The sequence below is a fragment of the Delphinus delphis genome, chromosome 8 (assembly GCF_949987515.2).
Source record: "Delphinus delphis chromosome 8, mDelDel1.2, whole genome shotgun sequence".
Lineage (NCBI taxonomy): Eukaryota > Metazoa > Chordata > Mammalia > Artiodactyla > Delphinidae > Delphinus > Delphinus delphis.
Window position 1 is genome coordinate 16,300,549 of NC_082690.1, and position 70,543 is coordinate 16,371,091.

A 70,543-nucleotide genomic window follows, 5' to 3' on the forward strand; every position below is an offset into this window, starting at 1 on the left:
TGTCCTTTCTCCACTGTACATTCCTGCCTCCTTTATCAAACATAAGGTGACCATATGTGTGTGGGTTTATCTCATCTCTGGGCTTTCTATCCTGTTCCATTGATCTATCCTTCTGTTTTTGTGCCAGTACCATACTGTCTTGATTACTGTAGCTTTGTAGCATAGTCTGAAGTCCAGAAGCCTATTCCTCCAGCTCCGTTATTTGTTCTGAAGATTGCTTTGCCTATTCGGGGTCTTTTGTGTTTCCATACAAATTGCAAAATTTTTTGTTCTAGTTCTGTGAAAAATGCCAGTGGTAGTTTGATAGGGATTGCAGTGAATCTGTAGATTGCTTTGGGTAGTAGAGTCATTTTCTCAATGTTGACTCTTCCAATCCAAGAACATGGTATATCTCTCCATCTATTTGTATCACCTTTAATTTCTTTCATCAGTGTCTTATAATTTTCTGCATACAGGTCTTTTGTCTCCTTAGGTAGGTTTATTCCTAGGTATTTTATTCTTTTTGTTGCAATGGTAAATGGGAGTGTTTTCTTGATTTCACTTTCAGATTTTTCATCATTAGTGTATAGGAATGCAAGAGATTTCTGTGCATTAATTTTGTATCCTGCTACTTTACCAAATTCATTGATTAGCTCTAGTAGTTTTCTGGTAGCATCTTTAGGATTCTCTATGTATAGTATCATGTCATCTGCAAACAGTAACAGCTTTACTTCTTCTTTTCCGATTTGGATTCCTTTTATTTCCTTTTCTTCTCTGATTGCTGTGGCTAAAACTTCCAAAACTATGTTGAATAAGAGTGGTGAGAGTGGGCAACCTTGTCTTGTTCCTGCTCTTAGTGGAAATGCTTTCAGTTTTTCACCATTGAGGACGATGTTGGCTGTGGGTTTGTCATATATGGCCTTTATTATGTTGAGGAAAGTTCCCTCTAAGCCTACTTTCTGCAGGGTTATCATAAATGGGTGTTGAGTTTTGTCGAAAGCTTTCTCTGCATCTATTGAGATGATCATATGGTTTTTCTCCTTCAATTTGTTAATATGGTGTATCACATTGATTGATTTGCGTATATTGAAGAATCCTTGTATTCCTAGAATAAACCCCACTTGATCATGGTGTATGATCCGTTTAATATGCTGTTGGATTCTGTTTGCTAGTATTTTGTTGAGGATTTTTGCCTCTATGTTCATAAGTGATATTGGCCTGTAGTTTTCTTTCTTTTTGACATCCTTGTCTGGTTTTGATATCAGGGTGATGGTGGCCTCGTAGAATGAGTTTGGGAGTGTTCCTCCCTCTGCTATATTTTGGAAGAGGTTGAGAAGGATAGGTGTTAGCTCTTCTCTAAATGTTTGATAGAATTCGCCTGTGAAGCCATCTGGTCCTGGGCTTTTTTTTATGGAAGATTTTTAATCACCATTTCAATTTCAGTGCTTGTGATTGGTCTGTTCATATTTTCTGTTTCTTCCTGATTCAGTCTTGGCACGTTGTGCATTTCTAAGAATTTGTCCATTTCTTCCAGGTTGTCCATTTTATTGGCATAGAGTTGCTTGTAGTAATCTCCCATGATCTTTTGTATTTCTGCAGTGTCAGTTGTTACTTATTCTTTTTCATTTCTAATTCTATTGATTTGAGCCTTCTCCCTTTTTTTCTTGATGAGTCTGGCTAATGGTTTATCAATTTTGTTTATCTTCTCAAAGAACCAGCTTTTAGTTTTATTGATCTTTGCTATCATTTCCTTCATTTCTTTTTCATTTATTTCTGATCTGATTTTTATGATTTCTTTCCTTCTGCTAACTTTGGGGTTTTTTTGTTCTTCTTTCTCTAATTGCTTTAGGTGCAAGGTTAGGTTGTTTATTCGAGATGTTTCCTGTTTCTTAAGGTAGGATTGTATTGCTATAAACTTCCCTCTTAGAGCTGCTTTTGCAGCATCCCATAGATTTTGGGTTGTCGCGTCTCCATTGTCATTTGTTTCTAGGTATTTTAAAATTTCCTTTTGATTTCTTCAGTGATCACTTCGTTATTAAGTAGTGTATTGTTTAGCCTCCATGTGTTTGTATTTTTTACAGATCTTTTCCTGTAATTGATATCTAGTCTCATAGCGTTGTGGTCGGAAAAGATACTTGAAATAATTTCAATTTTCTCAAATTTACCAAGGCTTGATTTGTGACCCAAGATATGATCTATACTGGAGAATGTTGCATGAGCACTTGAGAAAAATGTGTATTCTGTTGTTTTTGGATGGAATGTCCTATAAATATCAATGAAGTCCATCTTCTTTAATGTATCATTTAAAGCTTGTGTTTCCTTATTTATTTTCATTTTGGATGATCTGTCCATTGGTGAAAGTGGGGTGTTAAAGTCCCCTACTATGAATGTGTTACTGTCGATTTCCCCTTTTATGGCTGTTAGTATTTGCCTTATGTATTGTGGTGCTCCTATGTTGGGTGCATAAATATTTACAATTGTTATATCTTCTTCTTGAATCGATCCCTTGATCATTATGTAGTGTCCTTCTTTGTCTCTTCTAATAGTCTTTATTTTAAAGTCTATTTTGTCTGATATGAGAATTGCTACTCCAGCTTTCTTTTGGTTTCCATTTGCATGAAATATCTTTTTCCATCCCCTTACTTTCAGTCTGTATGTGTCTCTAGGTCTGAAGTGGGTCTCTTGTTGACAGCAAATATATGGGTCTTGTTTTTGTATCCATTCAGCTAATTTGTGTCTTTTGGTGGGAGCATTTAGTTTATTTACATTTAAGGTAATTATCGATATGTATGTTCTTATTCCCATTTTCTTAATTGTTTTGGGTTCGTTATTGTAGGTCTTTTCCTTCTCTTGTGTTTCTTGTCTAGAGAAGTTCCTTTAGCCGCTGTTGTAAAGCTGGTTTGATGGTGCTGAACTCTCTCAGCTTTTGCTTGTCTGTAAAGGTTTTAATTTCTCCATCAAATCTGAATGAGATCCTTGCTGGGTAGAGTAATCTTGGTGGCAGGTTTTTCTCCTTCATCACTTTATTTTATTTATTTATTTTTTTAAAATTTTATTTATTTATTTATTTATGGCTGTGTTGGGTCTTCGTTTCTGCGAGAGGGCTTCCTCTAGTTGCGGTGAGCGGGGGCCACTCTTCATTGCAGTGCGCGGGTCTCTCACTGTCGCAGCCTCTCGTTGCGGAGCACAAGCTCGAGACGCGCAGGCTCAGTAGTTGTGGCTCACGGGCCTAGTTGCTCCGCGGCATGTGGGATCTTCCCAGACCAGGGCTCGAACCCGTGTCCCCTGCATTGGCAGGCAGATTCTCAACCACTGCGCCACCAGGGAAGCCCTCCTTCATCACTTTAAATATGTCCTGCCAGTCCCTTCTGGCTTGCAGAGTTTCTGCTGAAAGATCAGCTGTTAACCTTATGGGGATTCCCTTGTGTGTTATTTGTTGTTTTTTCCTTGCTGCTTTTAATATGTTTTCTTTGTATTTAATTTTTGACAGTTTGATTAATATGTGTCTTGGCGTATTTCTCCTTGGATTTATCCTGTATGGGACTCTCTGTGCTTCCTGGACTTGATTAACTATTTCCTTTCCCATATTAGGGAAGTTTTCAACTATAATCTCTTCAAATATTTTCTCAGTCCCTTTCTTTTTCTCTTCTTCTTCTGGAACCCCTATAATTCGAATGTTGGTGCGTTTAATGTTGTCCCAGAGGTCTCTGAGACTGTCCTCAGTTCTTTTCATTCTTTTTTCTTTATTCTGCTCTGCAGTAGTTATCTCCACTATTTTTTCTTCCAGGTCACTTATCCATTCTTCTGCCTCAGTTATTCTGCTATTTGATCCCATCTAGAGTATTTTTCATTTCATTTATTGTGTTGTTCACCATTGTTTGTGTCATCTTAGTTCTTCTAGGTACTTGTTAAATGTTTCTTGCCTTTTGTCTATTCTATTTCCAAGATTTTGGATCATATTTACTATCATTATTCTGAATTCTTTTTCAGGTAGACTGCCTATTTACTCTTCATTTGTTAGGTCTGGTGGGTTTTTACCTTGCTCCTTCATTTGCTGTGTGTTTTTCTGTCTTCTCATTTTGCTTATCTTACTGTGTTTGGGGTCTCCTTTTTGCAGGCTGCCGGTTCGTAGTTCCCGTTGTTTTTGGTTTCTGTCCCCAGTGGCTAAGGTTGGTTCAGTGGGCTGTGTGGGCTTCCTGGTGGAGGGGACTAGTGCCTGTGTTCTGGTGGATGAGGCTGGATCTTGTCTTTTTGGTGGGCAGGTCCACGTCTGGTGGTGTGTTTTGGGGTGTCTGTGGCCTTATTATGATTTTAGGCAGCCTCTCTGCTAATGGGTGGGGTTGTGTTCCTGTCTTGCTAGTTGTTTGGCATAGGATGTCCAGCACTGTAGCTTGCTCGTCGTTGAGTGAAGCTGGGTGCTGGTGTTAAGATGGAGATCTCTGGGAGATTTTTGCCGTTTGATATTATGTGGAGCTGGGAGGTCTCTTGTGGACCAGTGTCCTGAAGTTGGCTCTCCCACCTCAGAGGCACAGCACTGACTCCTGGCTGCAACACCAAGAGCCTTTCATCCACACGGCTCAGAATAAAAGGGAGGAAAAAGTAGAAAGAATGAATTAGTAGAAGTAGAAAGAAAGAAAGAAAGAAAGAAAGGAAGGAAGAAAGAAAGAAAGGAGGGAGGGAGGGAGGGAGGAAGGAAGGAGGGAAGGAAGGAAAAAAGAAAGAAGATAAAGTAAAATAAAATAAGATAAAATATAATAAAGTTATTGAAATAAAAAATAATTATTAAGAGAAAAAAAGAAAAAAAATTTAAAAAAAAACGGACGGTAGAACCCTAGGACAAATGGTGGAAGAAAAGCTATGCAGACAAAATCTCACACAGAAGCATACACATACACACTCACAAAAAGAGGAAAAGGGGTAAAAAATCATAAATCTTGCTCTCAACGTCCACCTTCTTAATTTGGGATGATTCGTTGTCTGTTCATGTATTCCACAGATGGCAGGTACATCAAGTTGATCGTGGAGCTTTAATCAGCTGCTTCTGAGGCTGCTGGGAGGGATTTCCCTTTCTCTTCGTGGTTCTCACAGCTCCCGAGTCTCAGCTTTGGATTCGGCCCCGCCTCTGCGTGTACGTCACTGGAGGGCGTCTGTTCTTCGCTCAGACAGGACGGGGTTAAAGGAGCCGCTGATTCGGCGGCTCTGGCGCACTCAGGCCGAGGGGAGGGAGGGGCACGGAGTGCGGGGCGGGCCTGCGGCGGCAGAAGCCACTGAGACGTTGCACCAGCCTGAGGCGCGCCGTGCGTTCTCCCGGGTAAGTTGTCTTTGGATCCCGGGACCCTGGCAGTGGCGGGCTGCACAGGCACTCCGGAAGGGAGGTGTGGAGAGTGAGCTGTGCTCGCACACAGGTTTCTTGGTGGCGGCAGCAGCAGCCTTAGCGTCTCTTGTCTGTCTTTGGGGTCCGCGCTTTTAGCTGCGGCTCGCGCCCGTCTCTGGAGCTCTTTTAAGCGGCGCTCTTAATCCCCTCTCCTCGCGCACCAGGAAACAAAGAGGGAAGAAAAAGTCTCTTGCCTCTTCGGCAGGTCCAGACTTTTCCCCGGAATCCCTCCCGGCTAGCCGTGGCGCACTAATCCCCTGCAGGTCGTGTTCACGCCGCCAACCCTAGTCCTCTCCCGGAGGAGCTCGACGGAAGCCCGAGCCTCAGCTCCCAGCCCCGCCCGCCCCGGCGGGGGACCAGACAAGCCTCTGGGGCTGATGAGTGCCGGTCGGCCCTGATCCTCTGTGCGGGAATCTCTCCGCTTTGCCCTCGGCAACCCTGTTGCTGTGCTCCGCGGCTCCGAAGCTTTCCCCGCCTCCGCCACCCGTAGTCTCCGCCCGCGAAGGGGCTTCCTAGTGTGTGGAAACCTCTCCTCCTTCACGGCTCCCTCCCACTGGTACAGGTCCCGTCCCTATCCTTTTGTCTCTGTTTATTCTTTTGCCCTACCCAGCCAGGTACATGGGGAGTTTCTTGCCTTTTGGGAGGTCTGAGGTCTTCTGCCAGCGTTCAGTAGGTGTTCTGTAGTTGTTCCACTTGTAGATGTATTTCTGGTGTATCTGTGGGGAGGAAGGTGATCTCCGTGTCTTACTCTTCTGCCATCTTCCCGCTCAACTGTTTTTTTCTTTTCTGAACTATAACTTGTGTTATTTTACTCCAAATACTTCTGCATGCATCTCTAAAAATTAAGGATATTTTTTCTTAAGTATAGTATTTATTTTTATTTATTTATTTATTTTTTGCGGTACGCGGGCCTCTCACAGTTGTGGCCTCTCCCATTGCGGAGCACAGGCTCCGGACGCGCAGGCTCAGCGGCCATGGCTCACGGGCCCAGCCGCTCCGCGGCATGTGGGATCTTCCCGGACCGGGGCATGAACCCGCGTCCCCTGCATCGGCAGGCGGACTCTCAATCACTGCGCCACCAGGGAAGCCCCAAGTATAGTATTATAATGAAATTCACAGTTCCTTGTTGTCATCCAATACCCAAATCGTATTCATATTTCCCCAGTTAGCCCTTAGCTCAAATGTCTTTTCCTGCTAATTGGTTCAACTCAGGATCCAGTCAAGGTCCACACCCTGTATTTGGTTGTTACCCTCTTAAGTCGATAGAATGTCCCACCTTCTGGTTTTGTCTGTTAGCTTCCAAATGGTGTCATTTAACTTATTCCTCTAATTCTTATATTTCCTATAAACTGGAAATTAGATGTAAACTTTTGGGTTAAGCATGTTTGATAAGTTGCCTTTAAGTGATGCAACATGAGGTGTACTTCATCTTCACGTCGGTAGGCACATAATATCTGGTTATTCCACTGTTAGTGCGTAGGTGATGACAGCCTGATCTCTTGATTTTAAAGTTAAGTTTTCCTCTTGAGATTAGCAAGGAATCCACGAGGGTGATACTTGGGCATTATGCAAATATCCTGTTCTCCATCAACCTTTCACTTAATGGTTTTAGCATCCATTGATCCTTGCTTGAGTGAATTATTTCGTTAGAAGATGCAAAAAATGATTTTCTATCGTTCATCTGTATCAATTAGCTATATTTTTCTGTAAAGAAGAGCTTTCGCTCACCACCTTGAGCCATCTTGTTACCTGGAAGTAGATTTCTACGGCAAAGCAGAGTAATGCTTAATTTTTTCTCTTTAAATATCATTTCAGAATAAAGACTTGGTGTGATAGGTAACTCCTGTGGTGACAAAGGGATTGCGTTGTTGTTGTTTTTTTTCATTTCTTTTTGTTTACAAGTTTTAACTTACTATACCTTCCTGTGAAAATTGAAGCTTTTATGACTATGTAGTGACTCTCTTTATCCTAAAAATAGTTTTTTCTTTTTGTCCTAAATCCCTATTTTTAAAAAATACTATATAGCTTCCCCAGCTTAAATTTGGTTATGAGCTTATTTTCTATGTCTTTTTTCATCTTTTTGGTTTTAATGGTCTGTAACCTAACATTCTGGGTGTGTCTTTTATAAATAACATGTAGCTTGATTTTATATTTTTATCCGTATTAGTTGGTGACTTTAACATTTATTGTAATTATTGATATTTTTGTTTTTAGCATCCTATTTTGTATATTTTATTTGTTCCATTTTCTATGCTTCCCTTCCTTTTAGCTCTCCTCCTCTTTCTTTTGAGATTGTTTGATATTTTGATTATTTTTCCTTAATCTATTTCTTGTTTTGATTGTTTTGAAGTTAAAAACTTGATTTCCATTCTTTTGGTGGTTACTCTTTTGACCGCTTAGAATATGTATGGTCAAGCCACTCAAGATGGCTGTTCTCTTGCTCTCTGTACATCCCTTGCCCGACCAGTGCCTGCTTCACTTATACCCTGCTCACATGACTGACCTTCCTACATACTTGCCCCAGACCCCAGCTAGTAATTGTTCTTATCCAAAGGGGTGGTGAGGGTTGTGCCCCTCGGGTGGTTTCCCTGGTAACTAATGCACCAATCTGACCTCAATTCCCCCTATAACTGACGATTTCCCCTCCCCCCGGGGGCAAGGCCTGCTGCCATGTCCTGCCTGCCCTGTGCTGCACACAGTGGGGTGTTGCTCCAGAACTTTGCTTCAGACGTGTTAGCTCCCCCATCAATTAAACCGTTAATGTCTCTGTCACTGACTCTGGGCTCTTTCTTTGGTCTTAAAACTGGGCAAGTACAGGCCTCGTAGGCCTGCAGGATGCAGCCCAACAGAATATAATACATATACTTTATGTATCATAACTTTAATCAATATTTAAAACCCCCTCTTGAGAAAAGTTAAGAACTTTAGAGTATTTTAACTCCAACTAGTCTCTCCTGACTTACACACTATTGTTATTCTGTATTTTGATTAGACTTAAAAAAATTAACCCACAAAATAGATGTTATTGTTATGTTGACAAAATTTGTTTAGATTTATCTACATTTGTACCAGTTGCATTCTTTACTATTCCTTCTTGCATCTCAGTTTTTCTTTTTAGCCTCATTTTCCCTCTCCCTAAAGTATATACTTTAAATGTTCCTTTAGAGAAGGAACATTGTTGGTAATAAACTCTCAGTTTTGTTTTCCTAAAAATACCTTTCTTTTTCTTGAAGGATAGTTTTGTAGTATTCACAATTCTTGGTTGACTGTTACCTCTTGGCACACTGAAGATACAAATCCACTGTCTTCTATCTTTTTTATGCTGTGGGGAAGTCTGCTGTTAGTCTGACTGTGGTACAATTGTGGTATTGTAAGGGGTCTGGGTTTTTTCTCTAGCTGCTTTCAAGTGTTTCTTTTCATCTTTGGTGTTATGAAGACTCACTATAATATGCCTAGGTGAAGATTTACTTTAATGTTTCCACCTTGGTTGTATGGGTATACACTATGGTGGCCTATGCTGTATCTATGGATTCTTGCCTTTAACTAGTTCTGGGTATTCTCAGCTGTTAAGTTTTGGGATATTGTTTCCCTTTCATTCTTTCTGTTCTCTCTCTCTGGGGCTCTAACTGGATATATTAGACCTTATCATTCTAGCCTCCATTATTCATAGCCTTGTTTTCATATTTTAAAGTCTTCCTATCTCTTTCTGCTGAAAACTGAAACTGAAAAATGAAATAAGCCAGGCACAAAAAGAGAAAAACTGTATGATTCCACTTATATGAGTAGTCAGATTTGTAGAGACGGAAAGTAGAATGGAGACAGCCAGAGGCTGGGGTATGGGAGAAATAGGGTTATTATTTAATAGGTACAGAGTGTCAGTTTGGCAAGGTGAAAACTATTCTGGAGATGAATGGTGGGGACGGACGTACAACAATGTGAATGTGTGGTAGTTTATAGCATGAACTCTGGAGTCAGAATGCTCATGTTCAACTTACCAGTATGTAACCTCAGGCAAGGTCCTAAATCTCATTTTGCTTAGTTTTCTTATCCTTAAAATGGGGATAAGAACAGTACCTATCTCATAGGTTTGTGTGAGTATTAAGTGACTCCATACATGATGAGGCACTTAGAATTGTGTACCGTACATAGAAATACTCTATTAGTTCTTATTATAGATAATTCTAACACCTAAAGTCCTTGAGGTTCTATTTTCTGTTTTTGAAAACGGAAAACCATGGTGGTTTTTATTTTTTAAAATGTTGGCCAATCTTTGTGAGCTCACGTTTGGAGGATCTCTGTCTGGGAATCCCGAGGCTCTAAATGTGGGATGTTTTCATCCTTCATTAGATCTGCCACCTGGGATCACATTTACCCCATTCAATGGTCTCTGTTCCATGTGGGAATCCCAGGTGCAGCTTCCCTACCTGCAGTGAGTCTGGGTTTAGTTGTGATCTCAGCCTTAGTGTAGGTCTGTGTCCCAGGGCAACCGAAGATATTGGTTAGCCATTGCTCCCAGATATCCACCTTAGTTTCAGCTCACAATTCTGATGGTTTTGTTTTATTTTATTTTGATGTTTTTGGCCTTTGAGGATTTCAATTATTGATCTGGGCTCTCAGAAGAGCATCGGTTTCCATTCAGTAGAGTAGAAAGTTCTTTCCTGGCTTAGCAATGCCTTCTGGGACCTCAGCCTGGAAGCTGGCTTGTTCAGTGGGCTGTGTCTCTCCCACCTTGGGATGCTGGGAGCATCAGAGGCAGCTGAGCTGGGGCTGCTGACTTCCTGGGTGCCTGTGGGCTGTGGGGTCTCTTACAGGAATGGAGGTCCTTTGCTGTACCAAGATATGCTGAGGGTGTGGGCAGAGATGTGTGTCCAAGGGGGCTCTTGCTCTGTGCCTGACTTCTGGGGGATCCCCAGGTGGACAGGGTGGGGCGGGGGGAAGCAGTTTCCAGCACTGCAGGGGGGCAGCAGCAGCATCATGGATCAGACTAGAATAAAAGAGACCAACAAAGAAATCAGATGATTTGAAAATGGACAAAATGGTGGCATGCAAAATTAATCTCCTTTACTGAAGCTTCTTGCTCATCTCTCTACCCTCTAGAGGCCTTTCCACCCACCTTCTTGTCAGAATCAGTTCTCTGGAAAATGTCTGATAGTCTCCTTCTGCCAGAGAACAGAGAATGGTAAAGCTGGGTGTGTTCCATACCCTTTGTATTTAATGGGAATCTCTGATCTAAGGAATTTCATAATGGTGGCATCCCAGGTTGTCACTTGCTGGGAAAGAAGATGGTTGGGGATGTAAGGGGGTATCTCAGAGGCATTAAGCCACTAAGGATGGTCTAGTACCCTCAGAGGAGAGGAAGGGAGGGAGGGCACAAGAGGTAGAGCAAACGTGCTCACCTTCCGGACATTGTAGATCCAGTTGAGATAGGCTGTGGTCTTGGTGTACACTCCCGGGGTGCTCGGCTCCCCACAGCCATAGCCCCAGCTCACGATGCCCACTACTTGCCACCGGTCAGAGCGATACATCAGAGGCCCACCGCTGTCACCCTGTGGGAGGCAGGGGTTACTGGAGAGGGCAGGCAGGGCGGGGGTGGAGGGGTGGGCTTCTCCTTCCTCCCCTCTCTGCATTGGCCCATCTGTTTCCTGCTCTCCAACGCGCTCTGCTGTTCCACCCTCACCCCTTGTGCTTGTTGTTCTTGCATCCTGCGATGCCCTTCCCTTTGGGGCAAAAGTGTTCTGTGGTCAAGTAAGTTGTGGGTGTGCTCTTAGCCCTCTCTCGGAGATCCACAGCTTGGGTTCTAAGGGGTTCTGTGGTAAGGGAGACTGATTATCTTTTTTTTTAAACCACTGTCGAGTTTTTTTTTAATTTATTTTTTAATTAATTAATTTTTGGCTGAGTTGGGTCTTCGTTACTGCATGCGGGCTTTCTCTAGTTGCGGCGAGCGGGGGCTACTCTTCGTTGTGGTGTGTGGGCTTCTCATTGCGGAGCACGGGCTCTAGATGTGTGGGCTTCAGTAGTTGTGGCTCGCGGGCTCTAGAGTGCAGGCTCAGTAGTTGTGGCGCATGGGCTTAGTTGCTCTGTGGCATGTGGGATCTTCCCGGACCAGGTCTCGAACCCGTGTCCCCTGCATTGGCAGGCAGATTCTTAACCACTGAGCCACCAGGGAAGCCCTGTGATTATCTTTGTTTAACCTGGTAGTTCCCAGATTTATTGGACCACTTCAGGACCTATTTCGTGTCAACCACTGTTCTAGACAATTGGGGTTCAATCAACGAAAAGAAGATCCCTGCCCTAAGGGAACTTGGAATCACGTGGAGAAACAGACAGAGAGAGAGATAGAGAGGAGAGAGAAAGAGAGACAGAGACAGAGAGAGAGAGGGTGAGGGGGAAACAAGCAAACAACAAAACAGACAAGGAAATGTCAGATAGTGAAAAGTGCACTTATTTGGGTGTCCTTCTTACCAGCTCTTATAGCCCCTGGGGCTTCTTCCCTCAGAATCCGATAACTCTATAACTGAACGGCCTGTTTATTCACCCCCCTGCCCACTGTGAGCTCCCTGAGGGAAGACAATGTCCCCAGAGTTCAGCATTTACCTGACATCAAGTCATCAAGAGAGTAAGAGATGCCTCTCGAGTGAAGGAATTTAATGACTGAGAATGGGTGTGGGAGTAGGGTTTGGGGTTTGAATGAAAATGGTCCAGAAAATCCTCTGGGTGGGTATGTGAGAATATATTCAGGGATTGGCCAGTGGGATGGGCTGAGGGGATGGTGCACCAGGGCTCATCCAGCATAAGATGGGTTTTCTCTAATGTAGTTCAGCAGCTTGAGGACAGCTGTAGAGAAAACAGACCTGGGGTTCCTGCCCTCTGGGGGCTCATACTCTTTTAAATGATGGGAAGTAAGAGCGGGTGGGGAGGACTTCCCTGGTGGCACAGTGGTTAAGAATCCACCTGCTCATGCAGGGGACACGAGCTCGAGCCCTGGTCGTGGAAGATCCCGCATGCCACAGAGCAACTAAGCCCGTGCACCACAACTACTGAGCCTTCGCTCTAGATCCCGCGAGCCACGACTACTGAGCCCACATGCCACAACTACTGAAGCCCGTGCGCCTAGAGCCCGTTCTCTGCAACAAGAGAAGCCACGACAATGAGAAGTTCGTGCACTGTCTCCGCAACTAGGGAAAGCCCGCGCACAGCAATGAAGACCCAACATAACCAAAAAAAAAAAAAAAAAAAAAAAAGAGCGGTTGGGGAGTGTAGTATCATCTTTGCATGTGAAATATACATTTGGAATCTTTCTGCTTCTATCTGTCTGTCTATCTATCCATCCATCCATCTGTCTTTATATCTTTATCTGACTATAGTCCTTCCCTCCCTCTCCTCCTTCCTCCCTTCATCACATAGTGAGTGCCCACCATATGCAGACTTCATGGGGGGCATTCATCCTCTGAGCTTTTTCTTCAGGGCAGACATTCCCTATCTCTATAATTCCCTCGTGATCCTTGGAGACCCCACCTGGCAGGTGTCCACACCGCCCTCCAGGATGCCTGCACACAGCATCTTCTTGGTGACCTCCCCCTGGTACGCATCCTCTGCATTGCACCGAGTGCTGTCAATGAGCTGGACAGATGCCTGCAGCAGTATGTCAGATATCTTCCCTGCAGGTTGAAAACACACTCACATTCCCATTCTTGCCTTCAACCCCAGCCCAGGATATTCTCTGGGTTGCCTGGTACCTTGGTGCTTGGACCTCCAGGATAGGTTTTTCTAAAGGATGGTCCTCCTTCCCATCACTTTCAGGAGCTGCTCACTTAGTCCTGTGGTCCTGAGCCTGGGACTTACCTCCGTTCTCTGCTGTATAGCCCCATCCGATGATCCAGAGTGGGGTGGCTGGAGGGAGCTCCTCATCAGAGAAGGGCAGGCAGATGGGCCTGACTGTGTCTACCGGGAGCAAAGAGGAAGAGGGGACTCAAGGTTCAGGAGAGCCTGGCAGCTAAGCCCTCTGTAAATGTTGGCACCATGGTTTCTGTAACGTACATTTCATGGGATGTTAATAGAAGTGGCATGAGAAAAAGGTTCTGTGGTCAAAGAAGTTTAGAAAATGTGAGTTAAACAAATTTAAAAAACTTCTCATATCATTGATATACTAATGTGCTCCAGGAAGAGAGCTATAGTACAAAAATGTTTTCCAAACTTACATGAGAATGGAACCCTTTTTTACCCAAGGGACCAGTGTCCTGTGGAAGCTACCATTGGAAAGGCTGATCTAAATACTACCCAATGTAAACATGAGTCATCGAACAGAGATGGGCTGCCTTAACAGTAATGAGTCCCTGCCCCTGGAGGAGAGCAAATGGGCCCAGTGACCCCTTGGCAGGGAGATCGTACAGGCTCTTGCCATTGGTCGGGGTGGAGGATGGATTAGGTCATCTTTTAGGTCCCTCACAACTCCAAGATTGGATGAATCTGTGATGCTCACTTGAGGTGCTCCACGGGGAGAAAACAGACCTCAGAAGAATCTGGCAGGGGTGGGGTCAGGTGTCAGCTGATAGCTCGGGGAGGCCTCATGGCTTCCATGATGTTAGGCCGATACATTTGCAAGAAACAATAGGCAAACTGAGGTCTTGGGAAGAGATGTGCCCAAGGCCGCTTAGTGAATGAGCTAGTGGCAGAGTTGGAGTTCTGTGCCCAGGTGCCAGCTCTCACCAGAGAACGTGAGTGGGAGCTGCAGCTTCACGAGGGCCATGTCCCGCTCTTTGCGGGACGTGATGTTTGGCTCGATGATGAAGATCTTGGCCACAGGCAGGGATGGGAAGTTGCCCAGTTTGTCTGAGCCTGCCATCACCTTCCAGTTGGACACATCGAGATGCTTCCTGGGGACGGAGACAGTGCGGTTCAAGACTGAGCCAAGCAAGAGGAGGCTTTGCCAGAGGCTGGGTCCCCAGGGCCCTGGGGAGTGGGGTGTTGGCTGCCCCTGCCTTGGGAGGTAATGATGGTGAGGGCAGGGGTGGTGGAGAAGGGGCAGTCTGAGGAATCACCTACCACAGGTCAGATTCTAAAGGGGAATTTGATCCTTTTCCCTGGTGAAACCTTCCCAAAGAAACTTCTAACTGGAGGGCTGGGGAAGGGGCTGTTCCCAGTGCCTGAGCTCTGGGTCCTGATACTCTCTCCTCCCGTGCTTTTTACTGGCTCTGCTACTCACGTGGTACTTGCACTTGTCTTCCTCCCAACACCAGACACAGCTGAGTGTGCAGGAGTGATTTTCCAGGGAAAGGTTTATAGCTTTTGTCAGATTCTCCAAAAAGGTTAAAAATCACAGGCCTACACTGTGTGCTCCTCCAAGGCAGTGATGGAGTCTAATGCATGAGGGTACATAGTACCTAGTAGGTACTCATAGGTGTTGAATGAATGAATGAATGAATGAATGAAGGTGAAGAGGACCTGGAGCAGTCTTTCCCCAGAGGTATGGGCAGTCCTGTCTCTACTGGCCTGTAAGAGAATCTATCCTTTTTTTTTTTTTTAAGTTTCTGAATATAATGAAGGAGTGGCAGTGACTCTGGACCCAGAACCCCTTCCTGGAAGACTGGCAAAAAGGGAGAGAGTTCTCAGGACTCCAGGCAGATGAGAAGAGCTTTTGTGCAGTGAATGATATGGGGGTAGAGTGAGGACACTGGGTACCTGGTGGCTTCCCACCTGGAAGGGAAGAGGTCAGCCTCGGTGACCAGCTCTGCTCAGACCCCCAAGGCCTAACAAAGGACATCATGTCCAGTGTCTCACTGGGGTGGCCACACCCTGGTGTATGGTCTTTAGGGGAAGGGGTGGGGTGGGGGAGGGCATCAGAAAACGAGTTGGGAGACAGGGGAGCCAGGCACTCAGGCCCCTCTGTGGCTCTGACCCCCGAGGCACCCTCGTGTGGGCCTTACCGGAAGCAGTGGGCTGCCGTGAGGATCCAGTGCGGGTCCAGGATGCTCCCTCCACAGATGTGCTGTTTGTCATACTGGATGCTGACCTGCCAAGGCCAAGAATCCACAGAGGCCGTCTCCCCACCCACCACCCGAGGGACCTTCAGGCTCTTTCCGCAGGCTGGACTCAGTAGCAAGGAGGGAAAAAGCAGGAGTCAGACTCTTGCGAGTGGGGACTGCCTCCCTTCAGAGCCCCCGGTCTATCCTGAGCAGGGCCCTTAGGACTGGGACCGGGGGCTGGGTCGGGGTGGGAGGACCACACCAATTTTGAATTATTCACAGGGAGACATTGAGTGTCCCAGACCACAGGCTTTCCCCCCATCTCCCTCTCCTTTTTTTTTGTTTATTCAGCTTTGTTTGAGTTTAGGAGTTGATATTGTGAACATGGGCGTGTCCATTGTGCCAGCGTTCGTGACCTTCAAACCAAACAGGGACGCAGAATTATGAAAGTCCTGCCCAAAAGGGTGTCCCCAGCTCCTCCCACTGAGTAACAGTAAACAGACGCCCACAGGCTGCTTTGGGATTGGAGAGTGGGAAGAAAGTTCCAGAAATGGATCTTCCCATCCTGAACTCACCTTTCTCCAAGTCCCTTCCCCCTGCTGAGAGAGTCTCCCAATTTGACATCCTGTTCCCTCTTTCACATCCCACTCTCCTGGCTCTCACATCTGACTCGCAAACTCTTAAAAAAACCTCCAGTTCCACCTCCCCGTCCTGTTCTCAGCCTCTCCAATCCTTCTGGCAGTCGCTGCCACAGTGGTGGTTCTAAGGGGGAAAGGCTACCACCCTTTTTGGGCCTATGCCTGGCAGGGGCTTTTCAAATACCATCTAATTCCAAACACTGTTTTCTACATGTCACCTCGCTCCCCCACTCAGAGCCCCTCAGCATCCCCTTTTGTCTGTAGGGAAGAGTTTAACTTCCCCTTCTGGCAGCCTTCTGCTGTCCTTATATAAAGTTTCTGTCTAGCCAAATCGATCTGCTGCTAGCTCCCTAAAAAGTCTTTCTGTTTTTGCTCCAGGAGGGGCCTGTCCCTGAGATGCTGTCTCCTCTCCTGTTTATCTAGATCACCGATCATTCAGCAAATATGAATTGTGTGCCTACAGTGTCTCAAGGATGCTGGGAAGAGAGTGGTGGACAAGACAGAGAGATGGACATGGTCCCTCCCTTCCTGGAGCCTACAGTTCATTCTGTGATGTTTAGCCTGGGCACCTCCTCCAGGTCACGTAATCCCTGGGGATTTTCCTCTCTTGGCATTTCCACAGCCTGCCTGGGTGTTGGCCAGCTTTTCTTGTTGACGTGGTTCGGTTTTGTCTTCTCGATGAGATAGAAGGCTCCTTCGAGGGAGGGTCTGTGGCTTAAGCCTCTTTGTGACTCCAGGGTTGTTCAGCTTAGCACGTCGAGTGATGTGAACCTTCATTCATTTATTCATTGACCAGCCCCCATGGGTCAGCCCTCACTCACTAGGTATCGTGGGGGTCACATGATAATGGCTAAGAGTCTTAGCATCCCACAAGGAAGCATATACACTGTTAAACTGCAAAGGCAGCGAGGATGACCTTTCTCCTCTCAGGCGGCCCAGTTTCTGGCCATCCTGCCAGGCTCTGCTCGGTCCTCCCACGAGGCTGGTGAGATGAGCAGGGCTACAGTGCTTGTTTTGCCTTCTGATCTCCTCTCAGAGCTAGGGGGTCTCCCGGGATCCTCTTGGGTAGTCGGACTGAAGGGCTTCTTGGGAAGATGAACTTCAGAGAGGTCAGGTGAATTACTCAAGGTCACACTGGAAGCCAGTGGACCTGGTGCCCAGGTCTCCTGACCCTCCCCCCGCCCCACCCCAGGTGCAGCTCTCTCTGAAGCATGTCAGCTGGGACCACTGCTCAGCTTGGCACTTCCTGCACGTGGCCTTGCACCTCTCTCTTTGCTCAGCCATTAGCTCCTGAGGACAGAGGCCTGGCAGTGCTGATACACTGTAACATTCGACGAATCTTTGCTAAATGGGGTGTGGGTAATCAGATCTTGGACAGATGAGCTGATTGTGACAAAGGAGGTTATGTGGGCCCTGGCCAGGGGTGGGAGGGGGTGGAAGCCCAGTCCTGCCCTTTCCGGTTTTCCTACTCTCTCTCTACTGGGTCTCTGCCCAGGTTGCGGGACTGTGTGTGGACAGTAAGAGGGAGTTCTTACTGTCAACCTCTTGCAGGAGCGTTACCTACAAGCCCAGGGCCAAGGGAGTAAGGTTGGGACAAAACAGAGTGACACCTGGAGTCTGAGGGATTTAAGAATGAGGATGAAGTTCTTCTTGCCTGCTTATTGCTGGCCCAGGACCCAAACCCTCAGAGATGGGGCGTACTCACCAATGCACTGCAGGGAAACCAGGGAGCCTGAGAGACAGGGGCTGGAAGGGAGACACAGGCGTCCTGTGATTTCTGCTTGTCCCTTGGCTGGGAGGCAGGGACTCAGGTCTCCCAGCACTATTGATTAAAGTCGCCCCCCAGGAGCCAGGAAGTATGGAGCCTGAATGGTGGGGCTGTATAGACACCATGCTTGCACCCAGTTCAGTGCGATTTAATGCAATTGGATTCTCCAGCACTACTGATAAGCATCTACTATGTGCTGGGCCCTGCCCGAGTCACAGCCCACCCTGGGCTCTTGGCAGCCTGAGATGGAAGAGAGCAGAGGCTGGGGCAGTGTCTGCTGTACTGCGGGCTCTCCAAACAGAAGAGGAATGGGATTTCGATGAAATTCCAGGCAAATGATCATTCTGCTCCTATTCCTATCCTTTTCAAGATTTACTCTTTGATGAATAAGCAGCCCTCAGCAACATCCCTGAATGCTAAGAAGCCAGCATCCTCTCTGAGTCACTCTGCTGCAGGGTGACAGTTTTCCTGTAGAAGATGCCCGGCTCTGACTCGGGGTGGTAGGCACGGGAATGGTACATTGACAGAGGCCAAGCAGCTTCTCCTCTGGAGAGCTGGAAATGTGGGGAGGGCTTACTCTGGCCTGGATGAGAGGCAGGAAGGACAAAGTGGCCTTTGGAACCTTGCCTCTTGGGCTTAATAGGGAACATAAGGCCATAGGAAACAAATTTGGTTTTCTTATTTGACTGATGAAAGGCCACCAGCTTGTGGACAGCACACTTTGTCCAGCTGCCCCTTGTATTAAAACAAAGAGTCAAAACAGAAAACCTCTCAGAAATGTGATGCTCTAGCTTCTGGTATCTGACAGTCTGCCTGGCCAGGAGTTCTTTTTGTTGTCTGGCTTAAGTTTCCTTGCTGAGTCTGTTCAGGGTGGGCTGGCTGCAGCCCCGATGGCATCGTCCACGTGTGAGCCTTTGTGGGCCAGAGGTGTCTTCTCACTTACCCGCTTGAGTTTCGCACCTGAAGCTCTTGCATGTTCTCTGTGATTTTGACCACATCCAGGTCTTGGGCTGGGCCAATCTCCACGGCTCTGAAGATGGGTTTGCTGCTTATGTTGGGAGAGAAAGAGAGGGAGGGAGAGATGTGAGCTGGGGCAGGAGTTTAGACCAAGAGGGTAGAAGTAGTCCCCACTCCCAGGAGAGGGGGCCGCAGAGAATTCTGGGTATGGCGTGGCAGGGGAGCGGAGGTGGCCTTGGTCAGTGAGGGTGGTGACTGCTTTGCTAGATGACAAGGGATGGTCCCTTGGCATCCCAGAATTCAGCCCTGGGCACAGTGCTGGTGTGGACTTGCTTTCTCAGGCAGGGAAGCCTGGTCCCGAACCCAGAGCCCTGGAGAAATGTTACGGATGTCCTTTTATAACTCCCAGCTCTGTCCCTATTCCAAATGTCCCAGCGGTTTCTTCTGGTTCACAGCGAGGGGAACAAGGAGGCAAAGGAACCAGGTTAGCTCTCCCCTCACCTTGGAGCGAACTGAATGTGGATATATTGCTCTCCAAACAAGGCATCTGGTCTAAATTTGGTAGTGGGGTACATTTATGGTCCCTTTGGAGGTAGGACAGGCCAAGATCAGGCTTGACATGCATCTAGACAAACATTTCTCTCATTTGGACCACTCTCCCTCTTCCTCTCCTCTAGTCCATGCTTGTCTTTATCAAACCTTGGGTGTAAGTCTTCCCTCCTCCAGGAAGGGTTCCCTGATTAATCCCATCTTTCTGATGGTACCTGTACTGAATCTGCCTCTTTCCCATCTCCTATCCTTCCCCATCCAGCCATGCTATACAGAGCTGGTAGAAAGCTGGTATGCAGGCTCGGGTCACCCTGAGGCACTGGCTGACTGGCACATTTTCACATTCCCAGCCAGGAAGCTGGCACTACCTGGATGACCCAGGCATGGCACCTGGAAGACTGAAGTCTAGCAGTGTGGGGTTTTGTGCTGAGAGCCCTCAGGACTGAGGTTCCTGTCCTGGCTCTGACACTCGCTTGCTGTGTACCCTTGGTAGGTCACATTCCCTCTCTGGGTCTCTCCAAGCCTCAGTTTTCCTCTCTGTAAAATGATGGGTGGACCAGATGATCTCTAGAGTCCTTCCCACGTTGAGCCATCTAGGGTTTTGTGGTCCTGGGACAAAAAGGGCCTCCTAGCCAGGGAAATCTGAGACCCAGAAGGAGGAATCATGGTGGAAATGGACATTCTCGGGAGAGGTAGCCTCTGTTCACCAGTTACATCCCGATGAATAATTCTGACCAGCTTTGATCTTGTAGAGCTCAAGATAGAGATGGCATGGTGCCTTAAAGAGCTCCAGAAGGACAGAAGTTGCAGGAGCCTTTTACCTTAAGAGCCCCTGGAGACACCCTGGTTTCGTAATCAAGCTGCAGCCTGCTATGCTGGTACAGCTGACGCTGCAGTTGGCTGGACTGCGGTAGGGAGGAGGGGGGGCTGCAGCCAGAAGGCTGGGCTGGGGTGGCTGCTGGGGGAGGGGAGACAGCAGGGACAGGACGTGCCTTCCCAGCTCTCCTTGAAAACGAAGGTGGTAGGGTATCCTCTTCAGCGGGTACTGGATGTTGCACCCCATGGAGGGCAGAGAGCAAGAGAAGCCTGATAACCAGACAGCAGAAGGGGCAAAGAGGTCTGATGGATCAGTAATGGCTGCCCGCAGCACTTATTGAAAAAGGGCCTGAGGCTGCTCTAGGGATTGATGGAAGCGGGTTCTGTGATTGACTGATAGATGAGGTCTGCTTAAGATTTATCATTTCTACCTAGTCTCTGTGTCCAGTTTCTCAGGATCCTGAAGTTGGGGGCTTGCCAGGAAGAGATTATCCCCTGTGCAACTGAATTCGTGGGTTCTTTTCTATCCTCTCCAGTTAGGCTCTGAGTGATCAACTGTTTCCCCTCCCCTCCCTTTATAAATGAAACCTCCAGAGAAGAGAGAATTACCCAACCGAGAAACAGAGATGCTTCTGTTGCCCAGGAATTAGGGGGTCTTGGGCATAAATGCCAGCCCTCTCACTCCCAGCTACTAGCCAAGCAAGTTACTTACCTTCTTTGAACCTACTTCTAAAATAGATAGAATAATAACTACCTTTCTGGTTTTTGCCAAGATCAAATGAATATAAATACGTAATGCTAATTACCCTTCTTATAATTATATCCTTTTTCATACACTGAAGATTTAAAACTGCTTTTGAAATTTGCTGAGAAAACTGAGATTGCTGATGAAGAGGCCCAGTGAAATCAGGTTCATTTAAACTAAATTTTAACCAATGGGACTTTGAATAAGTAAATAAGACTTTTGTATTCTGGGGCAGGGACAGCGACTTACCAAGCGAAGAAGGAGTGAGGATTGAGGAGGAAAGGAAAGGAAAGAATTGCAAAGGAGCTTGAACCGTGTGGGGGTGGGGGGGTGGCAGTGGGGGTGGGGGAGGGGTGGGGCAGATATCCTCTCTCTGGTGCCTCTTAACCATCCTATGAGGTTGGTATTGCTTCCTCCAGTAACTCTTGAACATGTTGAGGCTTAAAAGATTTAACTTCATGCTGCTCATAAGGGAAAGTGCTTCAAAAGCGGCTCTGACTCCAATACCTATATTTTTAAGGAAAGAGGGAGGAAAGAGGAAGGAAGGAGAGGAAAAGGGAAAGAGGAAGGAAGAAAGAAAGGGAGAGAGGTCATGGGGTGAGGTGACAGCCTCCAGAGCCTTGGGCTAGGTACCTGTCATAGCCCATCTGCCCACAGGCTGTCTTGGCCAGAGCTTCTGTGAAGTTGTCGAAACAGGCGGAGGCCCAGTTCTTTGTGGCCAGGTTCAGCACCTGCAGGGTGGATCGGTCCCTGGAGAGGCGGACTGGAAGGGGAGGAACCCGGGTCAGCGCAGGGCAGGGACCCATTTGGCCTATCTCCCAGAGAATTCATCATGTGACCAGCCCAAACCGGTAGCCCAAACCCTACCAGGAACTGGGGAGCATCACAGAACACCAACCCTTTCAACCTCAAGGGAAGTTCCTCCATTTGGCTTTGCCAGATTGAGTCTCATTCTGACGGTAGCTAGGGCGACCAGATGTCCTGGGGACAATCTGCATTTTGACCTTTGCCCTGGCATAATTATTAATAGCTCTTTATATGTATAAGTTTTGATGATGTATTACATGGCTTCCCTACCCATAGTTCACACAGCTTGCCTAGCCTGGGAAAACGTCTCAAAGAGGAATGTCGCTCTTTTACCGTGTAAGGTCAGAGAGAGGGGAGTGCTATTGGCAGTAGGGTGGCAGGGCCCATAGGCATTTGACTTCTGATAAAAAAGAGCAAATACACATAAAAAAGAGCATATACACAGGAAGTTACTCAGCCTTGCCCCACAAAAGCCCCCATCACCCGTGTCCTGGGCTGTCTTTTCTTTTCAGAGCCCAAGTGATAGGTGGATCAAGTTGGGCTAGAACAGTCCAAGAAATAACATGGGTTTTCCTGTTTGAAACATCTCAGTATTCTTTGAAGGATCTAGCTCAGTCTTGTTCCATAATGTGTTACGATAAACACTTATCTAATGAATAGAGAGATCAATAGCTGGCTAACGGCCTTAATGGTCTCTTTCTAGTCCCCTTGAAATAACAGATTTCAGAGAAAGAAGGGAACTCCCTGAGGTCATTCCATTCAGCACCCAGGAGCAGCAGGAATGGGGCAGGCTCAGTTACAATTTCCTGTCCCCTCTGGCCCACATTTGTTCATCAAAATTTACTGAGTGTTTGCATGTTAAGTATTGGGGACCTAGTAGACAAGACATGATCCTGTTTTTAAGAACCTTACAACGGGGAAGGAAAGTGACTAGTCAGGTGGCAGATGCTGTGCAGTGGACCAAGGGGACCTGAGTCGACTTCCTGCCCTTCCCACTCCCCTGGCCCCACAGCCCCTGGACTCACCTGTCACTGGAGGCCCATCGGGGAATTCCTTGACACAGTGCTGCTCATCCTCCCCTGAGGCACAGTCCTGCTGGCCATCACACACCTGCTCCCTCGGGATGAAGTGGAGGGGCTGCCCACAGAGGAAGTAATTGTCCAGAAGCACCTTGACTGGAAGACAAGGGCAGGGAGGGGCAAAGAGGGCTGACGGTCAAGCAGGCAGCCCAGGGGCAGGAGAGATTGTTTCCCTGAAAACATGCTGGGCCTGGAGACAGGCAGATGTGGGTTCCAGGCCCAGTTCTGTCACTTAGGAGCTGGTGTTCTTGGTCCTGAGCCTCAGTTTCCTCATCTGTAAAACGGAGATAATAACATCTGTCCCATCCCTAAAGATGGCTGAGGAGTCAATCAAGATAATGTATGGGGAGCAATTTAGAAACAGTCCCCACTAGCCTCCCAACCCCAAGTGCTGGCACAGTGCCTCTGCGGAGGGAGAAGACAGCGTTGGGCCTGGAGTCTGAAGACCTGAGTTCTGGCTCTGCCACCTACTGTGTGAATTTAGACCAATCGCTTCCCCTTTCTGGGCCTCACAGGGTTGCAGAGAATGTTTGATGAGCTGGTGGTTGTGAAAGTGTCTCATCACTATCAAGTGCAGTTCTAGGATTTGGTGTTTTTATCTGGGGTTGAAAGACCCATTAGGAGGTTGGTGTTTTGCTTTGGTTTTGTCTTCTGCCTCCTACCTTCAAAATTCTATTGCTCCTTTGCTGTCTTAGATGATGGGAAGGAGTCTAGTGTTTTTAAGTCCTCAGAAAATGCAATATAGTTTTGGAAGTTTTAGCCATGGCAATAAGAGAAGAAAAAGAAATAAAAGGAATCCAAATCGGAAAAGAAGAAGTGAAACTGTCACTGTTTGCAGATGACATGATACTATACATAGAGAATCCTAAAGATGCTACCAGAACCTACTAGAGCTAATCAATGAATTTGGTAAAGTAGCAGGATACAAAATTAATGCACAGAAATCTCTTGCATTCCTATACACTAATGATGAAAAATCTGAAAGTGAAATCAAGAAAACACTCCCATTTACCATTGCAACAAAAAGAATAAAATATATAGGAATAAACCTACCTAAGGAGACAAAAGACCTGTATGCAGAAAATTATAAGACACTGATAAAAGAAATTGAAGACGATACAGACAGATGGAGAGATATACCATGTTCTTGGATTGGAAGATTGAACATTGTGAAAACGACTATACTACCCAAAGCAATCTACAGATTCAATGCAATCCCTATCAAACTACCAAGGGTATTTTTCACAGAACTAGAACAAAAAATTTTACAATTTGTATGGAAACACAAAAGACCCCGAATAGCAAAAACAATCTTGAGAAAGAAAAATGGAGCTGGAGGAATCAGGCTCCCTGACTTCAGACTATACTACAAAGCTACAGTAATCAAGACAGTATGTTATTGGCACAGAAACAGAAATATAGATCAATGGAACAGGATAGAAAGCCCAGAGATAAACCCACGCACATATGGTCACCTTATCTTTGATAAAGGAGGCAAGAATATACAATGGAGAAAACATATCCTCTTCAATAAGCGGTGCTGGGAAAACTGGACAGCTACATGATAAAGAATGAAATTAGAACACTTCCTAACACCATACACAAAAATAAACTCAAAATGGATTAAAGACCTAAATGTAAGGCCAGACACTATCAAACTCTCAGAGGAAAACATAGGCAGAACACTCTATGACATAAATCACAGAAAGATCCTTTTTGACCCACCTCCTAGAGAAATGGAAATAAAAACGAAAATAAACAAATGGGACCTAATGAAACTTAAAAGCTTTTGCACAGCAAAGGAACCCATAAACAGATGAAAAGACAACCCTCAGAATGGGGGAAGATATTTGCAAATGAAGCAACTGGCAAAGGATTAATCTCCAAAATATACAGGCAGCTCATGCAGCTCAATAACAAAAAAAAAACAACCCAATCCAAAAATGGGCAGAAGACCTAAATAGACATTTCTCCAAAGAAGATATACAGATTGCCAACAAACACATGAAAGGATGCTGAACATCACTAATCATTAGAGAAATGCAAATCAAAACCACAATGAGGTATCACCTCACACAGGTCACAATGGCCATCATCAAAACATCTACAAACAACAAATGCTGGAGAGGGTGTGGAGAAAAGGGAACCCTCTTGCACTGTTGATGGGAATGTAAATTGATACAGCTACTATGGAGAACAGTATGGAGGTTCCTTGAAAAACTAAAAATAGAACTACCATATGGCCCAGCAATCCCACTACTGGGCATATACTCTGAGAAAACCATAATTCAAAAAGAGACATGTACCACAATATTCATTGCAGCGCTATTTACAATAGCCAGGACATGGAAGCACCCTAAATGTCCATTGACAGATGAATGGATAAAGAAGATGTGGCACATATATACAATGGAATATTACTCAGCCATAAAATGAAGCGAAATTGAGTTATTTGTAGTGAGGTGGGTGGACCTAGAGTCTGTCATACAGAGTGAAGTAAGTCAGAAAGAGAAAAACAAATACCGTATGCTAACACATATATATGGAATCTAAAAAAAATGATTCTGATGAACCTAGGAGCAGGACAGGAATAAAGATGCAGACATAGAGAATGGATTTGAGGGCACAGGTAGGAAGGGTAAGCCGGGAGGAAGTGCGAGAGAAGCATTGACATATATATACTACCAAGTGTAAAACAGATAGCTAGTGGGAAGCAGCCACATAGCACAGGGAGATCAGCTCGGTGCTTTGTGACCACCTAGAGGGGTGGGATAGGGAGGGTGGGAGGGAGACACAAGAGGGAGGGGATATGGGGATGTATGTATATGGATAGCTGATTCACTTTGTAATACAGCAGAGACTAACACAACATTGTAAAACAATTATACTCCAATAAAGATGTTAAGAAAAAAAAGCCAAGAAAATATTGTAAAAAAAAAAAATCCTCCGGGAACAGATATTTCCATACTTTCCAAACTGTCCTGGCTCCTCCTGCCTGACTGAACTCTTCCTTGGCCTGAAGCTCCCCTCTGCAGCCCAGCATCACCCCTGGCCGACCCTAGGAGTGGTGGTCACAAGTCTGATGATGGCCCTGCTTATCACTGCTCAGTGCTTTCCTTGCACTGTCACCTGGAATCCTGACAACGACTTTAGGAGGCAGGTGCCATTATGAACTCCCGTTACAAATAAGGAAATGGAGGTTTAGAGAGTTAGGGTTTATTTCGCAAGGCCACGTAGCAGTCAGGTGTTAGAGCCAGGATTTTGATCAGTGTCTGTCTAGTTCTAAAGCTCTTTGCTGCCTCTCCACACCTTCCCTGAAGGAGCTCAAAATGTGATCTTATGGCCCCGATGCTCCCGGTTTGGGAAGCAAGGGAGAAGGAGCAGGTCAGTCAGGTATTTCGTGGACTTTCAGAGTTTGGTTCATGGTCAGGAGCCTGGGTGAGGAGGGGTCCCTCCTGCCTCCTGGGGTGAAGCCAGGACACAGCGTCACCAGTTGAGCCCGCAGAAGCCAAAAGGTTGAGGGAGCCCAGCCCAGGATGGAAGTTCACGTTACCTCCTCGGGTTGCAGAACCTGGGGGTCTCGGGTTGGAAGCTGCAAAGGGCCTTCTGGGACAGGGAGAGCCCGACTACATTATGTACTTGTACCTGCCTTGGATCACCCTGAACCTGGCCCTGTCTTCTCTCTCCACTATGGCAGGGTATGTGCTCAGAGTAGGCAGGCTCATCTTAATATTAGTCTGAGCCTAACTGGCCTAGGACGGTAAACCTGCTGATGGCCGCTGCACACCCACCACCGCTTTGGGCCGGCCAAGGTCAAGACGAATGATCTGGAGCTATGTGCATCTCACGTCCTGATAGGGCACTCAGGGATCTGGGTGGTGTTTGTGTTGTGTATCTACATTTCCACCGCCACGAAGTAGAAATGGACCTGCCCAGTCAGGGCCTGGGGACCTGTCCTAGCCCTGTCCTCGACTGCCACACTGCCTCAGTGCCCAAGTGGAGAATGAGGCGTTGGACCGGATGATCTCTGAGCGTCCTCCAATGAGTTGAAGGCTGCTGCAGGCTCCTGGAAGGCCGTCCTGGCCTGGTGAGCAAACACATGGCCTCGGCCACACCTCTACACACTACGTGATAACCTACACTTTTGCACAACTTGGTTTTTATCCAGGTACTTTACACACGTGACCTCATTGGTCCTCTGATATCCCTCTGAGGGAGGCAGGATGTTTTACAGGTGAGGAGACTGAGATTAAGAGAGGTTGAGGGACTTACTCAAGGTCACATAGCAGCAAGAAGGGGCAGCGCCAGGATCCCCAACCCAGGTGTCCTGATTCCTAGTCTGGTCCCCTCAGCCCTGCTTCCTGCGTGAAAGCTGCGGTCAGTAGCCTGCTGTGACTATGGGGGTGGGTGAAGATGGGGACTCAGTCACAGGATGTGCGGACAGAAAGGGAGGGACTGTGGGAGTCTGGGCTCGCTCAGTTTACTCTTCCTTGCCCCAGAGTGGCCTGCCTGGGATAACAGTGGGTCTCAGGTTCCTGGCGTGGTGAAGCCAGAGCTCAAGGTGGGGAGAGGGGCTGTCTGCCTGGGCATCTTCCCCGATGCGTCCTCCCTGTCTCCCTCCCCATAAGCAGACATGCTGCCTGCTCCTCCCAGCAGGGCTGCAGATCCACCCTGCTCTCTGTCTGCAGACTTAGGGAGGAGCAGGCAGGGGGCCTGGCTGCTGTGCCGTTGCCTGAGTGGGTTCGTACCTGGTGCAAACTGTGCTTTCCCCACAGAAGAAATCATCTGGGATAGAATCCATCTGGGTAGATGGGGGCTGAGTTCATCTCCCTCTCACTCTGAGAGGAAGGCTCCCTTCAGAGCAGGGGTGGATACAAAGCTCTATGCAGATTACCTGGCCTTGACTCTGCTGACGTGGGGAGCACTCTGAGGTGAGGGCAGGGGAGGGGTGGGTGGGAGCTGCCACTTGCTGTAGGGGTGGAGGGGGGGCAGTAAGGCAGCATGGGGGCTGGAGTGAGGGCTGCCACTTACTGAGGACAGCCACGGCTATGATGGTCAGCAGGCTCACCAACGCTGCGATGATGGGGATCCCCACCTTTCTGAAGGTCTCCAGGGAGGTGCGGGATTTGCGCAGGGGGGTGACATCTGTGAGGGGGAGGGGAAGAGCCTGCAGTCAGTACTCGGAGGCCACCCCCTGCCAAGGCCCACAGCTTCCCCGCCCTCTAGCCCCTGGTGCGGAGCCCAGGAAAACTTTGGGGACCGTTTTGGTTGATGCTGGGGTTATTTCTGCAGACTAGGCTTAGCTTCCTCAGCATAGGGCCGCCCCCCTCCTTTCACTTACCCAGGCTTGTCCATCTTTCACAGGTGTTCCTCTAGTCCATGGCACCTTCTCTTTGTCTTGACAGCCTGCTCTAGGATGTTTCATCCTGTCCAGTCTAACCTGCATCTGTCCCAGGAGAGGCACGTACCCTTTGCCTTTACTATCATGTATCCTCTTTCCTGACTTGTCTTTTGATTAAACTATAAGCTCCAGGAGGGCAGGGGCTGCCAGCACAGTATGTGCTTAGTGGAAGCTTAATAAATACTTGTGAATGAAGGTGACCTAATGGCCTTCATCTCTAACTCAGTTCAACACACAGCCAGTCCCTAGAAAGGTCCTGTCTTTAAGGAGATTCCAATTTGGGGGAAGAGGCAAACAGGGACATAATTGCCGTTACCACCAGACACCATCAAGGCACTTAAATGGGCCTTTCTAGGTGGAGATGGGAGAGGGAGGAGTGGGTCCAGCTTGGTGAAGGCCTGGGTGTTGGGAGCTGTGAGCTGCTGGTGTGCCTGGGATGTAAGGTGGGTGAAAGCATGTTGTGGAAGCTGGGCTGGCAAAGTCAGCTTGTGGAGAGTCTTGACTATCATGCTAAGGGGTTTGGATTTTATCCTGAGGGCAGTGAGGGACCATGGAAAGCTTTTAAGCAGCAGAGAGCTATGATCACATTAATATTTAGAACTATGACTCTTTCATCAGGGAGGAGATGGACTAGAGCAAGAGTCTGGGGTTCGGGAGACCAGGAGGGACCTACTGATGTCTAAAACAGAGGAAATAATAGCTATATTGTCCACTTCACGTGGCTGTCCAAGGAGATGGAACATGGCAAGGCTTTAAAAGGTTAAATTCTCACAAAGTATCAGGGATAGGCTCTTTGGTGTCCCCTCTCCTTGCAGGCAATAAGCTGGGGAGGTGCCACGGGGACTTCTCCAGGGAGAACTAGGGCAGGAATTATAGCAACCCTGAGAATCCCTGGAAAGCAATAGGCCAGCTCTCCTCCCCCTCATCTGCACATGGCTTTCTCCTTTACCTCCATCAAATTGTTCTTCAGATGTCACTTTCTTACTGAGGCCTTCTTTGACCTCCCTATTTAAAATTCAATCTTCCAATGTTTCCTATCCTCCTTCCCTGTTTTATTTTTTCAAAGCATTTATCACCTCTAATGTACTGTATATTTTACATATTTTGTATATCATCTAGCCCCTCCCAACCCTGCCTGAAATGAAGTCTCCAGGAAGATGGGGATTTTTGTCTGTTTTGTTCACTGCTGAGTCCCTGGTGCCTAGAACAGTGCCTGGCCCCTAGTAGGAACTCAAGAAATATGTGTCAAATGAGTAAACGATTTGCTCTTTGCTTGTTCTCTTCAGCACATCCCTTCCGCCTTTCTTACAGGTCTCATTTTATTCTGTCTGGAATGTTGGCTAGTTATGTTTCTGTCTCTCTTTCCTCAGCTGTTCAAAAGCAGAGAATGGCACCCTGCCAGAGACTGGTGCCCAATAAGTGCGGATATCATTGGATGTGTTGATAGGGAAAGCGTAGGAAACTCTATGTTTCCTCAATAGGGAAAGGTTAAACCTCAGACACAGAGCTCTGGCCCTAAAGATGTGGGGTGGTATTGCCTGTTATTATCAGGACCTGGCAACAGAGTAGGTTATTAATGATATTGTTTTTTAAGTTCCAGCAGTGAGTGTTCAGCACTGTCCTCTTTCCTGCGGCCATGGACATGGAGACATTCTGTTCATTCATTCATGCATGATTTCTTCATTGACCACCTACCTCTGGGGATACAAGGTTGGCTTGTTTTCCCAGAAGTGAATGACTTATTGGGAGTCCTTTGATGAGTTCCCTTGTCCAGGGCCCAATGTCTCTGCCTCTCTGATGTTCTCATGGAGAACATCATCAGGAAGCGAAGGGTTTTCTTGGTTTACTGTCTATAAAGTTTATTGTTTATAAAGTTAACCAACCTGCTGAGCTATGAAGAGCCTCCTTGCCTGCCACTGTTCCTTCCTCCAGCCTGTCCTGCCCAATGCTGCCAGACAGACATATTGCTCTCATCCCATAACGTCTCTGCTCCAGAACCCTCAAGGGCTCCCCATGACTTCCTTATCTGAATCACCCTCTTCTCTGGGCTTTCAAAGGCGGTGTAATTTGGCTTCCCTCTCCCAGCCAAATGGACTTCCCACTGCTAGTCCGCCAGCCCCATTTCCACATGAGCCGTTTCACTCCCTGGTCCTTGCACAACCTGTAATCATTCTTAACCTCAGAATCTTCACTTGGCACTGATTTCTCCCTCCCGAGCTCCCTTAATTGTTTTCTGGTTTGGCTGTTCCCAGGCTTACTCAGGTGGTGGAGCCCTTGTATGTCTAGTATTCTTTGGGGACACCACAGAATATTGATATATTAAATTCCAAAGTAGAAACTAGGCATTGTTTTACCTGCTGAAGATTATATCGTTTGTGATCTTTATTAACTTGTGACCCTGAAATAAATAAGCCGTCAAAGTAAGTGGGATTGGTCATCTCCTTATGAAGCTGTCATATTTAATTTGTCTCTGCTCACTTGTTTTGCTGATCCAGGTTGTCAGGCATAAGTATCAATGGTTTAAAAAAATGGAACAGGAGGAAAATAACCCCCTATATTTGGGAATACTTCATCTATTAACTTATTTTTCTCTGGTAAGTCAGGCAAACACTGCCATTTTCTATTCTACCGGTGAAAACACCTTTGTCCAGCTTGTTCCCTGGCAGCACGGTCAGACTGTAAACTCCATGAGGGCAGGGACTTTGGCTGTCGTATTTACTGCTGTAGTCCCGTGTCCAGCCCAGGACCTACCCCGTGCAGGCACTCACAGTACTGTTGAAGGGATGAGAGAATAAGTAACTGAATGAATGAATTAGAAAATCACTGCTGTTGGCGTTTTAGGTTTGATGGTTCTATTTCCCCAGAGACCATGCCTCCCACTTCTAGAATGAATCCTGGAGATGACACTTGCTTGATACATGTTTGTTGGATGGTGGATGGATGTCTCCCGTAGCATTTAGCACTTGGAGGTGGTGGTGAGGACCATGCAAGAGGGGTCTAGTATCTACTTGGTAACTGAGTGAGACTGCGATAGACAAAGGAAAGCCAGACCTGAGCTTACCAAGGCTGTTCAGGGGTTGATCGCTGTTGGGATCCTGTAATTGAAGGAAAAACAGTCAGTGAGTTGAGTGAGGGAACCTCTCAGTCTGGGGCTAAGAGCCCAGGAAAGGGCTCTTATCTGCATTCCCTTCTCCCTGCTGAGTCTAAGGTGGGGGGCTCTATGATATCTAAATAATTGGTTTAAAATATAAAATTCAGTTATTCATCTAAATGACCTGGTACAGCAGGTTTACTAATTGTAGCAGCTAGTTAGCAATTGAAAAACAGCTGGCTGCTGGGTTGTTTTGTGTATTGCTGAGTTTCTTAAGATGATTCTGCTCTCCTGTCTGTTTTTGTCAATTATTTGCCCACTTTGATAGATACTGTAGTTCTGTAAAAACTTGAACGGGCACTTCACCAAAGGGGATACTTCCATGGCCAGTCAAGTGCCAAAAGATGCTTGACGTCATCACTCATCAGGCCAATGTAAATTCAGACCACAATGAGCTATCTCTACAGAGACACCTGAATGGTTAAAATTTAAAAGCCTGACAATACTAAGTGCTGTTGAGGATGTGGGGCAACTGGAAATCTCAGACACTGCTGCTAAGAGTGTAAATTGGTACAAATATTTTGGAAAAAGGTTTGGCTGAATCTACTAAAGCTAAACATATGACTCTTCTATGATTCTTTGTTTTTTTTTTGTTGTTGTTGTTTTTAATTTGGCTGCACCAGGTGTTACTTGAGGCACGTGGGATCTTTGTTGTCACGTGCAGGATCTGTGTTGCGGCATGCGGGATCCTTTAGTTGCGGCATGTGGGATCTAGTGCTCTGACCAGGGATCGAACCCGGGCCCCCTGCATTGGGAGCTCGGAGTCTTAACCACTGGACCACTAGGGAAGTCTCAGTATTCTATGATTCTATGACCAGGAATTAGGGCCAAGAGAAATGGGTACATCTGTCCAGCAAAACACCTGTACATGCATCTTCATACTAGGTTCATCCGTAATAGCTAAAAATTGGAAAAACCCCAAAGTCAATCACTGACGGAATAAATTGTGGTGTATTCATATAATGGAATATAATTCAGCAATAGACAAGAATAAACTAGTGTGAAATGCAATGACACACGGACGAATCTCAGAGACATAATAATGAAAAAAAGAAACTAGACACAGAAGAGTATTATTTCATATATATGATTCAAAGGTAAAGTTAATCCATGGTGATAGAAGTCAGGATAGTGATTATACTGGGGGTTATTTGAAGGAGCACAAGGGAGCCTTCTGGAATGTTGGAAAACTAGATCTTGATCTAGGTGTTGGTTACATGGGGGTGTACGTGTGTAAAAATTCATTGAGTGGTATACTTTAGATTTGAGTACTTTACTGAACATATGTTATACCTAATAGAACAAACAGACAAAAACAAAAAACTACCAGGACACTAAGGTATTTCTGTGAGTGTAGCCTTAGGTCATCGTGAATACACATACACAGATGCACACGAGGCTCTGTTCTTCCACTCATTTGCACCACTACACGTGCACTCAGCATACACACAGCCACATAGGGGCACACACAGGAGCCCGCACACAAAGGCTCTCATGCAAAGTACTTGCACCCTTTCCTGCAAGGCAGAGCTTAGGGAAGGGTGCTGCCTAAGTTCCTGCTCTCCTGCCTCCCATGAACTCTCTTTCTTTCCTTTCCTCGTCTGGCATAGGACCTGGAGTCCCTGGGCTGGGCGAGGCCAGGCTCTGCAGGGGCTGAGTTGGAATTCGAGCTGTGCCTCCTATTAACTGGGAGCCTTTGGGCAAGATACTTAACCTCTCTGAGCTTCAGGTTTCCCCTCCCCTCGTAGAGTGGGGAAAATGACACCTACTTCAAAGTGCTCCTGTGAGGATGAGATGCGATATCTGGTGGAAAGTGCCTGGTTCACAGAGAGAACTCTCTTCCTGGCCCTTCCGTCCTGTGCCCCCGGGGAATTGGCACAGAGCTCTATTCTAGCACTCTCCCGTCGGGTGGTCTCTATTTCTTATTGCCTTTGTGCCTTCAGTGCTTTGCATCCGGCTTGTACCTAGTAAAGGCCCAGTAAATGATTGCTACACTGAACTGAACTCGGGGCTCTGCACTGTAGTTCCTTCCGGGCCGTCTCTCCTCCACCATCACCAGGGCCTGGATAGGGAACTACTTCCAGGATGAAGATGAGAACGATTCTGGAGAGTCTGTTGCGGTAGCTACAGAGCCAGGTGATAATCTTACCAACAGTAATCTGTACACAATTGGCGCATAGCAGTTTACAAAGCCCTTTTGTCTAACTCAGTCAAATACAAAGGTGAAAAGAATTGACGCTCGTCTGATAACCAGAGTGGGTAGCATTCAATAGTTAAGTATCAAACAGATATTTTAGAGTGTCTATGTTGTACCAGGCACTGCTCTGGGAGCTGTGGATTCAAAGACAAATGAGAAATAATTACAGCAAGGATGGGAGAAGTGCCCAAACAAGACAGGTGAGGCCCTGCCCTCAAGATACTGTATCTTGGGGTGGGGGAGTCAGGGGGAGCGTAGGAGAGGCCAGGTCGTCAACAGATAAACCCAGAGAGTGATGGGTGCTATGCAGAGAGTAACATGGGTGATGGGAGACAGCGCCTGGCTGGATGCTTAAAATGGGAGGTCTAGGGAAGGGGTCAGGTTAGGGAGGGCCTCTGGCCTGAGACTTAAATGACAGGAAGTAGCCAGGCAGGCAGAAACAAGCTTGGTGTTGGAGGAACAGAATGGAGATTGGTGTGGCTATAGCAAGGCGGGATGAATAGATGGGCGGTGGGAAGATTCAACTCTGCTTCGAAGACAAAGGCAATAGGCCTCGCCCATAGATTGGATGCTTGTGGGTTTTTAGTGAACAAGCAAGAGGGTATTTGCTGAGATGTGGAAGGCTACAGGAGGGGCAGGTTGGAGGGGTATCAAGGACGTCCAATTAGTGGCCAATCCCCTGTCAATTCATTCTTTCTCACGGACTCTGCCTGCACACACATGTCTGCACTGGTTGAAGTAGGTAGGGTAAGTCTCTTTGTTTAGTTTTCAGCAAATATTGACTGTTCGCCTTTGATGGGTCTGGAACTGTGCTAGAAGCTGAGAGACAGAGGGAACAAGAGAGGCTTTCGGTCTGTATTTTCTGGGGCCTTGGATTCCTCATCTCTGAACTGAAGTGACCCTAGTACCCCTGGCTAATACGTTTTCAATCGCTATCAGTTGAGTAGTGGTTATTAAACAGAAAAAACAATCCATACCTTTTTGAAAACAAAAGAGAATGAGGAAAAAACCCTGCAAGATAGAATGATAGAGGCTGCGAATATCTTGGTCATTACTGCACCCCTGGTGTCTCCTACAATACCTGGCACACAGTGGGTATTTAATAAATCTTTGTTGAATGAAAAAATTAAGGAAAATATTGCAGTTTCAGGGTTCAATCCCAGGCCAGCCTTGAAGACACTGACTGAGGTAATTCACACAATGGAATATTATGCTGCAGTCAAAACACATGAACTGCGGTGCCACAAAGTAATATGAACAGCGCGAGCGATTTCATATTAAAGGAAGAATTAAGTCCCGGAAGATTTCATCTAACACAGAATCTTTTTTATTACAAAAAAGCAAAGAAATGGTGAACATGGAATTCAGGATGATTCTAGCACCATCTCTGGCCTATTGAAGGCGTACAATCAAGGTTTGTTGAATTGATAAACAAAAAGGACTCGCCCACCTACCTCAGCAAGGGGATCTCCTGGTTAGATGTAGGTTATTGTTAGATTCCAGCTTTGGTTTTGGGTGGTGGGTTTATGGAGGCTTATTGCGTTGCTGAAACTGTGTAACTAGGTGGTGAGTTATAGGGAGCCCCGCCTGGACCAATAGTGAAAAATGCCATAAATCAGTGATTATGATTTATCCAGGGCCGTGCACCTGAGGGTCAAAGAGAAAATAAAAAAGCAGCCGCCTGGTTCTGCTGAGGGGTTTGAGGCTCCAACTGCCATCCTCCTGCTGCTTTGTTCTCACTCTTATGCTGCCTGACTTCTTCCATTTAGTGGCCCACTCTTCGGCTTTTCTTTTTTTTTTTTTTTGCAGTATGCGGGCCTCTCACTGCCGTGGCCTCTCCCGTAGTGGAGCACAGGCTCCGGACGCGCAGGCTCAGCGGCCATGGCTCACGGGCCCAGCTGCTCCGCGGCACGTGGGATCTTCCCGGACCGGGGCACGAAGCCGTGCCCCTGCATCGGCAGGTGGACTCTTAACCACTGCGCCACCAGGGAAGCCCTTTGGCTTTTCTTGAAGCCTCTCTGACAAAAGTCTCCAGCACAGAGATCAGAGATGAAGAGTTGCTAAAATTCTGGGAAGGGGAGCTGCTGAAAGTCAAGGGCATCGGGGATAATGGTAGGGAGTTGGGTGCGTTTTAGGCCTACGAGTGGCAGCTGAGTATCATCAATGCCAATGACTTTCCTGAGCAGGATAAAGATAGGGACTCCCAGCAGCTGCGTCGCCTTTCAGTCCAGAATCAATCCTGAGCTGCGGGAAGGAGGGAGGGAGGCTGAGAGATGTGGCTACCAGGTAAGGTTCTGCCATCTGACCCACCCCCAACACTGTGGTGGGTCCCTTCCGGATCACAGTGTGCAAGGCTGAAAGGGTCTCTGGAGTAGAGAGAAAACCAGCCAGACAGGGGAAATGTTTTGCCCTGTAGTTGATGGAGGGAAGAGGGCTGAGAGGCCAACAAAGACCAGCTGTGCCTCCTTCTGCTTTGTTGGAGGTGTCTCTGTTTATCCCCAGCTTGAACTCAGCCCCTGGCCACAACTGCCACAGCCTAGGCCACACCCCAGGGCACGCAGAGGTGTTGGCCTTCTCCTTTTGGTCGGGGCCACTGGCTGGGTCAGGCCCGTCTGCTCTGTTGATTCAGTTTGCGTCAGAGCCCTGACTCATGGGGCCAGCCCCACCGGTGCCCGACCCAGGGCTCATCCAGGAACGAGGCGCCTACTGTCTGGAGTCAAATGAAAGGGCAAGAATACCTGGGGCCCCAGAGCCCAGGATGGCCCGAGCTGGACGAGGTGGGAGGTGGGGTGGGTGGGTGGAAGTTAGTTAGTTGAAAAACACCCACCCATTTTCTGATTCACTCAGAGAATCTTCTTTCCCTGTTTCGCAGTTGGCCACTGATGGCAGAAAGACATTAATCCAAACTCCAAATGTGGAGGCAGAAAAATTAATTCTGCAGTTGGCTACTGTTCTATGTCTTTCATGAATGCTCTGAGGATTAACTACTCTCACAACAACCCTGAGAAATTATCCCCACTTTACACAAGAGAAGACCGAGACTCCTATAGATTGAGTGGTCTCCATGGCCCCAGAGCAAGTGAGTAACAGATCCAGCCCTTGGGGCCAGCCTTTTGGACTTGGTGGACAGTTGTTTTCATTTCCCCACTGTTTCAGGAACCTGTCTGGTCGGCATCAGCTGGTACTGGGTCCTTCTGATTCTCTGCTCCCCTGCAGTGAAATCTAGTTGCATATAATTAGCATGCAGTCAACATGCAGAAATTACCCCCAGCATCTTCCCAGCCCTTCCTCAGTCTGAAGGCAGACCCAACTCTGCTTGGTTCCTGAATCTGCTAGATCGTCCATGAACAAGGGTAAGAAGCCCTTCCTCCCAGACTATTGAGGAAAGGGCCTACTGCCCTGGTTGGCACCTAGTAGGGGCTTTATTGATATTAGTACTCCTTCTTCCCTCTCTTCCATTAGCTTTGCACCTTTCTCACCTGCTTCTCCTTCCTTTATTTACCAATTACCCTCAGCCCCTGCTGTTTTATTATTTATTTATTTATAAATTTATTTTATTTTATTTATTTATTTTTGGCTGCTTTGAGTCTTCATTGCTGTGAGCGGGCTTTCTCTAGTTGCAGCGAGCGGGGGCTACTCTTCGTTGTGGTGCGTGGGCTTCTCATTGCGGTGGCTTCTCTTGCTGCGGAGCACGGGCTCTAGGTGTGTGGGCTTCAGTAGTTGTGGCTCGCGGGCCCTAGAGCGCAGATCCAGTAGTTGTGGCGCACGGGCTTAGTTGCTCCGCGGCATGTGAGATCTTCCCGGACCAGGGCTCGAACCCACATCCCCTGTGTTGGCAGGTGGATTCTTAACCACTGCGCCACCAGGGAAGCCCAGCCCCTGCTGTTTTAGATCCTGAGAAACTCCTGGTTGGGTTTAGCTCAGCTCCAAATCACAGATGAATATCTCAACTGTTTTCCTTCCAGCTCAGAGACGATGACTCAAACATAAAGCAGCCCTTGTTTTTAAATGGGGGTGAGGATTAAGTGTACTGCAGAGAAGACAAAGACCCAGCCGGGGGAGTATGAGTCCTCATCTTGCCCTGCCTTCTCACGTGCTGGGTGGCGTTGGGCATGCTCCTCAACCTCTCTGTGCCTCAAGTTCCCTTTGGGTAATTGGGAACTCTCAGAGATGATGAAGCAGATAAGAGGTTACTAACCACACAATGAAATGGGTACCACCAGGCTAATAATGAGGCAATGAAGAGGCAAATGCTCACAGAGGCCAAAGGAACAGAAAACCTGCCCAGCTTCTTTGTCTGCTTTCTTTGCCAAGCACCCTGCCCCTGGGGCCTTATTTCTCTCTTCTGCTCCACAATGCTGACTCTGCATTCCTTATTCTGGAAAGAAGTTGGTAGGGGCAGAGCTGGGATGATTGGGGTGTAGAAGAAGGGAGAAAAGCAGGGACCTACAGAAAGGGGCTTTCTGGTCCTGATCTGGCCTGTGGCAGCTTCAGGCTCCCATGGGGTCTAAAGCCCTGGCTTCCCATGGTCTCTCTGGGAAAACGTAGAGCAGGGATGCTGCTGTTGCTAGGTGATGGGATATACAGGACCTCTGTGGCTCTGGCAGGTGGCAGCTAGGTTGCTAAGGCTGGTGACATAGCAGGGAGGAAAACCCCAGGGAGGGGGTGGGGAAAGATCTCTGGGTGAGCCAGGGGACCCAGAGGCTGCTTCCAGTCAGCTTGCAGAGTGGGGCTCAGCCTTCGGCTGCCTCAGGTGCTCAGGGGCTGCTCTGAGGGACCTCACACTGTCCTGACCCCTGTACCTGCATCCTACCCCCAACCTGACGGCAAGCTGCTATGTCCTCTCCATCTGCAGGCTGATGCCTTTGCCAGGTTGGAGCAAGTACCCTCTCTCTTGGGTGCCTCAGCTATGACAGGTAAGGTGATGAGAGGGGACGTGAAGTGAGGGCTGGGGGATCACGAGTCAAGAGAGGAGGGTGTGAGTTTCCTGAGACAAGCCTGGCTGTGATGCAGTAGCCCTGAGTGCGTGGAAGGCTCTCAGAGATGACAAATCATGCTGGCGTTCAAGGGCCTTCTGAATTGTTAGCCTGTCTCCAGGCAGATCCCCCCAGTCCGGGCCACGCGCAGGTGGGTGTCCAAGCCCTGGCGCGGAGGAGCCTCTGGAAACATCCTCACTCAATCTGCCTTGTGCTGAGTTGTCCTATCGGCAGCACATTTTCCTTTGGACCAGCCTCAGCCTCGGCTGCTGCATTAGAAACCATTTTGCCTTGTTCTAAGCCAAAACAAGGCAAAATGGTTTTGCCTTGTGCTAAGCCACATAGGTGCTGACCTGTTGGCAGTTTGAGCTGAGTACCTTGGCCCTGTCCCAGCGTATAATGGCTCTGGGGCAGGGCCTGGGGCGGAAGGGAGGTGTCAGGTGGCCTTCGTTATCCTGCTGACAGCCTGCTGTTCAGCTGCTGTCGTTTAAGAATCTGCTTTTGTATTCAGGCGCGGCTCTCAACTCCAGGTAGGGCCAGGGGAGAGGGCGAGGATGGAACAATTCCTGTTCTACAAATGGGGAAACTGAGACACAGAGGCGTTGTGCTAGCTCTCCCCAGGTCACATGGCAAGATGTTGTAAAGGGCAGGAGTGAGGTATTCGTACATGCCTGTTGGGTTGAGTCAAACTGAAGGAAGTCCTGGTTCCCCAATGCAGAGCCCTTGTCTCTAGGTGATGCTGCTGTTACCTGTCGCTCCTACAAATCCCACCTGAGGGCCATCCTTGGGTCTCTGCAGCCTCTCTGAGTTCTCTCAACAGTTCTACTTTATTCAGTTTTCTCTCTGCCCCAGGACAGTGTGTCCATCCAGCCCACCTTCCCTTCCCTGCAGGATCTGATGGGAAGGAAGGTGCCCCCAGTTTTGCACACCTGAATGCAACGACTGCGCAATGGCTGAAGGGGACAGAAAAGCCATCAGGAGTCAGGACGCCTAGACTGACTGGGACCCTTAGGGGGTTTGCCTTTGGGAAGAGTTGGTGGATCTTAGAGCTTGGCAGGGTTCTCTAAACCTTGCCATTTATCTGAACTAGGGAACGGCCATCTGTGATGCAGCCTGAGGTTTGTGAAAGAACCCCACAAAGTTTACATTGCCTTTGAAAAATCATACTCCCCTTTGCTTGTCCTGAATCGTCCTTTAAACTTTAACCGGGAGAGAAATCACGGGGAGGAAAGAAGGACTTGGTATTATAAAGTCTGACTCTTCTGTTTCTCTGTGGAGCTGTTTTTTTTTCGCTATTATTTACCTTAGGTAAATCATTTAACATCTCCTGGACCCAGTTTTCTCCTTTGGGACTTCGGTGTGATAAAACTGATAAAACCAGACAGCGATAAAGGTTCTGTCAGGTGCTTTACCTGCTAGTTACGATGCACCTTTTCAAGCCCACAGGAAACCCATCTGGTCCTCTCATGATTGTACAGACTTGCTCATGGTCTCCCTCGGTTGGTGTTTGTGGTCTGAGGGGTCTCAGATGCTCTGGTCAGAGGGGGGTGTCCCTGCTTCTGTACCCCCTGGGCGCTGAGTCAGGAGCACTGGCCTGAAGCCAGCTCTTCCCCTTACCAGCTATGTGGTCCTGGGCATGTTACTTAATTTTTTTGAGTCTCAGTTTCCTCATCTGTAAGACGGGGAGAATATGATCTATTTCACAGGGTTGTTGGTGAGGGTTAACAGGGACGATGCACGTGGTTCGGTGCTTTGACATGCAGAGGAGTTTAGCACGTGAAAGTTCATCCCCTCTCATACCCCAGAGGCTTGGGGCGCAGGATCCCCCACAGCGCTGGAGGAGGCTCTGCAGGTGGGTCTGCACAGGGCTGGACCAGAGCATTCTCTTTTGTTCCGGTTGCTGCCAGAGAACCAGCCGCTAGTGGGCTGGTTTGGCGGCTGCAGCAAAGGACTGCCCCCTCCTGGCCAAAGTCTGTAGTGATTTCGGGATCTCTGCCTGTGAACTCCGAACTCGCGATCCTGTAAATAGTGCCTCAGGGCTGCTTCCGTGACGGCTCTGCATCTGTTACTTTGTAGTTGTAGAACCCGAAGCTCCTTTGCCACTTTCCTGCCCACTCACATAACTCTGGGAACACCTGGTGAAGTTTTTCTGTGCTGGGCTGCAAATTGCTAGGGGAGGCTGTGTTTTATACTGGATGAAGCACGAGCCTCAGGCAAGTTATTTAACCCCTGGGAGCCTCAATTTTGTGTGTGTGTGTGAGAGAGAGAGAGGCAGAGACAGAGACAGAGAGACAGAATTTCAATGTCTTCCTCTTAATGAGACCAAAGTATGTACCGCATATAGCACATTGCCTGTTACGTAGTAGGAATGCAATAAATATTAATAATAACAACAACAACAATAATCATACTTTGTCCATTCAGTAAGGCACTATTCTGGGACTGAATATACAGCAGTGAACCAGTAGGCAAAGTCCTCGTGTCCATGGAGTACATGTTGTATTATTTTAATTAATAATTAATAACAGTATCAATACAGAGCCTAGCAAGTGCTTGACATAATAGATACTAAAAGATCATTAATTCTTAATGAGAAAGAGCCTAGTAGAGGGCCTAGCATATGTGTAGTAGGAACCAAGCAAATGGTAGCTATTTTGTGGTTTCATTAGGTCAAGGGCTCTGACTTCAGGAAAGGAATTGAAGGACTAGGGTGCCGAGAGTGACCAGAGCAGTTAGGGGACCCAAAGTGATGTCATGTGACATGTGTGATCTCTCTATGAACAAAGGGTGGGGGATGCAAGCCAGAGAAGTGAAGATTCAGGGTATTCCAAGTGTGGTCCTTTGAAATGTGTAGGGCCATCTCAAGGTGAAGGCAAAAAGCATGCTGAGGATGAGTGGGGAAATTACAGAAAGATGGCTTTCTCTTGGCAAGGGGAGGATTGTTTTAAGCCACAGAAGAGCTGTGAGTAGAAGCTGGATCGTGAAGGAAATTTCCACAGTAGACAAAGGCAAGGCCAGACAAGGGCTCTATGGCATCCTGGGGGGATTTGGTAGAGCCCCCAGAGGTTGCCGTAGTGTTGGGAGGGAGAGAGGGCAGGAATGGCTGGGGGGTCACAGTCCTTTCAAACACTGCAGCTCTGGTTTTCTCTGTTTTCCACATGGGGTTCTACATTAGATTTCAGGGCCAAAGGGCTCTGAGGCTGAACCAAATTTTGGGGAACCACTTATCTGGACGATCTCCTTTCTTTAGGGCCTGTGATTCTGAAGAGCTTGCTGTTAACTACGGGTGAGACTAGTCCTAGGCCTGATTTACTCATAACATTCTCTCTTTAAATCGATTTTCTATCCTTAGTGATCTCATGGTAACTTGAGTCTTTTTTTCTCCTAAGCAGCATCAGGCATGAAACTTTTTCTTGGTCTTCTTGAAAGTCTAAGTTAATTATGTCCACTGGTTTCCTGTGTCCATGTGTTTTTTTTCCTCCTTAGTGACCTTTAGTAGATTAGCGAGAGATGCAGTCTCCTTGCAGAAATGACATTGTCTTTCTTCCACTTGATCGCCCCGGCTGATGCAGTCTTCCCTAAATGCATCCTTTATCATAAAATCTATCAGCTTCTAGATAGGAAAGTGGGGTCCCCTGGTCCTTGCTAGCTTAAGTTCTTGTTCTAGTTCAAGTTCAGGTCTTATGGGTCCACATCTTAGAGGAGATGGAGGGCGTGAAGGAAAAGCAGGGCACTTAATCCCCAAATCCCAGAGCTTAGAGTCTGATCCTGATTCCTGTTGGCTGAGTGACCCTTCTCACGTCACTTGAGCCCTTTGAGTCTCAGTCCCCTCATCTGTACGAGGAGGATCACTGTATCTCAGAGAGTTGTGGGTAAGATTCAGGGAGATTCCGGATGTGAATGTGCTTCTCAGACCACAGAATGCTGTGCTTGCTGGGTTTGGGTGGAGGTGAGACATGGCTGCTGTTGTCATTATTCTCTTTTAGCCCATCAGTGATTCCTCCTCACCAGGGCAGGTCCTCCCGACAGCCTGACAGAACCCTGCTCTCTGAGGAGCGGAGGTGTGATCATGAGTGAAGTCCCAGTGTCAGGGTGGGAATGGGATGACGGTGAAGTGGGGTGACCTCAGCTACGTTGCCCCCTTTCTGTTTCACATCCATGGGTGAACGAGTGCCCTGCTCTGCCTGGGGTGGGGGGAAGTAGTCTCCCCTGCCTCTCTTCCATCCATGGAGCATATGGGACCGAGGGCTTCGATTTTGGGTATTTTTCTCTGACTTTCCCACTGTGTCTAGCCAGCGCATAGCATATGCTCAGGAAACACACGCTGAATGAATGCATGCATATTATAAAGGAAGAAATTAAGACTGCAGGAAATGCCTAAAGCATCAGACACGTCAGCAGGCAGAGCCCGGCCAGACGGATATGCAGAACATTTTGTGACGGAAGACACCGCTGCCATCCCTGGATGGGTGCCCATCCCCGAACGGGTGCCAACTCAGTCTCTCGCCCTCTTCCTCAAGTATTTCTTTCACCTGCTACCCTGTGAGAGTTTCCGCTTGCATGCGGATCATGCCAGGAAGCTGGAAGCTGCTCCCGGAGGGAGGGGTGGGGGAGAGGTGTCCCGGTTCTGAGTCTTGTTTACGAATTTCTCTACTGCAATCCTGACGGTCAGAGCTGCGGGCTGCGAGGTGGAGTTAAGCACGTCACAGGGGGATTGCCGTGTTGGTTCTGCTCCGACTCTCTCTCTTTCCCATTGCTGGGGTTTCCAGGTGGGCTCAGGCCTCACCCCAGCCCTGTCTGGGATGCAAGCAGCTTGGTAACAGCTCCAGTAGCATCTGGTATCTTTTTCAATCAGACTTGGCTAATCTTGTTTTCAGTGTCAGAACCACTCATTATGGGGGTTCCAGTCTTTGGTCATTTATTTGTCCTTCATTCACAAATGTTTATCAAGTGCCTATTTCGTGCCAGGCCCTGTGCTAGGTTTGGGGCTAAAAAGATGGAAAAGACACAGACCCTCCTCTAGAAGCTCATAGTCTTGTGGCAACAGGTTTATAAGAGAATGTGGCAGATGAACGCATTTCAGGTTTTGGGGAATCACTGTCTGGGGGAATCATTGCTTGGGCATTTGAGGTGCTTTACAGAGGCAGATGTTTTCATCTGATCAAGAAGGAAGGCTGAGGGGAGGAGAGCTGCCTGGGAGATCTGTGAGGCCCGCCAAGAGGTTCAGGCCTGAGAGCATTTGTTTCCTGCTGTCCTGCGTTAGTTCTGGGGCTTCAGAAAGTTTGTGCAGAGTTCCTGAGCCCTGTTTTTCGTTGCTTCCATTTTTCCTCTCTGCCCTGGACTAGTCTCTCCGCACTTCCCATGTTCAGCTCCTCAGATTTTCTTAGTCCTCGTCAAGGGCACAGGCTGGGAGTGAAGGGCGTTTGCTGCAGATGACCACTGGGGTCTCAACTGCACAGAGGGGAGGTGGAAAGGGTGAGGGAGAGGCCCGGGGGCATGGACCAGACCCGACTTCTAAACCGTGTCAGTAGCCAGGTACAGAACTCCACCCCAAGTGCAGGAGTGAAGAGCCCTGGGGGACGGAAGAGGGCCTGGGGATGTACGTCCACATTCTCGGGAGCTGGTCCCTCTGCCTGACACGGCCCATCTCCTCCCATCCCAGCTCCTATGCAGCCCTCGGCCTCTGCTGACCTCCAGCAAGGCCCACACCCTGATCTGGCTCTGACAGCTCCCCACGTGTTTCATCACAGCCTGTGAGTCAGTTGTTAGTGAAACTGGAGTTGGTGTGATTGTTTGATAATCCTCTACCCCTCCCCACCCTCCACTGCCTCTAGACACTGAGTGAGCGCAAGGGTCTGCCTTCTCTCACCAGCAAGTCTAGTGCGAGCACAGAGGAGGCATGCTGCCCATTTCTTGGGATGAATGAGTGGAGCTGGACGCCCGCTGCCCTGCCTGGGAGGGGTCAAGGGTGGGCTGGGCCAGATTCTGGGGGTGGCTCAGCCCAAGGCGTGAGCCCCTGGCAGCTGCTGGGACTCCACCCTGGCCCAGCCCCCCTGAGCTGCAGGGCACAGTGGGGACCCTCAACCTGAGCTCCGTGCAGAGCCTTGTACGACCACCCCGCGGGGCCCAGACCTCAGCTGTGCCCCCTGCGCCTGTTGCTCCAGCCACAGCACCCTCCCCGTCGTCCCCCTCGTCCCCCACGGCCGTGCTTTCTTGCTGTTCATATGCGCTTCCCTCTGCCTGGAGAGAGCCTGCTCATCCTTCAAGGTCTAGTGCAAGTACTTTCTCTTCTGGGACAACTCCCTGACCACCCCCAGAGAGAATTTACTGCCTCCTCCAGGGGTACCTTGCACCACCTCTGGCACTGGATTTGTCACACTCCTTTAGGATCCTTTGCTTAAGGAGCTGTCCTTCCTCTGGATTTCGAGCACCTCCAGGGCAGGACCTAGGCATTGTACCCTCTTGTCCTCCTTCCAGCCGTCTGGAGGCTGGCCAATAGCAGGGGCTGATTGAATGGTGGTTGGAAGGATGGAGCTACTTTGGGGCTCACATCAGGTAGGGAGGGGGCCTGGAGAACGGGAGGGGGCCTAGCCCTTCTTTGCCTGTCTTGCCCTCTTGGGTCTTTCGACTGCCCAGCTCTTCTGTCTGCGAGCCAGGAAGGTGCCACCAGGGCTGAGTGGGCTCCTGGACTCGGCCTCTCTTGGAGGTGGACCCCACCCATGCTCCCGGACCCCTGCTGACCTGCCACATTCCTGAGCCCCAGCCAAGCCCAGCAACCCACTGGGTCTGTACCAGCGGGCAAGTCAAGGAGGAGAGGGTGGGGAGGACCTGCTTCTTCCAGGGTGGCCCAAGGTTTGGGCTGACCTCAGGTGTTGAACACTCTACTCTGGTGGTTCATGGTGTGTTGGGGCCTCCTGGGCAGTAATGAGTTAAGATCAGGATGGCTAGTCCCAGCGTCCCAGGCTTCCCTCCAGAGCTCAGCTGTGGGTATCAGATATCAAGGGACACACTCCCCTTGAGGGGAGATGGGGCTCAGACCTCTGCCCAGGGCCCTCCCCAGCTCCTGTCTCACGGGTGTACCTGGTTGAATAGGTTTGAAGGAGAACTGTCATGGAGACACAGCTACCAGTGTAGGACTCTGTCTAGGGAGTGGCCCGAGGGTGTGGGAGGAAGCAGGGAGGGGAAGGAGAAGGGAGGGCTGGAAGCCACAGTTGTCTGGGCCTCATTACAGGGAAATAACAGGATTATCAGGTACGGGTGGTTTAATGGTTAGCTCAGGGGCCAGAAGCTCCTTGGGTCCCGTCCCGGATCGTGAGTAAATCTGCTGCCTTGCCTCTGGGGCCCCGGGCCTGGTCACTCCTCCCCAGCTTGCCCACTTGCCACCATGCACTCATACAGTAGCACCCGGCTCCTTCTCCGGGCAGTGGAGGGTCAGTGCTGGCCACGCCGCCCACCTGCCGTTCCCTGGAGTGGATTTTTCTTTAGTCATAAATGCTGACATCTGTACAGGGCTCCCTGGTTTACAGAGGCTATTCACATATACCACTAGCCCATTTACTCTTTCCACTAACCCTGTGTCTGTGCCTAGGGGGTCACGTGGATAATGTTTCTGTTTTACAGAGGGAGACGGTGAGTCTCAGAGGAAAGTTTGAAGACTGGCAAGCTCATAAGGGAGCTGGCCATGTGACCTTTTGACTCTATGGCTAGTGCCCCAGCCATCTGCCCCCCAAATTGCCCCCTTCCGTGTTGCTCCAAGCGCCACCAAGAAGCCGCTGACATTCGGGCGGGCTGGTACCACTTCCTCTTCCCTCCTGAGAGCCCTGGCAGGATGGAGCTTCTCTGCAAACAGGCTGGGCTTCTAGGGACGGGACATAGACGGCTGGTGCTTCAATGCTGGCTGAACTGCAGAGTAAAGCAGGCGAACCCCTTCCCCTTTCTGGCCCCAGCTCCCCCAACCCTGGGGCTAGAGCATCGCCAGACTGTTCAGGGGAGTGTCACAGAAAGCGCTCGGGAGTCAGGAGACCGTCCCCTGAGGGGCCCAGCAGGTTGCCCCCTTCTCTCCCGGACCTAATGCTCCCCCTTCCCTTCCCTGCCTTTCCTCCCCTTTCATCTTCACTTTGCTTGTTGGCACCTGCAGCATCCTGGCCAACAATCAGAGAAGGAAGTTTCCCTGGTTTCCACCTCCTCCCCTTCCTGTCCTCAGCCGTCCTCCCTGAAAGGTGGGATCGACTCTCTTTGCCCCCAAGACAGTGGAGAAGCCCTCGCTGTTCAGAGGAGGAGAGAAAGCAGAGCCGAAAGGAGGGGCAGGTAGATCGCCACGGCGCCCCAGATTGTCCTGAAGCAGTGCTCCTCTGCTTTTCTTTAAAAAGAAAAGGAGTCAGTTTTCCCAGAGAGGTAGCAGAGGGCCACCACTGTGTCAAAGCAGACCCTTGCCTTGGAAAAGTGGCTCCAGTCTCCAGCCAACAGACCAGGAGACCTTGGGCAAGAGAGCAGGCAGGATGGCCCTTGCTTTGTGCTGGTGCAACGGCTGTTGGCGAGGAGGGCAGGTGGGGACTGACACCTATAATGGGCTGGAGTGTGGGGCGAGTCAGGTGTGACTTCTTTTTTTAACCTGGAAGGTGTTGCAAAATTCTCAGCTGCCCAAAGGGCCCTTTATGGGGAGACCCTCCCTCCACCAGTTTTTGGAGCAGAGGCCTTCACACTCACCATGTTGGCTCTGCGACCTTCCCGAATTCTCTGCAGCCTGGAGCTGAGCGACGTCGGCAAGTCAGGAGGAGGGCCTCCCGGGATTGGGCCCTGGCGGCCAGCAGGTCAGTGATCCCTGGCAGCATCGGCTGGAGGAGGCCTAAGTGCAGGGCAGGCTTTGGTCCCTAGCGTCCAGCATCTCTCCCCGCCTCGAGGAGCTGGCCGTGTGCCTCCCGCCGCTGTCTTCCAGGAGTGATTTGGAGACTGTGGGGCAGGTCAATTAAAGCAGCCCTACAGGTGAAGTTGCCAAACTGGAACGATTATGCGTCTTATAATCCGACACTCGTCTTAGGGGCTGGAACAATACCTGGAGTCATTCTTCGGCCTTTGGCCTCAGAACAGGTGACACACCTAGATGTTGTAAAAGCCTTCCTGGCTGAATGGCTTCCACCCACCCGGGAGTTGGCTGTCTGTGATGTCAGAAGGCCCTCCCTCTCTCTCTCTCTCATCTCTTCTAGCTGCAGGTGTTTTGTTTGGGGTTCTCACCGTGTGGGTGTTTTGTTTGGGGTTGTGGGGAGGTGGTGGAGGAGTGTGGGGAGTGGGCTGACAGAATTTACTGCTCGGTGGGACTAGATTGTTGCCGTGAGTGGGGCAACAGGATTGGGAAGTCCGTGAAGAACAGGTTTCCCTACCTTTCCCCGGACCTTGGAGTGAAGCTGTCCTGCGTAGGTTCATATACGGAGTACCAGCCAACATCCCTTTTGAGTGTTTTTTGCCCCTGCCTCACCGGTTATTACTGTTTTGAATATCACCCAGCAGGGTCACTGCAGATTCCCATCCTGCAGTATCCTGAGATCCGGAGCCACCCCCTTGGCCGGGGGGTGTGCAAGGAGACACCTTGGAACCACAGAACCACAGAACTGGAAGGGATTTGGACAACTGTCTTCTCCCATCCCCTTTGTGGGTCAGGAAACTAAATTCCCACAAAAGGGATGTCCAAGATCGCACAGTAAATTAGTGTCGGTTTCTGAACAAGTCTAGATTTTCTTCCATGTCTCAGCCTTGACCCTCCCCAGAGACCAGCCCAGGTTAGACTTCTGTATTGGCCCATCCATGGATAACATGCTTGTATGTTTCATCTCTTCAATTCTCACCGTAACCCCATGAGGAATATTTTGCTCCTATCTGACCGTTGAGGAAATCGTAGTGTGTGGAGATGACATGACTGGCCCCCCAATCACACTGGGTTTTTGGCGGAGCTGGGGCTTGAGCCCGGTTCAGGGCTGAATGCAACGCATGTGTCTGAAAGCCCTGGGTGATGGTCTGGGGAGATATGGTGCATGCAGGACCCCGGTGACCTCTGGGCAGAAGGAGGAATATTGGCTCGATTGAACTGTTTACTGGCCTAATCTTGGCTCCTCCATCAGGTGTGGCCTTGGACTCATCTCTGAGCAGCAGAGATCTGAGCTGGTCTGGGGGGTCTCTTGGGCCCACCATCCTTCCCCACTCTAGGGTGATGGCCTTCAGAATTGGAAGTTTTGGGCCAAGTCAAGTGCCCGTGATCTCAGAACAGGTGACTTCAAGGGACAGGCTGCGAAGATCCAGGCAGGCATGTCCCTCTTAAGGAGGACCCAGCAGTCGGGCAATGGGAGGCCAGGGGGCCACCCTGAACCAGGCTTTCCCTGACCTTGCTTCCTCTGTGTACCCGGCTAAACGTCAGGCCCCAGGCTTGCATCTCCTTGCTGGGTGCTCAGGTGATGAACCAGGAAAGAGGTAGCTGCGTGGGCAAGAATGCTGCTGGGCGACGCTTGCTGGAGGGATGATTACTCAGCCCTCCTGTCCCCAGCTCGGGCCCAGGCTCCCAAGTGGGTCTGGGAGCTTGAAGAGAGGCCTGGGAAGGAGACAGGTGGGCAGGACGAGGCAGGGTCCTTGTGGGGAGGAGGTTGCACGGTGTACAGGTGGAGGCCCAGAGGCCTGGAGAGAGCAGAGGGCCCGTCCTCCCGGGTGCTGGGGGGACCAGCTGGCTGGATGCTCCCAGCCTCCTGCCCCCATTCATCCAGAGGCAGCTTTAACTCCCCCTCAGCTCCTTCCTGTCCCGTCTCTGATGGCTCTCTCTCTTTTCCATCTCTTTGAGTCCCCTCCTTTTTTCTCCCTCCTTTCTTTCCTTTTGCTCCTGTTTTATCTCTTTCTCTCTTTGTCCGACAGTTTTTCCTCTCCCTTCTTCCTGTTGCTCTCATTTCCAGCACGTGGGTCAAGGTCAGAGGCATTTTTGCCACGCAGCTAATGTAGCCTAAGCTGCAGAGCCCCTCCCTGCACGGCACCTGCAAGGCTGGGAATGGTCCCGGTGATGTGTTCACATAGTCATACTATTTTGTAAATTTTGCAGCAGAGTTTTGCGGGTATGTTTTTCTCAAAGAGGGTCCCTCAAAATGTATCATCAGCTTGAGGCCTCACACAACCTGGCTCTCCCTCGATGAGCAGCATGGGCTCCGGTCGCCTGGGCGCTAATCCCAACCACTGATTGTGTGACTGTGGGCATCTTACTTAATCCTCCCAAGTTTCACATTCCTCATCTGTAAAGTGGTGATAATAGGACTGACCTTATAAGGCTGTTACAGGATTAAATGAGATATCCATGTCTGGTACCTAAAGGGGATTTCCTGAATGGAGCTATTATCCCTATTCATTTCACAAAATGTGTATTTATGGAGCTCTTGCTAGAGCCAGGCACTGGGGATTAGGAGATAAAAAACACAGCCCTGCGCGCGCACACCTCATAGTCTACAGGAGGGGATATGACACATCCATAAATCATTCTAAGTTAATAAGATGTTCCAGTAGAGTTAGAAAGAAAACTCTTTGGGAGTTTAGAGGGTTTTTCATCTTTCACTGCCCTCTTCCCCTCCCTCCCTCCCTCCCTCCCCTCCTTCCCCCTTCCTTCATTTCACCTCCAGGACATTTTTACCTAGATATATAATTATAGGACAGTTTGATCTTCACATCAGCATCCGTCCATCTACATCTGCCTGCCCATCCGTTCATCCATCCATCCATCTGCCCATCCATCCATCCATCCGCCCATCCATCTATCCATCTGCCCATCCATCCATCCGCCCATCCGTCCATCCGCCCATCCATCCATCCATCCATCCAACAAATATTTTCTGTGGTGCTAAAGGCACTGTGATGTTAGACCCTGTGGTTGGAGAAGGGCCTGCCCAGGGACTGCACTCCCCCTATTACAGCAGGACCTTCTGAGGGCAGCAAGTCCTCTAGATCGACCTACTGAGTCGGAATCTGCATTACAAGATCCCTGGGTGATTCAAATGTACCTTTAAGTTTGTGAAATGCTGGTCTAGATCTCTTTCTGTGCTGGGGAGAGGGTAGAGGCTGTGATTTCTGGAGCAAGCTGAACTCAGAGGCTGGAGCTTGGCATCCATGAGTCCTGTGGGTTCCTTCCAGCCAGCAGAGTCTATGATTCTTCCCTCTGAGCCCAAATAATTTGAGATAAGTTTCAGCGACAGACCCTTTTGTTCTAGCCTCTCCCAGGAAATTAAGTGAGAAAGGGTGCAGCCCATGGGCAGGTGCTGGCAATAGCTCTCGTCACCCAAGCCAAACAGCTCTGAAACGCGGCAGGTAGGGAATGCAGCGCCTGTGCTATGGGGACAGCAAGGGGCACCTCGGCTCTCTGTGAGGGATGCGGGCGTGGCCCTCTGTTGAGTCTCTTTCCCGAGAGGATTTTCACTGCTTGGCAGCCCGTCTCCCAAGACATGGGTTAGGCCCCGAGGCTGTGGAACTGAGTCTTAAATATCTGCACCAAAGAAGAACTGGAGAACCTGAGAATCCCCAACCCTGGCTGGTCTCTGCTGGGTGGGAGCTGACCTTTCTCTTGCCAGGATGAACTTCCACGGGTGGGGAAACTAAGGCTGGGGGCGGGGGTGGGGCACACAGTGCATCTGACAGAATGACAAGACACTTTTGCTTCCATAGACCACAAGAGGGAAAAATAACCAGCATGTAAATTGTGTTCCCATGTGCCAGGCTTTACACCTGTGCAAAGAAAGGACATCACCTCATCTGGTCCTTGCGGCCACCCTAGGACGTGGGTGCTGCTCTTGCCTCCATTTTACAAAGGAGGAGACAGAGGCTCAGAGGGGGTGGGGTCCAGGTCTGCGTGACTTGGGATGCCCAGGCCTTTTCCACCGCATCGTGCGTGGGTAGGCCCTGCGTGGGTCATGGGGAGAAACTGCAATGGCCTCTGCTGTCCTCCAGGGACCTCTGGAAAGCCACTCGGGCCCCTGTGGCACCAGAGCACAGGGTGGGCCTGCCTGGACCCCAGGGGGCAGTTTCTACATTGCCAGTATAATTTGAAATCAGTCTCAGAGAAAATGTTTTCATTCAGTCCTCTCCCCTGCAAAGTGGGCAGAGAATGAATTTCAGATTATTTCAGAGGCAGCCTCTTTCTTTTCATCTGTCTCTAGAGGCCGCTCATAGCCTCACCCTGGAGGAGCCCAGTGGTTTAAAGGAAAAGGGAGGGCAGTGGGGCTGGGAGATGCTGCTTTTCCTCTTAACTGTGCTGTAGATTTGAGACCACGAACATATAATACTTTGATGATTTTTTTAAAAAAAGAATCTGGCTAGAAATTAAATAGTATAGATGAAAACTTTATTACATTTATTTCCTCAGGATCAGAGAATCAGTTTAAAATCCAGTCTATTATACATGGAATAAACTCCATGCACAGCTTTAAATCTTAACTATAGCAGCTCTGTCACCCACCAGCTGGGTTACCTTGGGCATGTTATTTAACCTCTCTGTGTCTCACTTGCCTCATCTGTAAAATGGGTGACAATAATATCTACCTTTAAGGACTGTTGAGAGGATTAGGTGACTTAATATTTGTAAAGTGCTTACAATGGTGGCATGAAAATACTGTCAGTGAAGTGAAAACGATTATTAGTTCAGCCACAGGTTAAATAAATCATCACCTTCAGAATGTATGTTTTGCCATGTAGTCTACATGTCACAGATTTTTTACTGCTTCATCAACAGTGCATGGTTTTTATTCAGGTTTCAACCCCATCTTTTGCCAGTTGTGTGGGTGAGGGCTGGACCCTCACTTCTTGGCCTCAGTTACCTGCGGCATTAAAACAGCTGCCCAGTCTGGTCCACGATGTGGTTGTGAAGGTGGGAGGGGAGAACGGTTGTGTGAGGGCTTCACGAGCCGTGCAGAGCACTGTCAGTGTAAGGGACCCGTGTCCTACAGATGCGGGACTTGTGAGAATGTTGAAGGCCCTGATGTAGTCCATGCATCTGCTCCAGGAAAGGCTGGACCGTCCTGCAGGTGCAGTCCCACCTGAGTTGTGCTTTGTCATGTGCTTGGCTCATTCTGTATCTCCCTACCTGGCAGGGGAGGTCCAGTGCCCACTTTTCTCCTCCCGGTACTGAGCTTTTGCGACTCTTCAGGGATGGAATTGCAAACAGATCCCTGAAGAGGTGCAGAAGCTCAGTGCTGGGTGCAAGGTGGAGCCTGCACCAGAGGAGAGGGCAAGCCGGTTAAGGGCTTAACAGGACCACACACTGATTCCCTCTGGCAGCTACTAAAGGATGCCCTTCAGAAGTCCTGAATCACAAAATGATCCAGCTTGGACTTTATACAAGAGATACCCTGGCAAATGCTTGCTGATGAGATCAGGGCAGCTCCCAATGTATTCAGGAAGCCAACGTGCATGGATTGGTGAAGAAACATCACACGTGTCTGTGCGCAGGGCTTTATAGCAACAAAGCATCTTTTCTCATTTGACCTTCAAAACAATCCTGTGCTGTTGACCAGAGAACTGAGGCTCAGAGAAGTTGAGCAGCTTGTCCAGGGTTACACAGCTGCTAAGATGTCCACCTGGAACTGACCCATCTTAAACCCCTTCATATGGTCCTTTCTTCTAACTTTTATTGGCAACTTGGCAGTATATCCTCCTGCTGGATTGTCGATGCCTGTACTGGGTTGAATAGTGTCTCCCTGAGACAAGACTGGGACCCTTTGCTTCAGTGCTTGCACCTCGACAAACTTCTCCTTGAGCAACAGAATACGAAGAAACTAAAAGGGACTAAAAATCACTGTACACGTGCGCAGTTGGGGCCAAAGTAGAAACAATAAGATACAAAAAGGCCACAAACCAACTGCCACTTATCAGGTATGGGGACCAAAAGCAGGGTAATACCCATCATCCCTGCACACAGCACCACCGAGTGGGTGGGCGGACCTAAGGCACCCCTCTAGCCCGACCACCATGCTAATCTACCCCTACCCTCCCCAAGTTAAGAGACCGCCTGCCCTCCTTGGAGAGAGGAGAGCGAGAAAAGAGCAAGTACACACTGTTACTTGTTCTTGCTTCCTCTTGCTGCAGCACAAATCCCAGTAAAGCCTTGCCTGAATTCCTTGTCTGGCGCCTTATCAATATCTACTGATTAAAGAGGCCAAGGACCCCGGTGGTAACACCCCAAGAATTCATGTCCACCCAGATCCTCAGAATGTGACCTTATTTGGAAAGAGGGTCATTGTAGATATGATTAGTTAAGATTGGGTCATGCTGGAGTAGGATTGGCCCTTCATCCAATATGACTGGTGAGAAGAGACCCAGAAGCAAACACACACTGAGGGAAGATGATGTGTAGATACAGAGGGAAGACGGTCATGTGAAGACAGGGGCAGAGATTTGAGCGATGCTGCCATAGGCCAAGGATCACCTGGGGCCACCAGAAGGGGGAAGAGGCAAGGAAGGGTCCTCCCCTAGAGGCTTCAGAGGAAGAATGGCCCTGCCAACACCCTGATTTCAGACCTCTGGCCTCCAGAAACATGAGACAGTAGTTTCAGTTGTTTTTGCCGCAGAGTTTATGGTACTGTTACTGTGATACAGTGCCCAGGGCAGGGGTTGTGTCTTATTCTTCTCTGTGTTTCTGTTTCTTCTAGTCTTGCTGTGTCCTTTCGCATCCTGGATGGTTATACACACAGAGAAGCTAAGTCCTGGCAGCTCATGTCCTATATAGACAAGGGTTTTGAGCCTTGATCTGGGTTATGTTTATCACAGCAGATTTACCTGTTTAATCCTGTTTGGTGGCTCTGGCTTTTTTCAATGTAACTTCTACCATCTCAGCTACTCTGAGAGTGTGCCTGTCTGCATTTGCGGGTGTGATGGTGTCCGGGAGGGGAGGTGGGAGGTGAGGTGGTCATCACACCTTGGGAACAGACCTTTGTCTGGCAGGCACTCACAGAAGCCCCTGAGTCCATCTGTCTGGGGCTGAAGGTTTCAAGCCGGGTCCGAGGGCTCATGCTGGACCTTGCTCTTGGCTTTCAAGTGCCGGCTGGACCAACACTGCCCGAGGATCTGATCTTGTTCAGGCTGCCACGGAAAGGGAAATATTGAGAAGGGAGGTGATCACCCAACCCCCTCCTCAAAAAGAGGCATTTCCTCCGCCAGAGTCATTGAGCCAGATGCTTGCAGTTAGTTGAGTCATAATCTTTGCCTGTTTACTTTCTGTCACTGTCTGGACAGTCTCTTTATGCTGGGACTTCCTGCTACTTGTCCTTGTGCTGAAGTTATGTGTGTGTGGGAGAGGCAGAAGGAAGGCAGGTGAGGGGTGATGGAGATGAGGGGTGAATTAGAAAGAGCATGGGTTCAGTTTGAGTCCCCACTTGGTGACCTTCTAGATAAAAAAAATCGTAAGTATTTATTATGGGAGAGAGGCAGGGAAGCTCTCTCTCCCTGGGAGAGAACTCATTTATTTTTTTATTTTTTATTTTTTTATAAATTTATTTATTTATTTTGGCTGTGTTGGGTCTTCGTTGCTGCGCGCAGGCTTTCTCTAGTTTTGGCAAGTGGGGGCTACTCTTCATTGCGCTGCGCGGGCTTCTCATTGCGGTGGCTTCTCTTGCTGCGGAGCACAGGCTCTAGGCGTGTGGGCTTCTTCAGTAGTTATGGCGTGCGGGCTCAGTAGTTGTGGCTCATGGGCTCTAGAGCGCAGGCTCTATAGTTGTGGCGCACGCGCTTAGTTGCTCCACAGCATGTGAGATCTTCTTGGGCCAGGGATCGAACCTGTGTCCCCTGCACTGGCAGGCGGATTCTTAGCTACTGTGCCACTGGGGAAGCCCCAAGCCCATTTACTTTTATATCTGCAGCACCAGCACAGTGCCAGGCACACAATGTGCTCAAATGTTGCTTAAGTAAATTTAGTTTAAAACATAACCGTTGCCACAGAGAAAGATATTTCTGGCAGCTGTGTGGAGGAGGGGAAGGGAGACCAGGTAAGAGGCCATTGCAATAGTTCAGGTAAAGATGGAGAAGGCCTACATTAAGGCCTGGTCCACAGGAATGGAGAGGATGAAGAAAGGGAAGGGATATTCTTTATTAATATTCTCCTCTGTGCTGTGCCCTATGCTTTGTGTTGTATGTTAGTTAAGTAATTTTGTCCTAATAACCTTGCAAACTCAGTCTCATAAATGTTCCCATTTTATGGCTGAGGGAACTGAAGTAACTGACCCAATACCACACAACTCGTACTTGGTGGGCAGACCCAGAGTGCAAGATTGGCACAGACACTGGGCTGCCAGGATTTAGAGACATTTCTGACGCTCCAAAGGACTGTCTGTGGGAGGAATTGGGGATGACTCTGAGGTTTCTCTGTGGGTGATGGAGCTATGGTGGGCCATTAACAGTTGGTTCATTGGGTTGACCCTATTGCAAGAGGGGATGCTTTTAGATTGTGTGCGTCCAGGCTTTGCCAAATCCCGCAGAAGAGCATTTATTGACAATGCTGGTGCCTCTGGCTTGACTGAGTGCTTCTGGCTGCAGAGTGATGCTTGGGAGAGGCTGCTTGGCTCCTGGAAGCCACTCTGCCTCAGTGCGGTTGCCCGATGTGGACAGCGCTGCCAGGTGGTGGAAGCTCACTTCCTCACCCCCGGGTCCCTGCTTCTTCTCCTTTGAGTAGATTCATCTCCCACTTGAAAGGCCGTCAGTGAGCAGCCCTTCTGTCAACATGCAGACACGGTCCTGGATGCCCCTCACATCATCGCCTTCATCTTCTCCCTGCCCATTACCCGGAACCAAAGTTATTGAACCTGGAAGTCTCCGGCCCAGACTGTCCCTAGACCTCATCCCAGGCTCTGTGGGAATCTCTCATTCATTAGTCATTTTTTTTTTTTTTTTTTTGCGGTACGCGGGCCTCTCCCGTTGCGGAGCACAGGCTCCGGACGCGCAGGCTCAGCGGCCATGGCTCACGGGCCCAGCCACTCCGCGACATGTGGGATCTTCCCGGACCGGGGCACGAACCCGTGTCCCCTGCATCGGCAGGCGGACTCTCAACCACTGTGCCACCAGGGAAGCCCTTCATTAGTCATTTACTGAGCACCTGTAGTCTGAGGACACATGGGTGAATCAGGCACCTTACCTGCCCCCCATAGCTCTCCGACATGGTGGGGAGGGCACTGTGATCTGCCGGGGAGGCCGTGCTGAGAGTGCAAACTGAGCTGGAGGTCGGCAGCCTCCGCAGAGGAGGTAGCATTTGAGCTGAGCTTATGAGGATGAGCAGGACGTGGTCAGGTAGAAGAGTAAGGGCCAAAGGGGAGGATTTACCTTTGGTAGTGTATATAAGTCCATGCCACTCTCTCACTTCGTCCCAGCTTACCCTTCCCCCTCCCCGTGTCCTCAAGTCCATTCTCTACGTCTGCATCTTTATTCCTGTCCTGCCCCTAGATTCTTCAGAACCATTTTTTTTAGATTCCACATATATGTGTTAGCATACGGTATTTGTTTTTCTCTTTCTGACTTACTTCACTCTGTATGACAGACTCTAGGTCCATCCACCTCACTACAAATAACTCAATTTCATTTCTTTTTATGGCTAGATAGCTCACTTTTTTCTAATCCCTGAATAATATTCCATTGTATGGATTACCTTCCAGTTATCCATCTCACTACAACTAACTCAGTTTCGTTTCTTTTTATGCGAGTAATATTCCATTGCATATATGGGCCACATCTTCTTTATCCATTCATCTGTCAATGGACACTTAGGTTGCTTCCATGTCCTGGCTATTGTAAATAGTGCTGCAGTGAACATTGTGGTACATGTGTGTTTTTGTTGGTTTTTTTTTTTTTACATGTGTCTTTTTGAATTATGGTTTTCTCAGGGTATATGCCCAGTAATGGGATTGCTGGGTCGTATGGTAGTTCTATTTTTAGGTCTTTAAGGAACCTCCATACTGTTCTCCATAGTGGCTGTATCAATTTACATTCCCACCAACAGTACGAGAGAGTTCCCTTTTCTCCACACCCTCTCCAGCATTTATTGTTTGCAGAATTTTTGATGATGGCCATTCTGACCAGTGTGAGGTGATACCTCATAATGGTTTTGGTTTGCATTTCTCTAATGATTAGTGATGTTGAGCATCCTTTCATGTGTTTGTTGCCCATCTGTATATCTTCTTTGGAGAAATGTCTATTTAGGTCTTCTGCCCATTTTTGGATTGGGTTGTTTGTTTCTTTAATATTGAGCTGCATGAGCTGCTTGTATATTTTGGAGATTAATCCTTTGTCAGTTGCTTCATTTGCAAATATTTTCAACATTTTGAGGGTTGTCTTTTCATCTTGTTTATGGTTTCCTTTGCTGTGCAAAAGCTTTTAAGTCCATTTCTCTAGGAGGTGGGTCAAAAAGGATCTTGCTGTGATTTATGTCATAGAGTGTTCCGCCTATGTTTTCCTCTGAGAGTTTGATAGTGTCTGGCCTTACATTTAGGTCTTTAATCCATTTTGAGTTTATTTTTGTGTACGGTGTTAGGAAGTGTTCTAATTTCATTCTTTTACATGTAGCTGTCCAGTTTTCCCAGCACCACTTATTGAAGAGGCTGTCTTTTTCTCCATTGTATATTCTTGCCTCCTTTATCAAAGATAAGGTGACCATATGTGCGTGGGTTTATCTCTCCCCCACTTTTTGGATGGGCTTCTCATTACCTTCCTGTGTTGAGATAAAAACTGTAACAATCTAATCAATATCAATGGAAGCTGATTAGAAGTATTCAAAATTATCAAGATAATTTGAAATATAGATTCAAATTTTCTGGTGTTAGTAATATTCTTTCTTTAAAGGTTGGTTGTCCTTCAGATATTGGCTAATGATGGTAGAACATGGAAACATAATTTTTTTTTTTTTTTTTTTTGCGGTATGCGGGCCTCTCACTGCTGTGGCCTCTCCCATTGTGGAGCACAGGCTCCGGACGCGCAGGCTCAGCGGCCATGGCTCACGGGCCCAGCCGCTCCACGGCATGTGGGATCTTCCCGGACCGGGGCACGAACCCGTGTCCCCTGCATCAGCAGGCGGACTCTCAACCACTGCGCCACCAGGGAAGCCCTGGAAACATAATTTATACATAAATAAATATACATATGTTAGAGGTGGGTGCCAAAATTATTTTGTTATCGACAAACATCAAAGAGGCTTGGAGACCACAGCTCTAGGCACTAAGGAGCCAGTAGAAGTTGTTCAAATAGGGATGAATTTTTGCTCTTTGTTTTATTAATTTTGGAAGACCCCCCCGGCAGCAGTGTGGAGAGATGGGGGTAGAGACACTTGTAGGGGGCTGTTGGTGGAAGTCCAGGTGGGAGGAAGAACCCAGGAGAGCAGAGAGAAATTTTACACATGGTTGGATTTGATAACTAAGTAGATTTGGAGAACAAGGCAGGGGGAGGATGCAGGGAGAGTCTCAGTTCTCTGAGTGACTGGGCAAATAGTGGTACCATTTACCAAGGGGGTGAACAGTTGGGAGGGGTAGCTTTGGGGAGAAAGATAAAGAGTCTGAATCTGAACAGGTTGAGTCAAACATGCCAGTGAGAGCCCTGGCTGGAGCTGTCCCACTTGGCCATGCTTCTGGAGGTCGGGGGGCTGCAGACACCCCTTCCCCAGGCACAGCCCCGAGTGAGTGATGGTGAGGGTAGTGCCTGAAGGACGTGAAATGGGTCAATTGGGCAGTAATGGTGGCTTCTGTCCAGTCTCCCTGATTTTAGCCTGGCCCCTTGGCTCCATGTCCCAGGGATCAGACCCAGACCACTCCCATATTTCACTTCTGGGAACCACTCAAAGTGTAGGTACCCTTGTTTTCTTCTTCCTCCAAGCCGTCTTGGACGGTGGCCAGACTCCTACCCACGGTGCTCCAGGCCAAAGTCATTGGGAAAGGCTGGTTGGGCTGGGTGTGTCCTGGCTGTCATCTTCTGGTGCTAAGATAAGCAAAGGAGAATGCAGGGAAGGAGCTGGGTGGGGTGGGATGGAGTGTGGGTACCCTGCAGCTACCAAGATAGGGCAGGTGTGGGACCACTGACAAGGGCTCCACTGCAGGTCATGCTTTAGAAGAGATGTATTTCATTCTGTCCTGGTCTGGTCAGTTGGGATATCTGGGCTGCCCCAGTTCAGTGTACTTGACCAAGATTCCGCCTAGGGCTCAGCGTGGAGAAGGTTACCAGTTTTATCAGTGGTGACTCTGAGGATGAGCCCCCAGAACCACCACTTTGAACCTCTGGCAGGACCTTGCGGTCTGTGTATATGGGGGTGGGGTGGGGTGTGGTCAGTGGAAAGTTGGTGGCTATCTTATCTCCCACTTCGGTGTTTTTCTTTGGAAGGGAAAAGAAGAGAGATATAGATAGGCAAAAAGACTGAGTAATTAAGAGTAGAGTAGATTTAGAAATAAAAACAGAAAGATGGAGATGAGAGAGAGAGACAGGAGAGACAGAAATCAGGAAGGAGAGCAGAAAGATATTTAGAAAAATACCGACTAGAACAACAGAAAGAAGAGTGGAATGAAGACAGAGAGTGAGGGAGATGGACAGGGAAACAGATGGAGGCTGCAGAAGTGGCAGAAGCTCAGAGACACGGAGGACAGAGAGGGCATGTGGAGGGAGGGATGGAGAGAGGCCTGCTTGGATGAAGCCCTTGCTCTCCACCTTCCTTCCTTCCCTCCCCATCTGCCTGGTTCTCAATCACAAAATCAAAAGAGTCAGCTCGCTGCTTTGTGACCACCTAGAGGGGTGGGATAGGGAGGGTGGGAGTGGGGGAGACGCAAGAGGGAAGAGATATGGGAACATATGTATATGTATAACTGATTCACTGTTATAAAGCAGAAACTAACACACCATTGTAAAGCAATTATACTCCAATAAAGATGTAAAAAAAAAAAAGAGTCAGAGCCCCAGTGGACGTCCTGTTTCCATTCCTGACACCCAGCTGGGCTGCGGGAAGAGGTCAGAGGCTGCTGTCACCTTTGCTTCTGCTGGGAAGGGGCCCTCCAGCAGGGTCTGAGGCTGCCCTGGGGTCCTGGCCCCTGTGAACTGAAGAACGTGCCTGCTTTGATGCTTTAGCACCGGGTGGTTCCCCGGACTTTTGCTTTGCTTTGTGATGGAACAGAATTAGAAGTCTATGCGCTGGAATTGTTCAGAGGGGGAGACTGAGTTGTGATGAACTTGGACCCAGGTGGCGCGTGGGGTGGGAGCGCTTGGTGACAGTCACACCCCGTGCGAGGTGACCGGCATTATTACTTGTACACCAACAGCCAGGCTGTGGGCTGCGAAGGCGGGAAGTCCCTGAACGGTGAGGGCTGCTGTTGCGAATTCAACTCATCATGGGAAGAGAATCGCCATCTTGGAGGCCCAGGGAACAGAGGTGACTCTGGCTTAGTCAGTGACACTCACACATCTAAAGAGAGAAAGCATCCACAAAAGGGGGATCCCAGGGTACAGAGGATGGGGCCTGGGAGTGGTGGGCACTAGCAGGTTCTGCTTACCTCTTAGCCCCTGTGGAGGCTACTGGTGTTCGTGGGCCCTCCCCAGAGCGCAGTGAAATTCCCCACACCCTCCCACTTCGCTTGATCTGATTCTGTGTTCGTCTGATAGCTATTGATTCAGCTTCCCTGGGACATTGATGCCAGGAAGAAGATAACCCAAGGTGTGGGGTCTCACCACACTAGTCCCTGGAATAACTTGCTAATTTAAAAAAAATCATTCATTGGCATAATAGTAGCAAGAAATGCCACTCAGTGAGTGAGCACTTTTCAGGCTCTGCTTCATGTGACTGTGTCATCCTATGCTGACAATAATCGTGTGAGGTGGGCATTATCTCCAACATTTTACAGGTGGGAAATCAGGCCCAGATCTGAGTTTTGCAGCCGGCTCCCAGAGACCAAAGTCTGGTCTCTTGACTTCTCCCTTCTTGGAGGAGCTGGGGATGAGGGTGATGCGGACGCAGAGCCCAGGCCCTCTTCAGCCCCATAGTCGTCCGCACTGAATGGGGGCAGGGTGAGTCTGTCACTGCGACGGTGATGCAAGCAGTCCCGTCACTGGACAAGCAGATATCAGAACGAGTGACTCAGCAGAAGCAGTCCCGTCACTGGATAAGCAGATATCAGAACGAGTGACTCAGCAGAAGTGGTGCCTGCGGGAGGCTCTGCTTGCCCCATCGGAGTCCCCCAGACCTTCATCCAGAGCCGCCGTGATGGGAGGACACGGAGCTGGAGGAGCAGCATGGAAGCGCCTCCTCTGCTGCTTCCTCTTGGATCAATAAGGGAAAATTAAAGGGAGGCCAGCGTGGATGTCTGCCTGGGAGGTTGTGCGTCTGTCCTCAGGGCTGAAAAGAGATCTGCGAGCCAGTTTGGAGCCACATTCCAGGGGGCCTGGAGCTGGCAGGCAACCAGAGGAAGAGACGGGGGAAGGGGAACACTAAGGGCAACGAAAAGAGGAATCCCTGTAGACTCCAGTTCTGTGGGGGCTCCAGCCAGCCAGTGGCAGCTGCTTTCTCCCCACCTGGGACCCAAAGGTGCACAGGATCCTACGCTTGGAAGGGAAAGGAGGCCAAGGACAGTCTCTCAGGGGAGCAAGGCAGCCACCTCTGGGTTTCCACCACGAATGCTTCCCAGGGCTGCCTGCGCCCCCGTCTACCCTCCTCTGCCAGCCAAGGACAGCAGATTGGTTATAGCATTGGTGCAGCAAAACAGAGCTGCAGCAAAAGGCTGACTCATGCCTTCCAAAGCCAGAAGATCTTATTTGAGTATTTCCCAGCTCCTTCATCAACTCTAGGAAGAGGGCTGATCGCAAGAGGGCTGTTGCGGCTGGAGGTGGTGAGCCAGGGTGTTTACACTGAGGAATGGAAAAGGCTGGAACTCCCACCGGTGGAGGAAGCCCTCAGCCTCCCTTCGCATCCCTGATGACCAGGGCGGAAGTGAGATGAGTTGTCTGGGCTCTGGGTGGAGGCTCCAGGCAGGCTTCCCAGGGAAGAGGCATGAGTGTGGATGAGATTTGGGAGAGCCCCTGGAGCGTGGGAACTGGGTCAGCGGCTGGGGGCCCTGGCTGCCTCCCAGCCGGCCCCTCCTTCTTGTCCCGCACGGGTGGGTGCAGGTTTGTCTGCCAGGGCGGTGCGGCCTCCACCTCTCCCGACAGGCCCCAGAGCTCAGGGTGAGGAGAGAAAACGCTAACCAAGTTCTTCTCGACCCGCCGCCTGCAGGCTCTCAGCTTGGTCTGGCGCAGCAAGTATTCTCCTGCCATCTTCCCCGTCACAGGAGGGGTGGGAGGTCGCGATCCCCAGCAGGGCCCAACTGCCCCGGGTGGGACCGCAGTTCTATTTGAGCTTACCCACACGGGGTTGAGAACCTCGCCCTGTGCCCCAGATCTGGGCACTCCTAACGATGCTCCGGGGCTGCTTCTGGGCCCAGAGTGAGGCAGAGTCGGGGTTGGGGGGAGCCCAGAATGTTTTCCCAGAGGAAGCAGCAGAGGAATGGAGACGGAGTCACATCCGGAGGGCCCCCCGAGGCCAGGGGATCCTGAGGGCCCCAGTGCACTCCAAAGCCTCAGGGTGCTCTTCTTGGCAATGGAGCTCCCATGACATATTTTTGTATTTTTAACAACGGTGGCAAACTTTCTTTCACGCGTTTTCTCATTTACACCTTAAGGCACCCAGCAGGTGGGCCTTACAAGGCTGCTCATTGTTTCCAACCGGGAAGGTGATCCCTTAGTAAGTGGCTGAGCCTGGACCCCAGTGGGTCTGAGTATTCCACGCTGGGGGTGTTTCCCTTCCTCCAGCACATTTGATAGAAAACATCACTCCCCTCCCCAGACCGAGGCCCACCGTGCACGTGTCCCAGGCTTCACAGGTGACAGGGCTTCACGTTCGCGTCCTCACCTCCCCACTCCTCACATCATTTCTGTGTGACGGGATGACAGTTACTTTGAAAGAGTCCCAGGGTCCTCTCGGGTTCTCACACCTTTACAGGATGGCTGGGGTCTCCCAGAGGTTTCAGTGCCCCACCCCGTGAACTGGGCAGAGGCTGAGCCCAGAACCACCAAGCTGGGACAGACATTGCTATGGAAGATCTGCGAGGACTCCGCCTCTCTAGATAAGGATCCTGCCTTGTGAGAGGGGCAGGTGGAGGCCTGGGCCAGGAGAGGGGCCTGACCCCAGCTGTGCCAGGGGCTCTGATGACATTTCTGCTCAACTTGTGACTTGCCCTATTTGTCCTATCTTGACCTCTCTACTGGTTCCCTTTAGTTACCAGCAAAACCTCAGAAGCACAGTGCTCTATTTTAGGGACAGGAAAGTGGGGGAGATGCTCTGAACCCGCTACCGCCTCCTCGGCAGGACCCCTCCCCCCATTTCCTCCCCAGGTCCTCAAAGTTGAGGTCATGGTCTAATTCCAGAGAAGTCTGACCTGAAGGCAGGACACAGTCAGTAACCCAGGCTTCGAGGGATGGGTGGACCCAGTCGGGGGCTCCACCAGCTCTCGACTCCCCTACTTGTTTCTGAATTTTCTCGTGTTCTTACAAGTGGGTTTCTGGTTTGGTCCCTATACCAAGCCCTTGTTCCAGGATTCTGCCCTCAGGCTGACCTGATCCCTGGCACTTGCCTCTCACCCACCCGTTGGGCATGCCATCCTGAGGTCCATCATCCCTCCTTGTACCCAGGCCATGGACCCCTGCCCACAGCTGCCCCACCTGCCCAGGACCCCCTCCTTGGGTCCATTTCCAACTCCGGTCCCTTCCCCACAAGCCTGGCCCTGGGGTGAATACTGAATCTGAGACTGGGCGCGGAGGAGAGAAACTTCAAAGGAAGGAGGGGTGGACCCAGGAAGGGGGGACAGTGGACCACCCAAGGGCTGCAGGGGGACTTAGCAGCCAAAGCGAGCCTAGGAGGGGGCCCCTCTGCTTCAGGGACGCTGCCCTCCTGGCCTCCAACATAACAGCCCCTGTAACAGGGTGGCTGGCCTAGGGAGTGGGTGCCTGAGATTTTTTTTAAAACAATTATGAAACGTGTTCTAATTCAGGAGGACCAACTCCCAGCTAGGTCACAGGGTCAATAGAGTTTAATCCCCTGCCTGTGGTTACCCTACTCTTGTGGCCAGGTATCAAATATAGGCTTAGATCAACTGAAGATGGAAATGTAATGATTTATTTTTAAGCCGTTCAGGTTTAATTCCACAAAAATTGTACCACAAAGCAGGTATTACGGGGATTACTCGGGTAAAGGAAAATAGGGGTGATTTTGGATCTGATACATATTTGACTCACGTTCCACAGGTGGACCCCTTCCATTGGGCCATTGGTTACCATGCGTATGGCTTCCACCCTGACCTACTGTAGGCCTTGCCTTTGAGACGCAGATGCTGCAGGACTCTGTGCTTGGGGGCAAGTACAAGTCAGGTGTGAGCCTTTGGCCATGGCGAATGCTCATTACCTTTTCCTGTGTTATTACTAATCTTGTTATGACTGTCTTGGTGACAGCATCCCCTCAGACTGCTGGCAGGGAAGGAGGTGGGGAGAGGTTGGTGCCAATCGGATTTAGTACAGTGTGTGTGTGTGTGTGTGTGTGCACCACACCTGGCCAGCAAAACACCAACCCTGGAGTGAGCCAACAACCACCTGCATCCTTCCTGTACCTGGGATGCTGAAAAAAACTCCTTCGGGCTCCCAGATGTGACCACAGCAACGGCATTGGCTCCAACTCCCAGCTGAGCTCTCCCCACCCCGTGGCCACCTCTCTGTGCGTCCATGGTCAGCTCTCTCCCCGCGGTGGTTCACCTGAGTTCCCCATCATGCTGCCCCCCAATACTCTCAACAAACGTCCTGACTTCCTATAGCACAGAGAAGTAGAGAGCCTCACAGACAGGAACCCTTCAGCTTCCTGCCTCTCCTTACTCCTTGCACAACCACAAACGCATCTCTATCCAAACCCTCCCTGCTTTCCCTTCAGCTGCAATGGAAGAATGTTCTTCACGCCCTCAGAGCCTTCTGAGCTCCTCTCTCTCCTCCTGAAGAAAGCGAGCATCAGTTAGCAGCTCCTTCTGTGTCTTCGCCGTCTCCCTTTTGACAGCGCGCACCTCTGTCCAAATCTCCCTTCTAGCAAACGCGTCTCCCCTGACTCGACATCCTGCTCTATAGCTCTGCTGCCAGGTCGCTTTCCCTCCCCGCACCGCTCAGCTTGGGGAGAATGGCCGACTCCTGTCACCTTCACTTCTCATGGATGTGCGGCCTTTCTCTTCTGCACCCTTCTCCACCTGCATTCACTCCGCTGCCCACGGTGGCCTGGCCCCTGCACGCCTCGTTCCACCAGAACTGCTTTTGCCGAGGTCCCCGGTGACCTGTGTGTTGTGACCTCTGGCGATGGCGTGCGACGATCTGCACAGTCTCCTCCCTCGATTGCCCTCCTGCTGGCTGGACCTTCCCTGTCTCCTCTGCCTTGTGTGTCAGCATCCCTCAGGGCTCCCTCTGTGGCCCTCTCTTTTTCTTGCTTATATTCTCTCCCTGGGGATTTCATCCACTTCCAAGGTTGCACCTATCACCTGGGTGCTGATAGCTCCCAAATTTAAGTTTTCTACTCCAGAGAACTCTCTTAAGCAACAAATCTCTATCTCCATTGCCCAGTGGGCATCTGCTCTGGAGGGTCTGAGAGTACCTGGAACCCAACAGGGCCAAACAGAATTGCCTTCTCCGATGTCCTCATTTTGCTCCGTGGCCACTGCCATCCACCCTGTTGCCTACAGCCACATCCTAAGAGCCGTCAGGCTGCACCCTCTTCCTACTTCACTGCACCCAGTTGATCACCAAATGCTGCTGACCCTCCCTCCTCAGTATCACCTCCCCGTCTCCCCACTGCCCCTGCCCTCGACCAGGCTCTGTTGTCTCTCTCTGGGATGACACGGCTGCCTAAAGCGCTCCTTGGAGAATACCTCCCCACACGGTGGCTCCAGTGACCCTTCTAAGGAGCCATTATCATCATGCCCCTCCTTGATGGGGAGCAGCAAGGCCCCCACGACCTGCCCTTGGTCACCACTTGACACTCAAAGCCTCTGACTGGCTACAGTGAGCCCTGAGTGCCCCACGGTCCCTCCTGCCTCTCGGCCCTCAGCTTGGAGCATCTTCTTCCTTCATCACGTCCCCTGCTGGCCCCTGACTACTAGGTCTTTCTTTACAAAGAAAGTGCAGATGGCACCTCGTCCAGGAACGTGTCTTGGACACCACCCAAAATCAGGGCTCTGTGCTGGGCCCCAGTGCTCTCAGAGCCCCCATGCTCACCTCCCAAAGCACTTACTCCCTGGAATAACCACTAGTAATACTTCAACTCCTCTGTCTTCCCCACCAGAGGTCTAGGGCTGTATCTCTTATTCCTATATGCTCAGACTCTTTGTCAAAACAATGGTACATGATTATTGAATAAATAATCAAAGAGGGCTTCCTAGAAGAGGCAATTATTAAGTAGTATTTTGTAGGCAGACAGGAAATGGTGTGAATGAACTGTATAGAGCAGGAGTGTCTAACTCAGATCCTTCAGGAGCTAAGAGACACTGGGAGGAATGACGACAGATGGTCCCCGACTTACAATGGTTCGACTTAACGATGTTTCAACTTTATGATTGTGCAAAAGTGATACTCATTCAATAGAAACTTCGAATTGTGAATTTTGATCTTTTCCTGGCTAGCGATGTACGACTATACTCTCTTGTGATGCTGGGCAGCAGTAGCTCCCACTCAGCCACGTGATCCTGAGGGTAAACAGCTGGTACACTCACAACCTTTCTGTACCCAGACAACCAGTGTGTTTTCACATTCAGTACAGTATTCGATAGATTACATGAGATATTCAACACTCTATTGTAAACTAGGCTTTGTGTTAGATGCTTCTGCCCAACTGTAGGCTAATGAAAGTGTTCTGAGCACGTTTAAAGTAGGCTAGGCTAAGCTATGATGTTTGGTAGGTTAGGTGTAGTAAATGCATTTTTTCAAGTAAACGCGTTTTTGTCTTATGATATTTTCAGTTTACGATGGGTTTAGTCAGGACGTAAGTCCATTGTAAGTCAAGGAAGAACTGTACGTGTATTTAACAGAGGGCGGGGAGACACCAGCAGAAGGCATGCTCCGTCGAAAGGCATCACATTCAAGTATGAATACAACACTGCACAGGCTGAACAAAGCACAGTGGGGGCTTCCCTGGTGGCGCAGTGGTTGAGAGTCCGCCTGCCGATGCAGGGGACACGGGTTCGTGCCCCGGTCCGGGAAGATCCCACATGCCGCGGAGCGGCTAGGCCCGTGAGCCATGTCCGCTGCGCCTGCGCGTCCGGAGCCTGTGCTCCGCAACGGGAGAGGCCACTTCAGTGAGAGGCCCGCGTAACGCAAAAAAAAAAAAAAAAAAAGCACAGTGGTTTGCTGTCCCTGATTCCAGGTGGCAGGGCTGGGGGTGGTGGCAGGACTGTGTGGTCCAGAGTGAGGAAGGCTGTTGGCGTAGAGTAGCTGGTGAGCTCCTTCAGAAGCCAGGAAGTAGGGCATGACTTTGCTATGCCTAGTCTTGCTGTGGGACTGGGTCTCACAGCTCATCCTGGCTCTGGCGCACATCCCAGGTGTCTTGGAGGCCCTTGGAAGCCACAGGCAAGAGTGTCAGACCAGAGACACAGGAATCAGGATGGCCTCCCCTTTTCTTCTCTGAGACCTCCTGGACAGATGTGATCACCATTGCTCAGGGCAGCTGGGTCCAGGGTGGGGTCTCTGGAACCACGGGTGAGATGAGTCCTCATAGCCCCTTACAGGCCAAGGAATTACAGAAATTATAGGACTTGAGCCTCCACGTGAATAAGACCCTGGTGAACACATTGCTCTTGTGGGTGGTGGGTGACAAGCATCTGTGCAGGTCGTCCAAGGATTGGGCCCCGCCTGCCGCCTCTAGTTCTTGGGGAAGGTGCTGGTGGCCACTCGGCCACGAGGGGGCGCGCAGGCTCCAGGAATGGTTTCTCAGGGCTCAGCTTCCTGGAGGAGCGGAATAAGGTATCAGGAGGGGTGGCCAGAGGGTGAGAGCAATGACTGCAGCTGGGATCTAGGACTGAACTTGACCTTTTAGCATCACTCTGTCACTGTCCCCAGCACTAGCGTTATTCATTGATTCATTTATTCAAGAAACATTTGCCCCGCACCTGGGAGGGGCCAGCTCTGAGCTGGTGGGCTCTGCCGACACAAATCAGATAAGCTCGCCTGGACCCTGGAGGAGCACACAGTCTGGGCAGGGAGGCGGACTCTCAAAGCTGAAGTTTCCCCGGGACGGATTTGTGCTGTGACAGAGGGGTGTGCTGAGTGCAGTAGGGGCACCCAGGAGGGAGGGTTGATTTTGCTTGGGACTTGGCGGAAGGCTTCCTACCGTTGGTAGTATTTGCTGTGGGTCTGAGCAGTAGTGCAACAGGCTGAAAAGTTAGGGAAAATGCAGTCCTGGCTGGGGGATGTCCTGAGCCAAGTCATGGAGGCCTGTCCGAGTTGGCTGGACAGGTGGACATCCGGTGGTGGGGGGAGGCTGGCTCGTGGAGGGCGTTGGCTATCAAGCGGGGAGTGATGGGAGCTTATCTCTGAGGAGAGGAGAGTCCTATTTGGGAGCCAGAGCAGCCCCAGGTTTTGTGGGGGCCTGAAGTTTAAAGCAAGAATATAGAAATAAGTACCAAATTAGATAGAGGGGCTTGGAGGGGTCTGTGCAGGTAAGGGGCCTGACACCTAAGTTTATTAGCTTCGTGGAGAAACCTGGCAGCAAACTGCTTCTGCTCTCTCCCTCCTTTCTCCCTTCTGGGGAGCCCTGGACCCCTGAGCAGCTAGTCAAGGCTGGATTCAGGAAACCAGAGTCTGGGGTCTCCTCTGGAGGAAGAGAGGCAGAACTGCTTTGCTGGGGGGGAGGCAAGGTAAGTGGATGACTTTTCACATTGAGTCTATGCACATAGTGCCCCCCAAATTTTCCAAGGGGTGCCTTGAATCTGACCACAACTCCTGTTCATGCTTCAAGTAATACACAGGTGTGGAGGCTTTGCCCGTTGGCCAAATGCTTTCACCTGTGTCATTCTCACCCCATCCCGGTGAGGCAGGTAAACTGTTCCCTCCACCAAGGCTCAGGATTGTGCTGAAGAACACCTGGCACGGCTGAACCACCGGCAAGTGGGACTTCACACCCTGCTTCCCGCCGGTGCCCCTCGTTCACTAATATTTAAACCCAAGGTTGCACTATTGAGCCCCTGCACAGGGAACTGATTCACTGTAGAAGTGAAACCACAGATGACTTGGCTGGCTTTGGTAGTTTCCCCCACTTCCTGCATGGGCTCAGATGGTAAGGGCAGGCACAGGTAGGGTGCAGCTGACAGGTTTTTTTCACCCCGTCTATCTGCGCTGTGGTGAGAGAGGGTTCTCACCTTTACCCCCTTTCTGGGCTGTTGGGAGAGCTCACACCTGGGTAAAACCTCCGTCTCAGGCTGTCACCCAGGCAATGGATCTCTGAGACTGATTTGCACGATCTTCTGAGGGATCTGAAGCCTGTGTTTAAGTCTCAGCCAGCGCAGGGGGAGGAGAGAGGTGCCTCCTAATTGCAGCAGCTTTGATCAAGCAGTACTGAGCATCTGCTGTGTTAGACGCGGTGCTAGCCCCAGCAGGATAGAGCTGAATCAGCCATGCCCCTGTCCCCACGGCTCACTTCAGCATCTGCCTGTGCCAGGTATTGACCTGGGCGGGGAGACGTGGAGATAGATGAGCAACTGTGCACCTGGGTAGGGGAAGCTCATGGTCCGATTCAGGGTCTCAGCAGAGAATGGTGAAAAGTATAACAGTCTGTTCAAAACTGGGAAGGATACGTTCTCTACTTTTGTGCCCCAAGCTGTTTGCTGGGATTTATAGGAAGTAGATGGGATGGGAATGGATTGGGGGAGGTCAGCAGAGCAATTTCCTCCAAACGGTGCACAAAGGATTGGGAGGCTCTGGTCTTGGGGTCGGTACACATCTTGGTGACAAGAGGAAGAGAGAGATGGGAATCATGCAAGTATTCAGATATTTCTAGAGGCTTCAAGGCCAGATCCAGAAAACCCCAAAGCCTTTAAACTTGTAACCATACAAAGCAGCCCTGGTTTATCCTAATTTCTGCAACCTGCACG

At 49.5% G+C, this 70,543-nt stretch overlaps 1 protein-coding gene across 2 annotated transcripts; it reads right to left on the reverse strand.

Moving 5' to 3' along the window:
- Nucleotides 1-9,198: 9,198 nt before the first annotated feature.
- On the reverse strand, nt 9,199-47,355 carry TMPRSS4 (transmembrane serine protease 4). Of its 2 annotated transcripts, none has more exons than XM_060017881.1 (13): nt 47,106-47,355; nt 31,137-31,170; nt 27,706-27,819; nt 22,621-22,770; nt 21,422-21,551; nt 18,665-18,769; nt 17,659-17,699; nt 15,277-15,436; nt 14,060-14,226; nt 13,196-13,294; nt 12,869-13,011; nt 10,750-10,899; nt 9,199-10,337 (listed from the first exon to the last, which is right to left on the reverse strand). In XM_060017881.1, exons 1-13 carry the CDS (start codon nt 47,106-47,108, stop codon nt 10,326-10,328), a joined length of 1,308 nt encoding a protein of 435 aa, XP_059873864.1. In that variant the 5' UTR covers nt 47,109-47,355; the 3' UTR covers nt 9,199-10,325. The 2 variants fall into 2 exon arrangements, with proteins under 2 accessions (XP_059873864.1, XP_059873866.1); XM_060017883.1 differs by having other exon boundaries at nt 18,665-18,766; nt 47,106-47,354.
- Nucleotides 47,356-70,543: the final 23,188 nt, after the last annotated feature.

Bases quoted from the DNA above. Each gene is read 5' to 3' on its own strand.
- TMPRSS4 (XM_060017881.1), bottom strand. The intron at 18,770-21,421 runs GTACCTAGCCCA...TCCCAACATAAG, and splicing joins GGGCAGATGGGCTATGACAG to CAGCAAACCCATCTTCAGAG. The intron at 13,295-14,059 runs GTGAGAGCTGGC...TGCTCCCGGTAG, and splicing joins GCTCCCACTCACGTTCTCTG to ACACAGTCAGGCCCATCTGC.